General features: G+C 40.4%; 1 protein-coding gene across 2 annotated transcripts; it reads left to right on the forward strand.

The window, feature by feature from the left end:
• The first annotated feature begins 2,514 nt into the window (after positions 1-2,514).
• Positions 2,515-58,487, forward strand: LOC140486449 (uncharacterized). 2 transcript variants are annotated; one of them, XM_072585629.1, is made up of 7 exons: positions 2,515-3,270; positions 11,183-11,253; positions 13,465-13,690; positions 18,084-20,848; positions 26,717-26,938; positions 36,546-36,670; positions 55,524-58,487. In XM_072585629.1, exons 1-7 carry the CDS (start codon positions 2,820-2,822, stop codon positions 55,528-55,530), a joined length of 3,867 nt encoding a protein of 1,288 aa, XP_072441730.1. In that variant the 5' UTR covers positions 2,515-2,819; the 3' UTR covers positions 55,531-58,487. The 2 variants fall into 2 exon arrangements, with proteins under 2 accessions (XP_072441730.1, XP_072441729.1); XM_072585628.1 differs by lacking the exons at positions 36,546-36,670; positions 55,524-58,487 and adding an exon at positions 31,480-36,539.
• The last annotated feature ends 13,602 nt before the right edge of the window (positions 58,488-72,089 follow it).

Here is a 72,089-nt window from a genome sequence, read left to right on the forward strand (position 1 = left end):
GCCCATAGTATTCAAGGATTTGCAGGCTAGGTAGATCAACCATGGCAAATGCACAGTTACAAGGATGAGGTGGGTCAGTACGGACTCATTGGGCCAACTGGCCTGCTTCCACGCTGTGAGGATTATATGATTGTTTTGTTAGGTGGCCTATAAACTACTCAGAGCAGCATTTTCTGGTTGTTGCTTCTTTTTCACGGGTATCTGAGCAAAATATTATTTCTCATTAATGTCCTTATCATCCTTCACTATCAGCACTATTCTTTCTCTTTTTACATTCTCTACAAGATTGAGAGCCCTGGATATATATTTTCTAAGCTTGGTCACCTTGTAACCATGTATCTATAGTGGTGTTTAGATCTAAACCATTCATTTCTATCTGTGCCACTACTTTGTTTGACTTCTTTAGGATGTTTCAAATATTCAGATTAAAAAAGTCTTCAACTTTATTTGTAACTACTATTCCATGGACATTCCTTACCGATGCACTATTAATGTTAGACTCTGTCTTTACATATATCAATATTCTGTCCCATTGCCTCAACATTTTTCTTTGGATTTCTAATCTACCCTTTTCCCAAACCTTCCTTACCTCCTCCTACCTCCCAGCATCACCTGTCTTCTAGCCTCCTGCCTTCCAACCTAACAGAGGTCTCAACTTTGTTCTTTAGTCATCCTCCTCCCTTGACTCACTTAAATCTTATTTTATTTCTAATGTTCCCCAATTCTATAGCAAAGGAGCTCTGCTCCTGATTCCCAAAGCCTGTCCACATCCACAAGGCACAAGTTAGGAGGATGATGGAATATTCTCCACTTGCTTGGTGAGTGCAGCTCCAACAGCATTCAAGAAACGCAATACAATCAATAACAAACATCTTACTTGATGGGCACTCTATATGCCACCTTAAACATTCATACTTCGCATCACCAAAGTACGTTGTCAGCAGTGTATACAATTTACAAGGTGTATCTCTGCAACTCACCAAATTCCTTCAACAGCACCTTCCATATCTGTGATCTGGAAGGACAACGGTAGAAGATATGTGATCACCACCATTTACAATTCCCCTGCAAACCATCTGACTTGGAACCATTTCCATGCTTCTTCACTGCCATTGGATCAAAATCCTGGAGCACTCTTACTAATAGTATTTTGTGCTGGTACCTACCACTCCCAAAATTGCAGTGGTTCAATAACGCACTCACAACCACTTTTTCAAAAGCAATTAGGGATGGAAAATAAATGCTAGCCTTTCTAGCGATCTTAGAAGAATTACATAAATAAAGATTTGTTTTAAACAGTCAGCCTTGGCTTAACTGGAAGAACTCAAGTCTTGCTCCAGAAACTTATGTCCAAAAAATTGCCCTAGCCAATATCAATCCCTCAACCAACAGATTATTAACCGAATCTTAAAACAGATTACTTAGTTAGTATCACTTTGCTGTGTCTAGAACCTCATTCAGCACAAATTTGTTGCCATATTTCCAACATTATAGCAGTGAGTAAATTTCAAAAGTATTTCATCGACTCTAAGGTCCTTTAGGACACCTGAAGGTCATAAAATATAATACAAAAGTGCAGGTCATTCCTTTCTCAAATAACTGAAGGATTGAGACTCAGTGTATGATACCCCTTTATTTTCCCTTATGTTTACTTGACAAGAGTCTTTATGGAAAGGCTACATAACCTTCTATCATCTACCTTCTTGAATGACCTACTGTGAAACTTCAACATTTTTAATCACAAGGAGACGGTTCCCGATTAATTTAAGATTATTTCACGTTCCACTTGCATGTCCATTGATTACCTTCACTAAATTTTCCCTTCAGGTTGGAAAGTTTATTTGGCAATAGACGACAACCTAACAAAAACCACCTCCCCTTCCTGGAAGCACTCCTCTGCCCCCACTGTTGGGTTACTCTCTCTCTCTCTCTCTTTCTCTCGAACGTAGCTACAAACTATCCAAACAGTTAACGGTCCTTGTGATGCAAAAACATTTCCTCCCTTCCAATTAGATTAAAGAAAGAAGCAATGGGTTCAATATGTTCAAGACAATTGATAACTTGTGTGTGTATCTCTGGTATCCAGAGTTGTTGCCAAAACGCAAAAAGAAATTAAATAAAAACTCTACACGTTCAAATAAGGAAGGGAAAGATAGTGATGAAGGTGGAAGATGGAGGAGAGTATTAAAAACTTTTTTAGATACATGCAGCATTGACACTGCCATGAAGTCTACAATACTTGACTCCAAGCTGGCGCGTGGCGCCTAGCGCTCCAACAGCCGGCTCGAGTGCTCGGCCAACCTACCTTCATACCAGGATGACGTTAGACATCGAGGTTTTTTTCACCGCTTGTCATTGTTGGCCCCGCCCCACCACCTCCATCTCCACCAATCGAAACACGTAACCCCCACGGGGGGCCCAATAGCCTCCTCGGAAGAATGCAATTGGCCACTGGCCATCAAGCTAGGTTGATGCCGAGGTTATATAAAGGTGTCGGCCGCCCGGCGGCGGGGCGAGCGAAAGGGGGGAAAAAAAAGCTTTAGAGTAGTTGAGGCCGAGTTGTCTCCTCGACGTTTGGCCACTGAGGGAGATATTGAGTATAACATTAAAAAAGAGATTGATAGAGGCGAAGTGGGAGTGTTCAGGGAGTGACCGGCGACGTTAATAAACTCAAGCGGAGAAAGAGAAGATTTTTTTTTCCTCCAAAAAAGGCAAGCAACAAAATTGAAAACAACAACAAAATAAAACACACCAAAGAAGGGGCGGAATCAACTAATTTATTTATTTTTTAAAAAAATAAGAAAATAGGGGCCTGGAAAATGGCCGGCGACAGCGGCACGTACGAGGTGGTGACCAGCCGGTATTTAAAGGACAGGGATGAGCCGTGTTTCCCCGGCTCGGGGAGAGGAGGAGGCGGCGGCAGGGAGCTGGCCAAAGGCGGTGGCGAGGATGAGGAGGAGGAGGAGGAGGAGGAAGGGGAAGAAAAAGAGGAAGAAAAAGAATATTCTGGAAGGAAGGTCGCCGGCGCCTCCTCCAGCTCCTCGGGCGATCCGTCCTGGGCGGCCTCCGGCTACGAGCTGATCGACGGCACCTTGTACCGCAAGAGGCTGGAGAGGGGGGCGACCAGCTACACCGAGGTGCTGGTGGCGGCCGCCGAGGAGCAGCGGCGGGCTGTCATCGCCGCCTTCCACCAAGAGCCGGCCCCCGGGCACCGCCACTGCACCATGGAGGAGACCTACAAAAATGTTTCCGAGAACTACTGGTGGGAAGGTGGGTTAACTCCAGGCTTTACTCACCGCCAGCCTCCCCCCTCTCTCTCTCTCTTTCTCCCCCCCCACCTTTACTCTTGATGGGTTGTGGTGAGGGGTTTGGGTTGGGATAGAGTGAGTGTAGACATTGCAATGGAGAAAATGCCTGGGCTCAGTATGTGACCCATCGATTCGTGCATCTGTGTTGGAATGCAAAGTCAGTATCTTTTTTTTTGTGCAACTTTTCTTTCAGAAGGATCTATCTGACTCCTGCACCCTCCGCTGATGTTTTTGTCATGTGACTGTTTTGCTCGACTCGTTAGGTTTACTGAAATTGTTTTGATGTCTTTCTGGGAGCTGTGGCAACACCCAGGTTTCATTTTCACTCCCCCCCCCCCCCCCCCCCCGATATTATAGCCAAGCTCTCGAATGTGGATGCGATTGAAGATTTCTAAACGTGTTTCCATAAACTTTAAATCGGCCAATTTGCTGAACTTTTAAATCCGCACGGTTAAATCGCTGTCTTCCCCTTGTTTGTTTTTCTGGTTTTCCTGAAAGTTGTTTTATTCAGAGTCGGGCCCTGAGGGGCCGGGATGATCTGTTCACCAACAGTGTGTATTGGTGTGATTTGGCCTGAAAACTCTCCCTGTCCCACCTTGTTTCTGGGAGACTGGAACCATCTCCTGAAGGCCGGAGAACTCAATGGAATGATCAGGGTTAATAGAGTAGTATGTTGAATACTGGTGGTAGTAGTAAACTAGCAAGTGAAAAAAACCTCTTGATTTTCAATAATGGAAAAAAAAGTGGGTTATTTCATGTTCTTAAGTATACGTAGAGCTTCCAATGGTACAAAGGATGTAAAGAAGCTTGCGTTTCCGTGGATAACCTAGGTTCATGATGTCATGTTTGTTTGGTAATCTGAGCCACGTCCTGTCCAAATCACATTTGCTTTGCCCAATTTCATCATGCCAGTTGAACCCAGCTTTTTTTTCAAGTTAGTTCAACTGCATGTGTAGTCTACAGCTCTTACTGTCAATGACTATAAAGTTATTTGAAATTTCAGTTCCTTTTTTGATGTTGCTGGCATATTGTTTAGGAAATTGTGCAAGTACACTGTTTAGAAGTCCATAGTTGTGGTGCCGACTTCAGTATTTTCCATCGCTAGCGGGCTCTCTTGGGTAGCTCATTAAGAGCCTCTAGTGGTAGAAGATCATGATTGCAGTATTATGGTAAATGTTGGTTTCTTGTCAAATTTCAAAATTTACTAAGAATGGGGTTAGTCATCCAGTCTACCTTGAGAACAAATTTTTAGGCTATGAGTTGACGTTCATTGTTTGTATGGAGGAATAGATCTTACCAAACTTTAGCATTTAATAACAACGTTTTCAAACTTAATTTCAATGCTGTGTTAGAGGCAAACAATTGGTTTCAATTTAAACTTGATGTCTTTTGACTTCTGTACATGGTAAAACAAATAATTGACCATAGTAATTGCATGCAGCCATTTTCATATGACACTTGGAATATTTTAAATGGTGACAGTAAAATACCTTAAAGTTGGAGAATATGGAAAAATGTGCAGGAAAAAAGCATTTTGGAGAGGTGAGCTGTTAAGTGGTTACTGGTATTAGATATGGGCAAGTGTAAGGTAATGAGACTTGGAAAGAATAAAATAGTAGTGGTAAAATCCAGGTTATTACAGGATACAGGGTACAACATGGGATTTAGAGGTGTTGGTTGATAACTTACTGAAACCAATAGTTGTGCAAGGTGATGCTGGCTACAAATCTAAATCAATATTCAGAACTGCAGTCATAGGGATACAGCACAGAAACCTGGAGGAGATGATGAATCAGGTCAACTGCTAGTTTGACATCTGAAATAATATTGTAATGACCATCTAATGATCCCTTTGATATCAAAGGTAACACAAAAGACGACAGCCAAAGTGAAAACTAATATAATGCAGATCTCAGGCATTTGTGAAGAATCTAAAATTCTTTTCTCTGGCAATGTAGAGGGGAGGAGATGTTTTGGTTATTTAAGATTATTAAGCATGTTGACTAATGTTTTTTGGTTTGCTGCAATCTCCTACAATAAAGAACAGTGGGACAACTTGGGGAAGTTTAGATTTAGTTATTTTATGCAGGAAGAGGTAGAGTGGAGGACTTGACTACTTTTGAGGGGTTGGGGGAGAGAAAGATAGCGAAGCATAAAGAATCAGGAACCGATATGAAGCTGACTATCACCTTGGGAAAATATAGTGCCCTCTATTCCAATTTCCTTATGAAAGTAAAGGACAAGTATCTTCGTGACCAAAGTTGCTTTACAGTTTTTCTTTTTATCCATGTGTTACCATTGAAAATTTATCACACTTCTTCATGTGAAGATGAAGAAAGAGGCATTTTTTTTCAGACGACAATTTCCCAGTTGCCATTGAATACAAAAGAGAATTAGAATTTTTTACATAAAAAGAGGGAACTGTGAAGAAGTACTAACTGAAGGCTGTGAGGAAGGTTGTAAGTAGTTCCGAAGGCTTGAGTTGTCCTGAAGTTCTGACCACCTAAGGCATGTGAGGCAAACCTATCAGGTCATAGAGATGTACAGCACGGAAATGGACCCTTCGGTCCAAGTCGTCCATGCCGACCAGATATCCCAAACCAATTTCGTCTCACCTGCCAGCACCCAGCCTATATCCCTCCAAACCCTTCCTATTCATATACCCATCCAGCTGCCTTTTAAATGTTGCAATTGTACCAGCCTCCTCCACTACCTCTGGCAGCTCATTCCATACACGTACCACCCTCTGTGTGAAGACATTGCCCCGTAGGTCTCTTTTATATCTTTGCTCTCTCACCCTAAACCTATGCCCTCCAGTTTTGGGCTCCCCCACCCCAAGAAAAATACTTTGTCTATTTACCCAATCCATGCCCCTCATGATTTTATAAAACTCTGTAAGGTCACCCCTCAGCCTCCGATGCTCCAGGGAAAACAACCCTAGACTGTTCAGCCTCTCCCTAATGCTCAAATCCTCCAACCCTGGCAACATCCTTGTCAATCTTTTTTGAACCCTTTCAAGTTTTACAACATCCTTCGAGTTGGAAGGAGACTAGAATTGCGCACAATATTCCAAAAGTGGCCTAACCAATGTCCTGTACAGCTGCAACATGACCTCCCAACTCCTGTATTCAATACTCTGACCAATAAAGGAAAGCATACCAAACACTTCCTTCATTATCCTATCTATCTGCAACTGTCAAGGAGCTATGAACCTGCTCTCCAAGGTCTCTTTGTTCAGCAACACTCCCTAGGACCTTACCATTAAGCGTATAAGTTCTGCTACAATTTGCTTTCCCAAAATGCAGCACCTTGCATTTATCTAAATTAAACTCCATCTGTCAATCCTCAGACCATTGACCATCTGATCAAGATCTTGTTATAATCTGAGGTAACCTCCTTCGCTGTCCACTACACCTCCAATTTTGGTATCATCGGCAAACTTACTAAATATACCTTTTATGCTCACATCTAAATCATTTATGTAAATGATGAAAAGTAGTGGACCCAGCACCGATCCTTGTGGGACTCCACTGGTCACAGGCCTCCAGTCTGAAAAACAACCCTCCACCACCACCCTTTGAGCCAGTTCTGTATACAAATGGCTAGTTCTCCCCTGTATTCCGTGAGATCTAACCTTGCTAACCAGGGTCCTATGGGGAACCTTGTCGAATGCCTTCCTGAAGTCCACATAGATCACGTCTCCCGCTCTGTCCTCATCAATCCTCTTTGTTACTTCAAAGCACTCAATCAAGTTTGTGAGACATGATTTCCCATGCACAAAGCCATGTTGACTATCCCTAATCAGTCCTTGCCTTTCCAAATACATGTATATCCTGTCACTCAGGATTCCCTCCAACAACTTGCCCACCTCTGATGTCAGACTCACTGGTCTATAGTTCCCTGGCTTGTCCTTACCGCCCTTCTTAAACAGTGGCACCACATTAGCCAACTTTCAGTTTTCTGGCACCTCACCTGTGACTATTGACAATATAAATATGTCAGCAAGAGGCCCTGCGATCACTTCCCTAGCTTCCCACAGAGGTACATCTGATCAGGTCCTGGGGATTTATCCAATATTTTGCATTTCAAGGCATTTCTCATTCCTCTACTGTAAGATGGACATTTTTCAAGATGGTCGCCATCTGTTTCCCCAAATGTCTTCCATGTCCTTTTCCACAGTAAATGCTGATGCAAAATACTTGTTTGGTATCTTCTCCCATCTCCTGCAGCTCCACACAAAGGCTGTCTTGCTGATCTTTGAGGGGCCCTATTCTCTCCCTAGTTATCCTTTTGTCCTTACTGTATTTGCAAAAACTCTTTGGATTCTCCTTAACCCTATTTGCTAAAGCTGAGTTCCCTCAAGTATACTCCTTCTGCCTTTATACTGTAAGGATTCACTCGATCTATCCTTTCCATACCTGACATATGCTTCCTTCTTTTTCTTCACAAAGCTCTCAATTTCTTTAGTCATCCAACATTCCCTACCAGCCTTTCCTTTCACCTTAACAGAACTATACTGTCTTTGGACTCTCGTTATCTCATTTCTGAAGGTTCCCATTTTTCAGCCGTCCCTTTACCTGCAAACATCTGTCCCGAATCAGCTTTTGAAAGTTCTTGCCTAATACCATCAAAATTGGCCCTTCTCCAATTTAGAACATTAACTTTTAGATCTGCTCTATCCTTTTCCATCATTATTTTAAAACTAATAGAATTATGGTCGCTGGCCCAAAACTGGTCTGCCACTGACACCTCAATCATCTGCCCTGCTTTATTTCCCAAGAGTAGGTCATGTTTTGCACCTTCTGTAGTAGGTACATCCACATATTGAAGCAGCAAAGTTTCTTGTACAGACTTAACAAATTCCTCCATCTAAACCCTCAACACTATGGCAGTCCCAGTCTGTTTGGAAAGTTAAAATACCCTACCATAACCACCCTATTAGTCTTCCAGATAATTTCCCTCTAACTAATACAATCCCAATAAGGTGATCATCCCTTTCTTATTTCTCAGTTCTAGCCAAATAACTTCCCTGGATGTATTTTCGGGAATATCCTCCCTCAGTGCAGCTGTAATGTGATCCCTTATCAAAATGCCACACCCCGACCTCTCTTGCCTCCCTTTCTGTCCTTCCTGTGTCATTTGCATCCTGGAACATTAAGCTGCCAGTCCTGTCCATCTCTGAGCCATGTTTCTATAATTGCTATGATATCCCCGCCCCATGTTCCTAACCATGCCCTGAGTTCATCTACCTTTCTTGTTAGGCCTCTTGCATTGAAATAATTGCAGTTTAATTTATCAGTCCGACCTTGTTCTCTGCTTTGTCCCTGCCTGCCCTGATTGCTTGACTCTCTTCTCAACTGTACCAGTCTGAGATTGATCTCTTTTCTCACTATCCTTGGGTTACCTCCCCATCACTTATGGAATGATAAAAATGATCACTATAAATACTGTTAAGAGGCATGAAGTCTGGAATTCTGCATTCGAATCCTGGCAAAGTTTAATTATGATCCCAAATTGCATAAGGGATCTAGTATTGGTTTGATGCAGTGAAGTAGTTTTTACTTTGGAATGGAGAAGTTTGTTTATAAAGATCCATAAATGCATTCCTTATCAAATGGGCGAAGAAGTTAGAGATTTACGCTTGTTTTAGATGGAGTGGAACAAGTTGTATCACTGAAGCAGGCCTATTCTACATGCAGCAAGACTTGTACAACATTCAGGTTTGGGTTGATAAGTGGCATAAGTGCTAGGCAATGATCGTTTGCACAAGGCCTTTATCATTGTTGATTCACCAACAGTCAGCATCTTGGGAGGTGTTATCTTTGACTTGAAACTTAACTGAGCCAGCTATGTAACTCCAAGAACAGGTCAGAGGCTTGGATTTCAACTCCTGACACCCTAAGGTCTGTCCAAAATCTACAAGATTCAAGTTAGGACTGCAATGAAATATTCTCCACTTGGCTCAATAAATATATACTTTTTAAAAAAATCCACTCTTGAGATGTGGACATTGCTGCCTAGGCCAGCATTTGTTGCCCATCCCTACTTGCCCTTGAGAAGATGGTGAAGAGCTGCCTTCTTTAACTTATGCAGTCCATATGTTGTAGGTAGATTGCAGTGCTTTTTGAGAGGGAATTCTAGGATATTGTCCCAATGACAGTGAAGGAACGATGATCTCTTTCCAAGTCAGAATGGCTTGGAGGGGAACTTGCAGATGGTGGATTTCTCATGTATCTGCTGCCCTTGTCCTTCTAGATAGCAGGGATTATGGGTTTGGAAGGTGCTTTCCAAGGATCTTTGGTGAATTTCTGCAGTGCATCTTGTGGATGGTACCGCAACTATTTTCTAATCAACATAATCAGAGATGTTATTACACACCTCTGGAACAGCTAAGACTTGTACCTGGGCCTCCTGGTAGAGATGCTACTGATAAACCAGAAGAGCCCTTTGTGGATGATATGTACTGTTGCTACTGAGCATCGGCAATTTTGTTCCAACAACACTCTGGAACTGGGAATTAGATGCTATAAAGCAGCCTTTTTGGCCATCATCTTACCTATCATCTTAAACATTTGTTTCCTGCATCACTGGTGCACTGTGTACCATTTACAGGATATACTTCAACTTGAGAGGTTTTTTTCAGCGTCTTTCAAATTTATGACTTCTACCAAAAAGGACAAAAGCAGCTGATGTGGCCTTGCCACCACCTGCAAGTTCCTCTCTAAGCTGCATATCATCTAACTTGGAACCGCATTGCTATTCCTTTCATATCACTGGATCAAAAACATGGCAATCTCTTCCTAACATCACTACAGATGTACCTATATCATGTGAGCTACACCAGTTCAATCTGGAGGCTATCTTTCATGTATTTTGAAGCAAAGTCATAGCTTGAGGAATTTCATAAGTTTGTGCAAGTTCCATTTCAAAACCAATTCAATTTTAAGTAATATAAAAGGATGCTTTAAGAATTTACAGATAGCATCATGCACAGGTTATTCACACTTATAAAATCAGTTAAGGATCTGTTTTTATTTTGAGCAGATACTTCTCTTTGGCAAAAGTATATTTTGTGCAACTACATTTTTGCCTTACCTCTGGACTCCATTGATTGTGAAATATGTAATCTTCCCTAAAGCACTAGAAATCAAGTGTGCAGCGACTGTTGGAAAGTTAAGACTGTCCAATGTGGTATGTTCACTGCTATATTCTGAGAACTGTAGATTTGGTGTTTTTTAAACTAGGATTCTTTCATCTGTCAGCAAGTATCTAGGAAAGAGTGAAGTATTGTATGGCTCAAATTTCAAGTGTTTAGCTAAGATAATGTCATCTTTTGGCCATATTCTGAGAACTCTTTGCTTCAAAAGAGCATTTCGTGTGAAACCTAAAGGTGTCTCCTAAAGGATTGACTAATTAAAGGAATAACTTCTCAACCAATGAGTCAACTTTTCAATCAATCAGCACCCTTTCTCTTGTCCAAATTATTGTGGTCATTTAAATGTTGCTGTTCAGCTCCAGAAAAATGACTCTCCAATATTTATTTTGTTTGTACAAGAATATTAGAATTCTACTGAGAAGACAATTCAAAACTATCGATTCACAATAACCTAAATCATTGTGGGTTGGTGGATGAAAAGGTCCCTAGACAGACTCTGCAACAATGAAAGAACATCATGTAGGTTCAGAAGTTTCTGGAAAGCTTTTGTTGTGTGATTTTATTTTCTCTATAATACCATCAGATGCTGCATGTATTTTTATATGGATGTTTGACAACAAGACCCAAAAATGTGGTGTAATAACAAATGTGACTAATGCAACTAGTGTAAATTGATTAACAGTTTATATATTTTCAGATGCAACTTTGTCTATTTCAGGAATGTTTCCAGACATCAGAGACTACGTCCAGGGATGCAATCAATGTAAAAATGGGAAAGATAATCTTCTGGTGAGTGTTGGGAAATAAGCTAATAGTGAAGGAACAGAAAGGTGAAAATCAATGTGATCATGTAAATTCTATAAGCTTGTTTTGTTTAACTAATTATACATTTTCTCCTGAATAGGTTCTTGGGCTCTTTAGACTATCATGTCTGTGTTAGTGTTCAAACTCCATTTGCAGCCATGGGCTTTTAATTGCATTTCCTGCTGTTTTCCTTTTCTTTCAAATCTGTATCCCAATTCTGTTTCAAGTCATATGTCTTTTTAAAGGCAGTGTGATATAGATTCTACTCAAACAAGAGGGTGAAAGGTTATAAATATGTGGGAATGAGAGATTTTGGGTTTGCAGTATGATATTTTCAAAAATTACCGTGAATGGTGAAGCAATCTATTTCTAATGACCAGCAATAACTTCTGTTTATGTAATAGCAGAGGAACAGGAGTAGGCATTCAACCCTTCAAGTCTGTTGTCATTCTAAATCATAGCTGGTTATATAGTGCCTCTTAATAAAGGAAAATATCTTGAAATGCTTCACAGGAGTATTGTCAAACAAAATTTGACACTAATTCACACAGGGAGATGTTAGGATAAGTGGCCAGGGCTTGGTCTTCAAGGTGAACATTAAAGAACAGGAGAGAGCAGTGGAGAGATGGTTTAAGGATGAAATTCCACAACTCAGTGTTGAGTCAGTTGAAAACATGACCACTTGTGATGGATGGTTTAATATCAAGGATGCTAGCAAGGCCAGAACTGGAGAAATTTCAAAAGATTGCAGGGCTGTAGAGGTTGGACGAGGAATGCTTTGAAAGGGAAAAAGCTCGTGGGATTAGGTAATCGAAAAAAGTCATAAATGCTCTACCAATAAAATTTGGGGTACTTGAGGCAAGAATTTGATCAGCACAGAGATCTTGTAGGGTAGCGGGGTGTGAAAGTTATGGCTCAAAGCCATAGGTATGAAATAAGGGAGGTGAATTTTAAAATTACTGATGTTTCTTAACTGGACATTAAGTCAGCAAGCGCAGGCATAATGAATGAAAGGGACTTTGTCGTACGTCACCAAAATTGTATTATACTTTTTCAGTCTACTAGAGAACTTTCAAAAGTTAATTTACATAGTATTAAGGACTCCCATTGTTGAAAACAGAATTGCATTTTTATTGTTAATGTTGAGGCTAAAGTAAAATTAATTTAGAGAATTTGAAGTCTCGGGTTAGTAAGATTCTAGGAACATATTAGTTTTACTTGGGTTCTTATCAGCATTGCTGTGAGGAATATATTAATCTAATGGGTCACATTAAAAGGCTGACCATTAACTTTCCTACAGGTTTGTTGTTACTTTTTTTTAGATTAGGTTACTTAGTGTGGAAACAGACCCTTCAGCCCAACAAGTCCACACTGACCCGCCGAAGCATAACCCACCCAGACCCATTCCCCTATATTTACCCCTTCACCTACCACTACGGTGTAATTTAGCATGGCCAATTCCCCTAACCTGCACATTTTTCGGCTGTGGGAGGAAACCGACCCATGCAGACACGGAGAGAATGTGCAAACTCCACACAGGCAGTCGCCTGAGGTGGGAATTGAACCCGGGTCTCTAGACCTGTGAGGCAGCAGTGCTACCCATTGTGTTGCCCCTTGTTGAGTGTTTCTTTTTCCTGTGTTACTCTAGTTATATTGGTGATGCAAGCAGTGATTTTTTTTTGTTTTGGTATACGCCGTGTTTATATTAATTATAGCTTAGTACAAATGAAAAGGGGACAAGTTGGCTTGATGGCTGATTTGCAATGCCGACTGCATGCACTCCGTTCCCATACCCACTGTAAATTACTATGAAGATCCTACCTTCTTGACCTCTCCCCTTGCCTGAGGTATGGTGATCCTCCGGTTAAACCGCCACTAGTTGTGTCTCTCTAATGAGAGAGCAACCAGTGGGATTTTGGTGACTTTACCATTACAAATTAAAATTCAAAACAGTGTCAATTGCACCCATCGTAAATCATGGATACTTGCTGCCTGTCTACTGTCTACTGGTTCCACTTGTGTCTTGAAGTACTGATACATTTCATGATAAAGTGGTATGAGGTTTGTTTGTGGTTGTGATGTTTTAATTGTGTTTTGAGCCTGTCTGGGAAGGGTACTAAAAGTAATGTGATTTCCCAGATGGAAGGAGTGAAATAAACGTTGTGAAAAGTTACATTTGTGTACTTTCTTTGGCAGATTTCAGAAGAAAAGCATATAACTCGTGAATTGCCTACACACTGCACCAAAGTGCTTGAGAGACTGAACAGTCAACGTTCGAAAGGCCTTTTTTGTGATGTAACTTTGATAGTGGAGAAAACATCATATCCAGCTCACCGTGCTGTGTTAGCAGCTGTTAGTGAATACTTCCAGGATCTGTTTTCAGAGAAAGGATCTACTTCTAATAAAATTGTGGATTTGAAAGGTGAAGAATTTTGAAATGATTATTTAAGCTTGTTTTATTTCTAATGTCAGCTTAACCTAGTGAAGTAAAGAGTTTGGAGGACATAGATTCAAGTCCATGCTACAGAGTTGAGCATGTTATATAGGCTGACATTTCAGTCCTTTCAATACTAAAGTACACTGTCAAAGGTGAATTCCTTGAAAGAAGACTTTAAACTGTATCTCTGACAAAAGTTGGACATAAAAGATTGCGTTGCATTATTTAACTAAAGAGCAGAGCATTCCTCCAGTATTCTTCTTACATTTGGCCTTCAATTAACCCTTTCAAAAATAAATTAATTAACCAGTCATTTATTTCATTGCGTTTTGAGATAATTCAGTATTTGCAATTTGGCTGTTATAATTACTGAAGAAAAAATGACCACATTTCAAAAAATCAATTTATGAATCATTTTGGAACTTGCTGAACACATGAAGGATGCCAAGTAGATACAAGTTTGTTCTTTCTGGTATTGTTGCAAATGCTATAATGAATCTTTAGCAGACTGTGGCAACAGGGCACAATTGCTGTTCTATAGCTTTAGATCATAAGGTGCCCAAGTAGGCCTTTCGGCCATCAAGCCTGCTCTGCCATTTGATGAGACCATGGATGATCTGATAATCCTCAAATCCACTATCCTGGCTATCACCATAGTCCTTGATTTCCTTACTGATTAAAAATATGCCTATCTCGGCTTTGAGTATACTTAATGACCCAGCCTGTATAGTTCACTCTGATAAAGAATGTACAGCTTCTCTACCCTCAGAAGAAAGACCTTCTCTATTTCTGTCTTAAATGGCGAATCCCTTTTTCTGAGATTAAGTTCTAGACATTTCCACAATGGGAGGCAACCCCTCAGCATCCATTCTTTTCAGGTCCTGAAGAATCTTATTCACTAGTTACCCCTCATTCTTTTTAACTCCAATAAATACAGACCCTATCTACTCAATCTCTACTCATTTAAAAAAAAAAGTTAATTTGCTTCCCTGTTACCTGTTGAACTTGTATGCTAGCTTTTTGTGGTGTATGTAAGAGGATCCCCAATCTTCTTGTACTGTAGTTTTTCACAGTTCTCCATTTAAATAGTATTCAGCCCCTATATTCTTCCTGCCAAGTATATAATCTTATATTTTCCCACATTATATTCCATCTGCTACTGCTTTGCCCATTCACTTCTCTGTATCCTGTCTTCTTCACAAGTTGCCTTCCAACCTATATTTGTTTCACCTGCAAATTTGATAGTAGTATACTTGCTTTCTGCCTCCGAGTCACTAATATCTATTGTAAATAATTGTGACTCAGCGCTGATCCCTGTGGCATCCCACGAGTTGCAGATTGCTATCCTGCCATTCCTCCCAACCTAATCCCAACTCTTTTGTTAGCCATCCCTCTATTGATGCTCGCAGAATACCATGACACTATGGACTCCTGTCTTAGTCTTATAGGAGGTATCTTATCAAATGCCTTTTGGAAATGTCTTATATCTTTAGATTCCCCTTTATCCGTCCTGCATCTTCCTACCTCAAAGAATTCTAATAAATTCATCATGCATAATTTCTTCTTAATTACGAAATGCCTGCTGTGCTGTTTCATCTTTTACAATACACTCATTTTTCCGAGTGTCGGTTGTTAAAATAACTGGCAAAATAAGCAGAGAATTGCAGATACTAAAGATTTGAAACAACGCAACAGAAATTGCTGGAGAAACTAAGTACATCTGCTAGCATCTGTGGAGAGAAAACAGACTTAACATTCAAGTCAGACCTGCTGAACTTCTCCAGTAATTTCTGTTCTTGTGTGTTAAGTGAACTGATCTATTTTATATGTTTTTTTAAACCCTCCCTTTTTGAATAAGAGTATTTATATTGGCAGCTTTCCAACTCTGGACGTTTCCTAGAATTTAAGGATTCTTGGCAGACTACTATAGGTCATGTATCATAATCTGCACATCAAAAAACTACAAAGGCTGAAAAACCAAAGGTCTTTTGAAAGTGGATTTAAACAGACCAGTTGACATGCTGAGTATGGGCCTTTGGAAATGAACTTTGCTTTAAAAGCGAAGATTTTTTCCGAAGGTTCGGAATGGATCCGAACAGATTCAAATGGACTTGATCGTATTTGAAATGTTATCATAATATATCTGCGAGCCAAACATATCCTTTATCTGAAAGTCAATTGGCCCCCAGATTTTCGACCAGAGGATTCCCGATCTGTACCAGTGCATCCGGTATCACTTTAGCTGCTTCCTTCAATGTTTTAGGCTCTCCCTGGTTATGTTGAGGGGACTTATTGAACTGGCAGTAGGATAATCTGCTTTTAGTATTTATGTTGTAATGTAAAGTTTGACACGTGGGCTTTTAGATTTTGAGGATTTTACTCTTTATGGTTGTAAAAGCTTTAATACTTTTGCTGAAACAAAAAATCCTTTAGAAGCATGGCAACTCTGGCAGCATCTGTAAAGAGCAAAACAGTTGATATTTCAAATTTAGTATGATACTTCAGAGCTCTTTTGTTGTGAAGAACACTCATTTAAGATTCAAAATATTAACTGTTTGTTAGATGCTGTCAGACCAGCTAAATTTCTCCATGACTGTTTTAATTTCATTCTTCCAGTATCCTCAGTATTTTGCTTTTTTGAGTATTTAATCCCTCTGCTGTTTGCCAGAAATGTTCAACCTTTGGCTTTTTGACCCTGACATCAGCCAGTTTGACCATTGAAGGGCATTCAACTCAATTCTCACATACTAATAATTTGATTAATAATCTTAATTAGAAATTCATGAACTTTCCTTAAGGTGTTAAAATGTGAAATGCAGTACAGAAAATAATGGTTGAGACAAATAAGTGATCCACTTTGAGAAGTTAAACATTTATGGGAGAAGAGAATAGAAAAATATGGTGATACAAGGGGCTGAAGTAATTTAGAAGGAAGCTTGTGTGAAATATAAACACTGGCATAACCTGTTGGCTGAATGGTCTGCCTTTGTGTTGTAAACTATGATGCATACATAATTCCATTTCTGCTTTTACTTTTTACTTATACTTTTTTTTGTTTTCATGGTTTTGGAAGTACTGTTCTGAGCACTGTTGACTCATGAGTGAACCTGAAGGAAAACATTAACAAGATCTGTTGGTATTACCAATTGAGTAAAATGCAAATTATTGAGTGTGTCAGTTTGAATGTTGTGTGGCCCAGGGCACCATGGTGTGTACCTTTATGACTTTTCTGTATAAGCCAAGTTATTTTTTCATTGCATTTAGAAGAATGCCATTTATTGAATTTTAAGGCCAGCAATTGGATTTGTATAGTTTGCACTGTTGCTACATCAAGATGATTGTAGTGGTTTACTCTAATTCAGAAGCTTTAGATTAAACAAAACTGCAGGAAACCTTAGTGTGAAAAATTTGTTTAATGTCCAACATGAAGAATTTATTTTCATGACTGAAGAGTCACTGTACAAATTTCATAGAGGTAATATTCTCAATTTATAATACGTGAAATTACTTCCATTATATTTTCTAAGATGAATTGATTGCCTTAAACTTTAATAGTTATTGAATCACTGTTAGCTCAATTAGCTGGATGGCTGGTTTGTGATGCAGAGTAATGCTGACAGTACTGTATAGTTCAATTCCTGCACAAGCTGAGTTACCACAGAGCACTCTCCTTTGCAACTCCTTCCCTTGCCTGCGGTGTGCCTGAGGTGTGATGAGCCTCCCGTTAAACCACCACAAATCATCTCTCTCTGTAATGAAAGAGCAACTCTATGGTCCAGTTGGACCACTGCAACTTTACCTTTATCACCTTGTGATAAAATAGTTTAGGTGCTCATTATTTAAACTCTTGATTTTAAAAGTTACAGTGAAAGTCAATTGTGAAAGTATAGATAGCATTGCCTCAGATGTAAACCAAACTTGAGGAAATGGAAAATGTATTTCGCAATATAATCATCAAATGGCATAAGTTTGATTCCACTAAACACTGAATGTGAACTGGAAGAAAGCATAAATGAGGCCACAAAAATGCTTGAAATGTGTCTCAGTTACAAAGTTTGGGAGAATCAGTCCAACTTTTCATTGAAAAGTTGCATTTCCAGTGTTCAGGAATCCTTTGAAGTACATAGTGATGGTGATCCTGAAACTGTTTTCAGCTAACCTGTGTATGTTTGAATTCTTGTCCCATTATTGGATGAAGTCATTTTTGTTATTTGTTATCTGGAAAAAAGGAATTATTTTTAGGTTCTGTAAACATCTTCTTAATTAACATTCAAAACAAAATGGTAAAAGCCTTGCTTGTCAAACCATCATTTGCTGAGCAACGTACCAAAGGTTTCACAGTTGTAATGACATAATGCAATTTTTTTTTGCCTTCTAGGTTTCAGCAGCAAGAGTTTCCTTCCACTGTTGGAATTTTCATACACATCTTCATTGTCGCTGAAACCGGATTATTTTGCTGAGACATCTGCTTTAGCAAGACACCTGCGGATTTGGGAAGTGGTTGAGATGTGTTCAGCATTGCATAAATTCCATGGAACAGGGAACAATAAAGCACATAAGGAAGAAGGCAAAGAAGAGAAAAAGGAATTTTCTTCATTTGAAGCTTTTATTGATCAATCTTTTACTGGAGCTAGACAGCATGTTTCAGACATCTGTTCAAAGTTAGGTCAGTTAGAAGATGGCACAACTCAGCACAAAGTAGATAGAAATGTATTTAGTGCAAGAGCACATTCAGCAATGATTCAAGGAGAAACAAAAGTCTCAGATTTTACTGTTAAGTTTCAAGAAATGCAATCAGGACTTTTCAAAGACAAAGTGACGCCAGTACATTGCGAATCTTCCCTTAATAACATTGAAGTGGAGGGATTGGAAAGTTCAAGTCGACGATTTAAATTATTTGACTTTTATGATAAAACTCCATCTAAATTCTTCCCAAAAGTTAAATCTCTCTCCCCACAAAGACATCCATCTGTAAATACAGCATTGAGTAGCATCCCTAATTCACTGGATTTTAAATTAGCTGGCATGTCAAAAAATGCTAGTCATCAAAGAAAATGTAGCTTTGAGAAAACACCCATAAAATCCAAACCATGTACAAGAATGTCAAAACATTTGGATTGTAACATTGTGAGCACTCAGGACAACTCTGGTTGTAAAGGAATGAACGCACTTCTCCGATCACCTGTTAGACAAATGACCACTGAAGACGAACTTTATTCTCCTAACACAACAGAGAAATACAAACTGCTTAGTGTTTTAGGACTAAGGAGAAAAACTTCTGTTATAGATGAAGAGCAGGCTGGTTGGAAACAAAAAAGGAGACTTAGACAGCCTAAAGTAAAAAATTATTCATTGCTTACTGGGACAAAGAGAAGAAAAATAGACATTGCAAAAACTCAGTTGCAAGATGACCATATTAGAGCAAAAGCACTTGCCAATTGCTTTGTTGTCATTGAAAAGATTCTACCACCAGTACAGAAACAAAAAGTCGACAATCAAAAATTAAACAAAGCAATGCTTGCACTAAACAAATCGAAATCTTTAAGTCATAAAAATAATGTCTCTCAGGGTCCCACCAAAAAGGAAATGGTTTGCATTCCAACTAAAACACAAATAAATAATCCTAAAGCTAAAACTAAAGGCCGAAGCATATGTCTTGACAAGAAAATTCAACGAGTGAATAAATATATTAAAGGCAGTAGCCAGAGGAATAGACCTTTAACAAAAAAATCACAACACTGCAAAGTAGATTCCAGTATTTCACCAAATGTGTTGAGGAATAGGAAGAAGTTCTGCAGGGATGACAGAAAACAAAACACAGTGTTACCAAAATCTCAGGCAAGTGATAGCAAGGAGACGGAAGACAGTTCATTAACTAGAAACAGTAGATGTGCCAATTATATGTCTGTAAAAACTTCTACTATGCGATGCAACACAACATCTAAGGTCTCACCCTGCCTGATAGATGACATACATAGTGGCAGACGGAAGACAAGGCAGTCATATAATTCATCTATGAATTATAGCAATTGTAACTTAAATTTGGACAATAAAATACGAAGTTGTCCACAAAATGTTGCACTGAGAAGATGTCCATCTATAAGAATGCTGCCAACTCGTTTTAGATCATTAGATCAGGCTCCAAAACTAATGGAGTCACTTTCTGATGACACCTGTTCGACCATGTCATCCAAAACTAATGAGAGGCAAGGTCTAGATGAGAATTCTTCACATCAACTGTCTGCAAAAGCAGGGGTAGGTAACGTTCAAAGGTTTAAAGGGAAATCTGAAGGGAATAAATTAGTTCCTAATATTCACCAAAACACTTGTGGAGTAGGAAATGAGCAGAAGAGAATGACTCGACTAGCTGGCAAGCCAATTGGAAATGATCAGCCAACATCACAATTGAGGTCTAAACAGGAGGCAAAGAAACCAGAACAGTTAAAACCTGTTTTCAAGGACCCAGGAAAGCAGACTAGAACTGCTTCATGTGAGAAAATGCAATCTAGAAGGAAAGTAAAAAACACAAGGTGCCAATCTTTAGGTGCTGAAAACCAAAATTCGGGTACTACTTTGCACAATATTCAAGCTGATGGAAGTATTCCAATACTAGGTAAAAGGAAACACATACCAACACAAAAACTGATTGAATCTGGATTTTCTTTTGGATTTTTTATGTCTGAACGTAAGAAAAAAACTGACATGCCCAAGCTACCCAACCGAACCAATAGTGAACAATTTGAGTTGTCTCCTAGTTGTACACTGAAGGGCAACCATGTAACTAAAGCAAAGGTGGATGTGCAAGAAAATTCTAAGCACACCATTTCTGTCAAACAAACACTGGTTAACATAAAGCAGAACTGTTGCAAAACTGAACGTGGCATTGGACGAAACCCATCATGCTCAGAAATTTCAGAAAGGACAAAAAGTGTACCAGCAAAAAATGAAAAAGTGAAGCTAGTTGGCTTGTATGGGAAGAAGCTAATAAATTTGAACATTAAGAATGCACTGTTGGATAAAAGGGCAAAGCATCCTAACACGATAATGAAAGATGGACAACTATCTACCTCGCAGAAGGCAATAAAGTTGCAAAGAGTAGCCAGAGCTAGTTCGAAGCTCATAGGTTCCAAGGACCCACCAAAGGTATGCTGCTTTTGTTTTAGAGAAGTACTGGCAGTATTTTTGATCTGAGGACTAAAGTGACAAGATAAGCCATGGAAATGAAAATTGAGTCTCATCATTTTATACTGAAATTGACAAGGATGGTAGTTGATTTATAACTAGAGGTAGAGTGTTCAAAGATCAAGGAAGTATTGCTAATTCTTTTTAATATATTTAGGCCACGCTGAAATGTGTTTAATTCTGGATGTCATGCCTTAGGGAAGGCTCTTAAAGCCTCAGAAACGATGCAGACAAGATTTACGAGAATGATATCAGAATTGAAGGGCATAATTAAATGAAGAGCCTAGAGGAGCTGGGCATGCTGTCTTTGGAGCAGAGATGGTTCAGGAAAAAATTAATAAAGGTGTTTAATATTGTGAAAAGTTTCCACTAGCTGAAGGGGTAACTGGGGGGATATATGTTTGAGATAATTGACAAGAGTAAGAAGAAAATTGAGAATTTTCATAACACGGCAATCTGACCTGAAGTACATTGCTTTACTACACTGTCAAGCAATTTCAAAGACTCTGACTATAATAACATTCAAAACTGATCAATATTTAAAGGGGATAAATTTGCTAGAGCTTGGGTGCAAGCATGTGGGTACAATTGGATAGCCTTTTTAAAGCTGCAGACGAATAAGGAATGGGAATGGGCAACTTGGCCATTCAAGCCTGCTCTATCATTCAATAAGGTCATGGCTGATCTGATTTAAATTTCAACTGTACATTCCTGTATACTTCTGATAACCTTCCATCGCCTTGACAATCCAGCATTTATCTACCTCTGCTGTAAAGTATTTAAAGTTTCTGCATTCACTGCCTTTTGAGGAAGGGAATTCCCAAGACATTGGATTTTCTAAGAACTTTATCTCTATGGTAAATGGGTGACTGTTTGTTTATTTTTAAACCATGACCTCTAGTTCTAGATTCTCCCACGAGAAAACATCCTTTTCGCATCCACCCAATTGAGACCCCTCAGGATCTTGTGTTTCAATTAAATCACCTCTAATGCTTCTAAACCCCAAAAGATAGACCTATCCAACCGGGCCTTTCCTTATAAAGAAATACTGCTTATTCCAGATGTTAGCAAATTTGCTGATGATACTAAGCTGGGTGGCATGGTGAAATGTGATGAGGATGTTAGGAGATTACAGGGTGACCTGGACAAGTTAGGTGAGTGGTCAGATGCATGGCAGATGCAGTTTAATGTGGATAAATGTATGGTTATCCACTTTGGCCAGAACAGGAAGGCAGATTACTACCTAAATGGAATCAATTTAGGTAAAGGGGCAGTACAGCGAGATCTGGGTGTTCTTGTACAGCAGTCAATGAAGGTAAGCATGCAGGTACAGCAGGTAGTGAAGAAGGCTAATAGCATGCTAGCCTTCATAACAAGAGGGATTGAGTATAGAAGCAAAGAGGTTCTTCTGCAGCTGTACAGGGCCCTGGTGAGACCACACCTGGAGTACTGTGTGCAGTTCTGGTCTCCAAATTTGAGGAAAGACATTCTGGCTATTGAGGGAGTGCAGCGTAGGTTCACGAGGTCAATTCCTGGAATGGCGGGATTACCTTACACTGAAAGACTGGAGCGACTGGGCTTGTATACCCTTGAATTTAGAAGACTGAGGGGGGATCTGATTAAGACATGTAAGATTATTAAAGGATTGGACACTCTGGAGGCAGGAAACATGTTTCTGCTGATGGGTGAGTGCCGAACCAGAGGACACAGCTTAAAAATATGGGGTAGACCATTTAGGACAGAGATGAGGAGAAACTTCTTCACCCAGAGAGTGGTGGCTGTGTGGAATGCTCTGCCCCAGTGGGCAGTGGAGGCCCAGTCTCTGGATTCATTTAAGAAAGAGTTGGATAGAGCTCTCAAGGATTCTGGAATCAAGGGTTATGGAGATAAGGCAGGAACAGGATACTCATTAAGGATGATCAGCCATGATCATATTGAATGGTGGTGCAGGCTCGAAGCGCAGAATGGCCTACTCCTGCACCTATCGTCTATTAGTGTCTTAAACCTTGTCTGAATGGCTTCTATTATAGTAAAATTCTTCTGTAAGAACGGTGGCGATTACTGTATGCAGTACTCCAGAGCATTCTCACCAATACCCTGTATACCTGAAGCACAATCACCCATTCTTATGTTCAATTTCCCTCATAATAAAACGTAACATTCTATTAGTTTTCCTGGTTATACTTGTTGAACCTGTGTACTAGCCTTCTGAAGTTCAGCGTTTGGAATTACCTAGATCATGAGTAAAAACACTAAATCAAATCTGACAGCTAAATGGCCGCCTGTGCTTTAAGGTTCCCATGATTTTAATTTTTTGTAATAAGATAGTGAATGCAAATACCATTCTCTTAGCAACTTGTGTCAGAATTGATAAATATCCGGTTGAAAGTTGATGAAATCAAATATACGAAAACATGGTTCAGTGGTGCTGCTATTTTGATATTAACAAAAAGCAACCTATAATGCATTTAAAGTTGTCTGGATGGGTTACCACTTCGCACTTTCGAAATTGAAATGTGAAAGGTATTGTTCCTGTGTAGTTTCAAGATGAATTTATAAAATGCTATGTTTAAACTTATTGCAAACTTACTAATCTTATGATTTAAATGACATACCTACATACCTTAATTAGACTTTATGAAGGCTGACAAGTGGCAAGTAACATTTGCAGTGTACAAATGCCAGGTATTGGCTATCTCCAGTAAGAGATCATCTAACCACTACCCCTTGATATTCAATGGTGTTAGCATCACTGCATTCCAACGATCAACATTCTGGTAATTACTATTGACCAAAGATTGAACTGGACTCACTATATACACACAGTGGCTACAAGGGTAAGTCAGAGTCTAGGAATGTGGTGGTGATTACTTTACAATCTGACTCCCAAAAGCCCGATCACCATTGACAAGCCATAAGTCAAGAGTGTGATGGAATACTCCCCATTTTCCTGGATGGGTGTAGTTCCAAGAACACTCAGGTTTGACACCATCCAGGACAAAACAGCCTGCTTCTTTGGTACCACATCCATAAGAATACATTCCCTCCATCACTGACACACTGTAGCAACAATCTATATTATCTACAGGATGCACTGCAGGAATTCACCAAAGATCCTTAGCCAGCAACGTCTAAACCCAGAACCACTTCTTTCTAGAAGAACAAAGATGGAAGGTACGTATGAACACCCACCACAGGAGTTGGAGATCAGTGAAGAAATGTTCCTCAGCAGAGTAGCTGATGCAGGGTTAATGTTGTGATGTTATGGAAATTGGCAGTCCAGGTGACGATGAGGGCCATAATGATTTTAGCTGTTATGTGCTAAATTACCTTGTGTGCCCTCAATAATATACTTTTGAACTCCCTAGTTAGTCAAAAAACATCAAAGTTGATGATATAGTCCGATCCTTTAGACCTTGAGCCTGCTTGGCGGCAGGTGAGAAATATTAGTTTCAACTCCCCAGTATTATATTAACCTCTGATGCAATGCTAATCAGATGTGGGCATTGTAAAATTGTTCTTGATCACCCTAAATTCTAATAGAAAACCAGCAAAAGCAGAGCAGGGAGTTTGGTTTTGTTCCTTTCATATTTATTACTGCCTTGAGGATATTAAATCCTAAAGTAAATATGCAGTGGTCTATATGAAGAACTTCCTGGAAAATAATTGCAGCCAATTACTGTGCATCTTTCTAGCATGTAACGCTACTTATCTTTTATGCTGCTTAATGGCAGATGTGCTACTTGTTGAATTTGAATACTGTAAGCAGGTTTCTTGGCCAAAGTACAGGGCTTTAGCTGGAATTTAGATTCTGCCATCATGTATGTGCAATATAGTTGACCATTGAAGCAGAATTAAACCACTCGGGGAATATGTTTAACACCAGGTGAAGCAATCATGGCTTCAACTATTGCTATGATTATATTAAGTTAAGAATCACATGACACCACGCCATAGTCCAACAGGTTTATTTGGAAGTACAAGCTTTCGGAGCGCTGCTCCTTCATCAGTTAGCGAGTAGGTAAGATCTTAGGACCCGAATATATAGCAAAAGATCATAGTACCATACACTGATGCAATATATTGAACAAACCTTGATTGCTGTTAATATACAAATCTTGTATAAAACTCTTTTAAATTTCTTTTTAGCTGGATGCACAAAATGGCAGCGTGACCTGATTAGTAGATTATAACTTATACTGAAGCCCAAATGTACACTCCAAAAGCAGCATAAAGCTGGTACTGAGGTATTATGGAAAAATGTGTTGTGTATACAAATACATAATCTGGAACTGGCAACATAATTTTGTCATACCATTATTTAATAAAATGCTGCACATAAAAGCCAGGGAACTATAGATCAGTGAGCCTAATAACTGTGGTGGGTAAGTTGTTGGAGGGAATGCTGAGAGACAGGCTCTATTTGCATTTGAAAGGCAAGGGTTAGGGATAGTCAACATGACTTTGTGCATGGGAATTCATCTCAAAAATCTAAGAGTTAGTTGAAGAAGTGACCAAGATAGATGAAGGCAGAGCGATAGATGTTGTCTACATGGACTTTAGCTAGGCCTTTGACAAGGTAAACTGGTTAGTAGGGTTGGATAACATGGGATCTGCGGAGAGCTATCCAATTGGATGCAGAATTGGCTTGACAATAGGAGGCAGAAGGTGATGGTATTCAGACTGGAGACCTGTGACCAACGATGTGCCACAAGGATGGATGTTGGCTCCACGATTCATCAATTATATAAACAATTGAGATAAGAATAAAGGAGGAATGGTCAGTATGTTTGCAAATGACACCAAAATTGGTGGTATAGTGAACAGTGAAGATTATTATTTAGAAGTACAGTGGGATTTTGGTCAACTGGGTCTGTGGGCTGAGGAATGGCAGGTGGTGGTTAATTTAGATTAATGTAAGGTGTTGCATTTTGGTAAGACAAATCAGGGCAGGCCTTGTACAGTTAAGGGTTGGGCACTGGGGAGTGTCGTCAAACAGAAAAACCTAGATACAGGTACATGGTTCCTTGAAAGAGGCGTCACGTGTAGATAGGGCAGAGAAGAAGGCATTTGACACTCTTGCTGTCTTCGGTCAGAGCATTGAGCTGGGGCATCATGTTACACTGTACACAACTTTGGTCAGTCCACATTTGGAGTACTGTGTACAATTCTGGTCACCCTGCTATAGGAAGGATGTTGTTAAACTGGAAGGGTACAAAAAGGATTTAAAAGTTTGAGTTATAAGGAGAGGTTGGATAGATTAAGATAATTCTCCCTTGAGTGTAGGAGGTTGAAGGGTGACCTTGTAGAGATTTATAAAATCATGATGGGCATAGATAAGGTGAATAGTCAAGGCCTTTTCCCCAGGGCAAGGGAGTCCAAAACTAGAGGATAGGGGTTTAAGGAGAGAGGGGAAAGATTTAAAAGGGACCTAAGGGGCAACATTTTTGCACAGAGGTGATGCATGTGTGGACTAAGCTGCTAGAGGAAATGGAAGCAGGTACAATTGTAACATTTAAAATAATTTGGGCAGGTGCATGGATAGTAATGGTTTAGAGGGATATGGGCCAAACACAGGCAAATGGGACTTGTTCAATTTAGGAAACATTGTCGGCATGGACAATTTGGACCAACTGGTCTGTTTTTGTGCTGTATGATTCTGAAAGTTTATAATTTATTTGTGTCTTTAGTTTCATTGTGAAGTGCTACTTGTAAAGTGAAATGTTGAATCTTGTAACATAGCACATTGTTGAATGGCTAAGTAATTTAATCTCTGAGGACAATAAGCCTATGCAATTATATGTAACACTATGGCTTTATATTCTTTAGAACTTGCGGGGAGCTGCACAAATCCTGAAGAAAATGCAACCAAAAATTAATGCAACATTAAAAGTAAGAAGAAGAAGAAAATCAGTAACTGGAGAAAAAGTTAAAAAGACCAAAGTTTCAGAATCTCATACCTGCTATGAATGTAGCACAACATTTATAAATTGTGACTCGCTGTTTGTGCACAGAATGAAACACATTAAGGGGAAGAGCTGGCATTGTCTGGTAAGTACAGAAGCTAATGTCTGTATTTGTTTAAATGTGATTAGTAACCATGTTTTTTAAGGGTGAAACGTGGAAGCATTTGAATTGCAAGCATTTCCCCGAATACAAGAAGTGAGGCCTCAGGAAAATTTTTAATCATATGAACACTTCCACAATGTTTTAGAGGTCATAGAGATGTGCAGCATGGAAACAGACCCTTTGGTCCAACTCGTCCATGCCGATCAGATATCCCATCCCAATCTAGTCCCACCTGCTAGCACCCAGCCCATATCCCTCCAAACCCTTCCTATTCATATACCCATCCAAATGTCTCTTAAATGTTGCAATTATACCAGCCTCCACCACATCCTCTGGCAGCTCATTCCATACACGTATCACCCTCTGTGAAAACATTGCCCCGTGGGTCTCTTATATATCTTTCCCCTCTCACCCTAAACCTATGCTCTCTAGTTCTGGACTCCCTGACCCCAGGGAAAAGACATTGCCTATTTACCCTATCCATGCCCCTCATAATTTTGTAAACCTCTATAAGGTCACCCCTTAGCCTCTGACACTCCATGGAAAACAGCCCTAGCCTGTTCAGCCTCTCCCTATAGCTCAAATTCTCCAACCCTGGCAACATCCTTGTAAATCTTTTCTGAACCCTTGCAAGTTTCACAACATTTTTCCGATAGGAGAGAGACTGGAATTGCACGCTATATTCTAATAGTGGCCTAACCAATGTCCTGTCCAGCTGCAACATGACCCCCCAACTTCTGTACTCAATACTCTGACCAAAAAGGAAAGCATACCAAATGCCGCCTTCACTATCCTATCTACCTGCGACTCCACGTTCAAGGAGCTATGAACCTGCACTCCAAGGTCTTTGTTCAACAACGTTCCCTAGGATCTTACCATTAAGTGTATAAGTCCTGCTAAGATTTGCTTTCCCAAAATGCAGCACCTCGCATTTATCTTAATTAAACTCTATCTGCCACTTCTCAGCCCATTGGCCCAGTCCAGATCCTGTTGTAATCTGAGGTAACTTTCTTTGCTGTCCACTACACCTCCAATTTTGGTGTCATCTACAAACTTACTAACTGTACCTCTTACGCGCTCATCCAAATCATTTATGTAAATAACAAAAAGTAGAGGACCCAGCACCAATCCTTGTGGCAGTCCACTGGTCACAGGCCTCCAGTCTGAAAAACAACTCTCCACCACTACAACCCTCTGTGTTCTACCTTTGAGCCAGTTCTCCCTGTATTCCATGAGATCTAACCTTACTAATCAGTCTCCCTTGAGGGACCTTGTCGAACGCCTTACTGAAGTCCATATAGATCACATCTACTGCTCTGCCCTCATCAATCCTCTTTGTTACCTCTTCAAAAACCTCGATCAAGTTTGAGAGACATGATTTTCCACGCACAAAGCCATGTTGACTATTCCTAATCAGTCCTTGCCTTTCCAAATAGATGTACATCCTGTCCTTCAGGATTCCCTCCAACAACTTGCCCGACGTCAGGCTCACTGGTCTATAGTTCCTTGGCTTGTCCTTACCACCCTTCTTAAACAGTGGCACCATGTTAGCCAACGTCTCCAGTCTTCCGGCACCTCACCTGTGACTTTCGATGATGATACAATTATCTCAGCAAGTGGCCCAGCAATCATTTCTCTAGCTTCCCAGAGAGTCCTCTGGTACACCTGATCAGATCCTGGGGATTTATCCACCTTTACCTCAAGATACCCAGCACTTCCTCCTCTGTAATATGGACGAAAAAATGTTACCTGGCTCACTGGGCTAATAGTTTAGTGATAATTACCACTAGGCCATAGGCTACACTGAAGTTATTCATTGGGTTATCCTGAAGTTGTTCTATTATGGGACTTTGGATCAGTCCTATTAAATCCTGACTCCCCATCAAGGTAATCGTTTATTGCTTTTCTCTAATTTCCCAGAGCCACTTAAAGATCACCACATTACTGTGGGTTTGGAGTCACAGGTAGGTCAGACCAGGTAAGGACAGCAGGTTTCCATCCCTAAGTGACATTAGTGAACCAGATGGATTTTGTTTTTTGACATCAACAGTGGTTACATGATCACTATTAACTTTTCATTCCAGATTTTATTGAATTCCATCAGCCATGGTGGGATTCAAACGCATGTATACAGAACATTTGCATACACCACTCTCTCTTTTTTTAAAGAGTGATGATATGGTTGCCATGGAAATCTGCATTACAGCTGGTGGCCAAGAGTGGAATCTTATGGGGGACTGAGTGACTTGAGCAATAATGAGACTTGTGGCTGACTTGGATGAGAAGTACCGAAAGAGTATCTTTTATGCTTTCAATGAGCAGGGGAGCTTCTTGCTGGTCACTTGAAACTTAACAAGGTGGATTATGGCCTGTTAAATGCCTTGCTTATGGTCCAATTCACCTCATTTCACAGTCAGCTTCCTCTCTTACCAAATGTACCAAAAAAGCATGATGTCGAGAAACCTCAGCGTGGAAATCAGAATGGGCATCTGGTGACTTCAGCTTCCTGTTTGTTCCAAAGTGCCTGTATGTCGGACACTGGGTGTGCTCCATAGGCATTAGCCATGCATCAGTCTACATCCACGGACATTGGCATCCAATAAGCATGAGCATCTTAGGACCCCTCTTGGCAAATCTCTGATCCATTTACAGGATGCTTTTGCACTTCACTGCTGTTTGTGGGCTGCACTAGCAACTGTCTTTATAAACCCATAGGAAAGGATGCTGTGCTGTCAAGGAAATGCACCCAGCTTTTGGACTGTACTATGCTGCATCACCACTTGATTTTATTTGATGTGAAGCACTCACTCACTGGACCTACCTGGATGCTGTCAGCATCCCTGCTTTGCCTTTGTGTATTTTACCTTTCAGCCAGCGATACCCAACTCGTTACTCTGAAACAAAAGCATAAAGTGCTGGAGAAACTGAGCAGGTTTGGTGGCATCTGGAGAGAGAAAAGCCAGCTTATCGCTTCAAGTCCAGCGTCCCTTCATCAGAGGTGCATTGGTTCCAAAAGAATCTAGTTTATTGGCAGCAGCTGCTTCCTCTTCACCATGGACATACAATCCCTGTATGTGTGTGTCTCTCTCATCAGGAAGGACTAAGTGCTCCTTTGAAAAGAGACCTTAAACCTTTACATCCACACCACCTTCCTCTGCCTGGTTGAGCTTTTCATCACTTCGAACAATTTCCCCTTTGACTTCTCTCACTTCCCTCAGGTCAAAAATGTGGCTATGGGTACCCAAATGAGCACCAGTTATGTCCCTCTCTATATTGGAATATGTGGAACATTCCTTGTTACTCTGACTTGGGTCCCTATCAACAACTTTCTTTCGTAGATCAATGTCATCTCTCTCTTGTCTGAAATTGAAAGCAAATTCATCAATTCTGCTCCCAATTTTCACCTTTTTCTCACCTTCTCCAGTCCATCTCTGACTCCATCCTTCCCTTCCTTGATATGCCTCTTTCCATTTATGGGGATAAGTTGGTCACCAACATCCATTACAAACCAGTTAACTCCCACAGTTACCTCGACTATATATGTTCACCTTGCTTTCTTTAAAGATTCCATTCCACTCTCCAAGTTTCTCCATCACTAGTTCTGATGCTGTCACCTTCCACAAGGGTCCTCAGACGTGTCCACCTTTTTCCTCAACCTAGAATTCCCTGCTACTGTTGTTAATAGAACTGTGTGACTGACCCATTTCCTGCACTTCTGCCCTCATTCCTTCCCTTCCCTTTCCTTCCACAACAGTGATAGGGTCTCCCTTGTTCTTACTTCCCACTCCACATCTTAAAGACATAAGCTACCATTTCTGCCACCTTCACTTGGATGCCATCACCAGAGACACATTGGCCTTGCCTCTCTTGTCAACATTCAGCAGAGGCCATTCCTTCTGGGACACCCTGATCCTCCACTCTTCCACTCCAACACCACCCTACACTGCCATTATCACATTATCCCAGGCAATCACAGGAAGTGTAGCACATGCCTTTTTACCAACTCCCTCCTTACTATCCCAGGCCCCAAAACACTTTACAGGTGAAGCAAGGAATTATTTGCAGTTCATTCCACCTAGTCCACGATATTCTCTGCTCACAATGGGGATTCCTCTACCGTGGGGAGATGAAACCTGGTCTACATGATTGTTTTGCAGAATATCTCTATTTGGTGCATAAAAATGACCCTAGTTTCCAGCTGCCTTCCGCTTGAATGTTTCTGTGCCAACTTTCTGTTTTGGGCCTGCTGCAGTGTTCCACTAAAGCTCAACGCAAGCTGGAGGGAGATACCTTATCTTCAGCCTCAGTACCTTGCAGCCCTTAGGACTCAATATTAAGGTTACTCAATCTCTGTGCACAAACACCTTCCTCTATGTTTGTTACCCACCCCCACACCTCCAAGTCGTTTCTCTTTCCACAGATGCTGCCAGCCCAACTTAATTTATTCAACATCATTTTTGTTTCATGTCTCCAGCATCCATAATTCATTGTTTTGTCATATATTTCTGTCTTGCTTTGCACAGACACTTAGGCAAGAAGCTTATCATGTTTGTCAGCAGACCTTGGTCAAGGCACAGACTTTGTTCAGGAGATCTTGGCACAGTAAGTTGATGACAGTCTCTGGTACCAGCCCAGGAGCTTCGGCATGGTCTGTTAGCCACCGGAGCACACGTTCAGGATGTACTCCACAAAAGGAGTGAGGAGCCTAATGTCAAGCAGCTCCTCACCCATCTTGAGTCTGCTTGTCCTTTTGTGGGCTGTTTACCTCCTGCAATCAAGAGACCCGAGGCAGGTATTACAGAGAATGATAGTTAATGAAACAACTGTTACTTTTGCTGCAGGGGGAAGGTGTCTTGGGCAGAGAGCATGCAGGCTTAATGTTATCATGGTTGAGGTAGTTGGAGTGAGTGAGAGAAAATATTATAGTGAGAGTGATAGAACCTTGGTGGGAGGAGGGTACGGTAACATATGGTGAGGTGAGAATGATTGCCCTTAACGTCAGGGTCACATTTGACCAAGTGTGGCATCAAGAAGCTCTAGCAAATCCGGAGTCAAATAGAATTGGGGAAAATTCTCTGATTGTACTGATATCTGGTGGTCAGACGTCAGTCATCTCAGCTGCAGGACATCTCTGCAGAAGTTCCTCAGCATACTGTCCTCATCCCAACGAGGACTTCAGTGACTTTCCGTCCAGCATACAGTCCAGAAGTGGAAATGTTTGCTGATGACTGCGTAACGTTCAGCAGCATTAGCAATTCCTCAATTCAATTTCATCGCCATCATTGAATTTCACACTAGGGGGTTAGATTAGATTCACTACAGTGTGAAAGCGGGCCCTTCAGCCCAACCAGTCCACACCGACCCTCCGAAGAGTAACCCAACCAGACCCATTTCCCTCCCACTAATGTACCTGACACTATGGGCAATTTAGCAAGGTCAATTCACCTGATTTGCACATCTTTGAACTGTGGGAGGAAACTGGAGCACCCAGAGGAAATCCACGCAGACACTGGAGAATGTGCAAACTCCACGCAGTCGCCCAAGGCTGGAATCGAACCTGTGACCCTGGCGCTGTGAGGCAGCAGTGCGAACTGCTGAGCCACCTTGCCACCCCAAATGGGGGATGGTCATTCACCAGATGATCTAGACTAGCCATATAAATACAGTGGAACAAGAGCAGAGTCTAAGTCTTGCAGCAAGGATATCTCCTCCTGATTCCCCAAACGTCTGTCCACCATCTAGGAGTAACTCCATCTACAAGCACAAGTGAGGAATGTGATAGAATACTGTTATGGACCAGGCCAAACCTCCCTCAAAACATTTCAATTAGGTAGTCTGGACCCTAACTTTTGTTGTTTTGACCAGGTGTACTGTGAATATTCCAGGAGTGATGCAGCTGGTCAAAATCCCTCAATTTTAAACAGAACAGAATTTATTTACAGAGTACCAAATGAAACACAATCAAAAGAGAGCACAATACTTAAATAACTTAAATCCAACAGACTTTCCAACTTAATGATGTTGGTCCAAATTCCTGCAACAATTTCCATAAACACCCTTAGCAAAAAAAAGTTAAAATCAAACACGGTCTTACAGGAGAGGGAGATGTCAGAGGATTCAGCCTGGAACAAACACTTCCATGGAACTGTTTCTTTGACCAGCAGCCTCAAAAACTGCTTGCTAAAACCAAACCAAACAAAAGCTGAGCTGGGAGAAATGGCCACTCCCCTTTCATTGTACAAATGTTTGTTTAAAAACTTAAAAGCTTCTTCAAGTAGATAAACCCAGACATTTTGGAATCTCTTGTGTTTACGACCACTCTGGAAAAAAAACAAGGACAAGTGTCATCACACACCCCACATGCTAGGCTGTGTGGGGTTCCAACAACACTCAAACTTGACACCATCTATAACAGAGCAGCCAACTTAATTGACACCATGACACCATGCTTCCACCACTGACACTCAGAAATGGCAATGTGCATCATTTGAAAGATTAACTGCAGAAATTCAAGGCTGCTAAGACATGACCTTCCAAACCCATAACTACTACCATTCAGAAGGTCAAGGTATATATGGGAACACCACCACCTGCAAGTACCCTCCAAGACACTCAACATCCAGACTCTTAAATATATCACTTCCTAATGGCATTGTTGATTTACCTATGCTGAATGGATTGCAGTGGTTCAAGAAGATAGCTAACTACCATCGTCTCAAGGACAGTAAGGGATAGTCAGTAGATGCTAGTATTGGCTACATTCTGTGAATTAATAAAAAGTAAGGTATTGGCAAGAAGCTGGCAACATTTATGCTGGCGGAATGGTGAATGACATTGAGCTTCCCTACAGCGCTGGGCATTCCTCCAGGTAGTTAAGACTGCTCTAACCTGGATGGCAACATTAGATCAAGCTGGCATGGTCTGGTGCTGTGGCCTCCACTGCTGGTTTGTAATCTGCCCAGTTCCCAGCCTACAAAGCTGGACACCTGCCTACCATGTCAGGCAAATGTTAGGAACTGTGCAGGGCAGCTAACAATTGGTGCTTGTCTGGCTGCATAACGGGATTTTAAAAATGGTCTGGGCACAAGGGATGCTGGTCTTTCCACATATTTGCTGAGGAGCCAGTTGTTCAGGGAATGGCATGTGGTAAAATAGAGAATTGGGGATAATGAATGGTTAAGGTTGTTCATGTTGATAAAATAAGGTGAATAAATCTAGTTGGACCTGAGTCCCTCCAAAAAACTCAATGGAACTCTCACTTATCCAAAAATTGTTAAAATACCACCTTACTCTATTATTACAGTTCACTTTGCGACATAGAAATATTCTAGAGACATAGAGCAGCCAATGAAGAAGGGCCTCTCAAGGACCAAAGTGGGCATTTATGTGTAGAACTACAGGAGATGGGTGAGCTTCTCAATAAATATTTCTCCTCTGTGTTTACCATGGAGAAATACTTGAGAACTTGGGGAAGTTAGTGGTCATATCGTGGGGATAGTCTATATCACAGTAGAGGTGGTGTTGGATGCATTAGAATGTATGAAGGTGGATAAATCTCCTGGTCCTGACCAGATATATCCAGAACACTGCAAGAAGCTATGGAAGAAATTGTAGGGGCCTGAGCTAATAGATTTGCATCATCATTAGCCATGGCTGAAGTCCTGGAAGACTGGAGGTTGGCAAATGTTGTGCCATTATTCAAGAAGGGCTGCAAAGAAAAACCTGGGAACTATAGACCAGTAAATTTAACATTTGTGGTGGATATGTTGCTTGAGAAGATTCTGAGAGATATGATATACATACATTTGGAAAAATGGTTTCATTAGGAGTAGTCAGCATGGCTTTGAGAGTGGGAGATCATGCCTCACAAATTTTAGTTCTTTGAGATGACCAGAAAGGTTGATGAGAGCAATAGATGTAATCTATATGGATTTCAGTAAGGCCTTTAATAAGGTTCCACATGGTAGGCTGCTCTGAAAGGTTAGATCGCACTGATCCAAGGCGAGCTGGCAAATTGGATACAAACTTGGTTTGATGGTAGGAAGCAGAGGATAATAGTGGAAGGATGCTTATCAGCCTGTGGAGTGCCTTGGGTTGGTGTTGGGCCCATTACTATTTGTTATCTATATCAATGATTTAGATGAAAATGTACAAAGTACGGTTAATAACTTTGCAGATGACACTAAAATAGGTGGTATCATGGACAGTGAGGAAGATTATCAGAAATTGCAGCAGGACCTTGATCAGCTGGGGAAGTGGGCTGAGAAATGGCAAATGGAGTTTAATTTAGATAAATGTGACATCTTTCATTTTGCAAAGTCAAATCAAGGTGGGAGATTCATGGTGAATGATAGGGCGTTAAGCAGTGTAGTGGAACAGAGGGACCTTGGAGTTCAAGTTCACAGTTATCTGAAAGTGGAGTCATAGGGCAATGAAGAAGGGTTTTGGCACACTGGCCTTCACCAGTCAAGATATTGAGTATAGAATTTGGGCAAGTTCTGTTGTGGTTGTTCAGGACGTCTGAAAGGATTCAACGGTCTGAGTTACAGGGAGAGGTTGGACAAGCTAGGATTTTTTTCTTTAGAGTGTAGAAGACTGAGGGGTGGCCTTTACAGAGGTGTATAAGGTCATGAGAGGCACGGATAAGGTGAATGCATTTGCTCTTTTTCCTCTGGTTGGGGAATCGAGGACTAGAGGGCATCACTTTAAGGTTAAAGGGGAAAGAATAAAACGGAACCTGAGGGGCAGCTTTTTTACACAGTGGGTGGTACACATATGGAATAAGCTACCAGTGGAAGTGGTTGAGGCAGGTACCTTAACAACATTTAAAGGCATCTATGACTCTGGACAAATACATGGATAGGAAAGGATTAGAAGAATATGGGCCAAGTGCAGGGACAAGGGGTTAGCAGGGCAGACATTTTGGTCATCATGGGCCATTTTGCACCAAAGGGTCTGTCTCTGTGCTGTAGGACTCTATGACTCGAGGAAAACTCAACTTGCAGGACTCAATTTCAATGTTATTCCCAGTATCATTTGAAAATAGTAAAGAAGCTGTTCAAAAGTTTGGAGGTTTTGGAAATGAAGGGGCATTGATATGAGTGAATGCGCACAATGTTTTAAAAAGTGCTACTTTACTTAACAATGGGAGGGCTTTGTAATTTTAAGCTGATAATTAAAGTATTAAAACCATGACAGAAATGGTATTTTATTTTAAACACGTTCATTTTAAAAAAAAATGTAGCCCATTTTTAAACATGCAGTCGTATCCTCATTTTCTTGTTTCTTTAGAACTTATTTTGCCTTCAGTTCTTATCCTGAACAAGTGTCACTAATTTTTCCAATCAGATGAATACCTAGATCATTCAAATTGATATGGTTCTGTCATGCTGTTTTCCATGGGCTGATCCAATTATATGTCATTGTTCTCTGCTACAACATAGATACCTTTGTAATAGACTTGGACTTTATCACTTACTGTTGACCAGCAGCCCTGATTATCTTTAATCACATCGGAGCATAAGTCTTGTTTTGTTGATTACTCCTACAATTTCTGAAATGGTAACATGTGGAAAATGTTTGTTTTTAGTTATGTGATAAATCGTTCTTTCGCCAGAAGAATGTCCAAATTCATCTTCGCTGTCATAATGAGAAGCTGTACAGATGTAGACAATGTATGACAGATTCAAAGAAATCAAAGTCATTTCGGGCCAAGTAAGTGCTCTCATTAGTATCTCTCACCGTTTCCCTGACTACAGTTGCATTATGTCAGATTAAGTCACAACAAAGTTTGTCCACAAAAGGACAGTACTAGTGTATAATATGTAATACAAAGATGTAACTTGATAAGTTACAAGGTTTTCTAACTAATGTTTTACTAACGTGTTAGATACTGTATTTTCTTTTATCTTCCTGTAATAAAGCCAACCCCCAAAACATCGCCTTTATTTGAATAATTGTCAGAGCATTCCAAGTTCTCTGCTTACCAGTGAAATGAAGCTGAATAATTTGCATTAATTCCAGTTAACAAAAAAATTAGAATCATAAAATGCTTGCAGCACAAAAGACCTGCTAGACTCAAAATACATGCTAGACTCAAATAAGCCTGTTCAACTTCCCTGCCCTTTCCTTGAAGACTTGCAAACTTTCTTATGCTTGTGCAATTGCCTTTTAAAAACGACAGTGGACTTCTGCCTCCACTACACACTCGGGGACTACACTCCAAATCCGAACTGCTACTGCGTAAAACAGTTCTTCCTCATGTCACTATTGGTTCACCCACTAATGATCTTCAATCCCCTAGTACTCGATTTTTCTACTAATGGAGTAATTTGTCAATATCTACTACTTCCAAATGCAGACTAGTTCATATAAGAGTAACAGGAGGGCTTGCAGTGTGCGATAGACAAAGGTAAGTGATGCCACAACTAGTTTGAGCACATTTGTGAGTGATGAACAATTAACAACCACCAGGAGGGAAAGAACTTACAAATATACCTGCCCACAGTTGAGGGGAAGCCTAGCACATCAGTGCAAAGAAAAAAGGCTGATTTGTTACCATCTTCAGACAGGAGAGTAGCTGATCCATCTTGATCTCCTCAAGTCCCCAGAATCAATGATGCTTGTTTCCAGCCACTTCAGTTTATTCTGCATGATATCAAGATATGGCTGAAGGCACCAAATACTATAAATAAAGCCCTCGTAATAGTGCTTTGGAACTAGTTGCAACCCTAGTCAAGTTGTTCTAGCATAGCTATATATGGGTATCTAGCTGGCAATGTGGACAATTGCCCAAATAAGTCCTCCCCAAAATACAGGACGAATCCAATCAAACAAATTACTGCTCAATCAGCCTTCTCTTGATTATTAGCAGCGATGAAAGAGGTAAGTGATAGTGCAATTGAGCAGTACTTCCACAGTAACTTGCTCAGTTTGAATTCTCCCAAGCCACTGAATTCATTACCATGTAGATCCAAACATGGATACAATAACTGAATTTCAGAGGTGGGTTGTGAGTGATTGTTCTTGGCATTATGGAACACTAACAAAATTTAACTCATTGGGAATAAAGGAAATAGTCACTGATAGCTGGAGTCAAACCTAGCGCAAAGGAAAATTATGGTTATTGATGGTCAAATCTTCTCAGTCCAAGGAGATCACTGCTGAAGTTGGTTATGGCTGTTTTCTAGGCCCAGTTATCTTCAGCTCTCGAGCCACTTGTGGTAAAGAATCTTGAGGTCCCCAACCATCCAAACATTGATATTTTTCCACCCTTCATATTTCCTCCAAAGTTCGTCAGCATGGAGAGTTCTGATACATGTACTGACCAACACATTGATTGTAATCAGCAGGAGGTTTCCTTGCAGACATCTGTCCTTTATGCTATGGGACTGTGGGGTCTGGAGTCAATGTTGAGGACTGCCTGGGTACGCCTTCCCTCCTAGGATCAATGTGCTGCCACCTCTGCTCAGTCTGTTCTATAACTGGTACTGGGCATACTAAGAGATAGAAGGTGAGGACTGCAGATGCTGGTATTCAGAGTTGAGAATGTGGTGCTGGAAAAGCACAGCAGGTCAAGCAGCATCCGAGGAGCAGGAGAATTGATGTTTCGGGCATAAACCTTTCATCAGGAATGAGGCTTGTGGGTAGGGGCTGAGAGATAAATGGGAGGGAGGTGAGGTTGGGGGGGGGACAGTGATAGGTGGGCGAAGGTGAGGGAGAAGGAGATAGGTCAGTGATGTGCAGGTCTACTGCATCTGTTTCACCCAATGTGGTCTCCTCTACATCAGGGAGACAGGGCGCATTCTTATGGATTGTTTCAGAAAAGATCTCTGGGACTCCCGCACCCACCAACCCCACTGCCCCGTGGCTGAACACTTCAACTCCCCCTCCCACTCCGTCAAGGACTTGCAGTTCCTGGGCCGCCTCCACCGGGAAACGCCTGGAGGAGGAACACCTCATATTCCGCCTTGGAACCCTGCAGCCACACGGGATAAATGTGGATTTCAACAGCTTCCTCATTTCCCCTCCCCCCACATTAACCCAGTCCCAAGCCTCCAACTTGGCACCGCCCTCTAAACCCATCCATCACTGCCCCTCTGACCCATCATCACCTCCCTCGCCTTTATCCACCTATCGTGCTCCCAGCTACCTTCCCCCAACCCCGCCTCCCTCCCATTTATCTCCCAGCCCCAACCCACAAGCCTCATTCCTGATGAAGGGCTTATGCCTGAAAGATCCTGCTTCTCGGATGCTGCCTGACCTGTTGTGCTTTTCCACTGTGTCATTCCTGTGTGGAATGAGCGTCCTGAGAAGGTGGTGGATATGGATACAATTGCAGCATTTAAGATGTTTGGATAAATACATGAATAGGAAAGGTTTGGAGGGATATGGGCCAGAAGCAGGCAGGTGGAAATAGTTTAGTTTGGGATTATGTTGGACCGAAGGCTCTGTTTCCATGCTGTATGTCTCTGGGCCAAATTTTGAATTTGTGCCACATCTGCGATTATATGTTCATTGTTTGCTAAGAAAACCAATGCTTCCTAGTATTAACCCCTAAGGAACTCCACCTAAATCCAGATCGTTACTCTTCTTCCAGCCACTGGTTGTATCTGTGCTGCCAATTTTTCTTTTATTCTATGGGCTTAGACTTGCTGGTGTCTCTTACGTGGCATTTTATCAAAGGTCATTATAAAGTCCATATTTTCTGTATCTGTTACACTACACCTCGCACCACTTGCCGTTACTTCATCCAATAAAACTCAATAAAGTTAGTTAAAAATCACACTAGCATCGCTCCGAAAGCTAGTGAGCTTCCAATTAAACCTGTTGGACTATAACCTGGTGGTGTGTGATTTTTAACTTTGTACACCTCAGTTCAACACCGGCATTTCCAAATCATCAATAAAGTTAGTTAACTATGTTTACATGTGCATGGTAATTAGAGCTGCTTTAAGATTTCCATAAACGCGCTGACTCCATTTGAAAAAATAGCAAACATGATTTCACTTCCTGTCGTTTCAACTTTAACATGAATCAAAATGAGTTCATGAATTAACAGGGGAATCATACTTTGAATAAGAGGTAAATTTCACTTTAAATAGTCAGTATAACAAAGCTGTACTTTTTTGTTCATTCATGAACAAAAGAGTTTGAAAGGGAGAAGGCAAAATCTGATGTAATGGTGTTACAGTTGAATAAAGGTAATTATGAGGGCATGAGAGAGGAACTGACTAAAATAGACTGGAAGCAGAGGCTAACCGGGAAGACACTAGAGCAAAAATGTCAGGAGTTTGTAAGTATAATTGAGGACACTGTACAGAGGTTCATTCCAAAGAAAAGAAAGATTAACCGGGGAGGGATTAGACAACCTTGGCTGACAAAGGAAGTCAGGAAATGTATTAAAGAAAAAGAGAGATCCTATAAAGTGGCTAAGAACAGTGGGAAATCAGAAGATTGGGAAGGATACAAAAGCAAACAGAGGATAACAAAGAGTGTAATAAGAAATGAGAGGATCAAATATGAAGGTAGGCTAGCCAGTAATATTAGAAATAATAGTAAAAGTTTCTTTCAGTACATAAGAAACAAACGACAGGCAAAAGTAGACATTGGGCCACTTCAAACTGATGCAGGGAGCCTAGTGATGGGAGATAAGGAAATAGCAGGAGAACTTAACAAGTACTTTGCGTCAGTTTTCACAGTGGAAGACATGAGTAATATCCCAAAAATTAAAGGGTGTCACGGGGCTGAGTTGAGTATGGTTGCCATTACAAAAGAGATAGTGCTAGAAAAGTTAAAAAGTCTTAAAATTGATAAATCTCCTGGCCCCGATGGGATACACCCTAGAGTTCTGAGAGAGGTTGCTGAGGAAATAGCAGAGGCATTGGTTGAGATCTTTCAAGAGTCACTGGAGTCAGGAAAGGTCCCGGATGATTGGAAGATGGCTGTAGTAACCCCCTTGTTCAAGAAAGGATCAAGGCAAAAGATGGAAAATTATAGGCCAATCAGCTTAACCTCGGTTGTTGGTAAAATTCTAGAATCCATCATTAAGGATGAGGTTTCTAAATTCTTGGAAGAGCAGAGTCTGATTAGAACAAGTCAACATGGATTTAGTAAAGGGAGGTCATGCCTGACAAACCTGTTGGAATTTTTTGAAGAGGTAACAAGTAGGTTAGACCAGGGGAACCCAGTGGATGTGGTCTATCTGGACTTTCAAAAGGCCTTTGATAAGGTGCCACACGGGAGACTGCTGAGCAAGGTGAGGGCCCATGGTGTTCGAGGTGAGCTGCTAGGATGGATTGAGGATTGGCTATCTAACAGAAGGCAGAGAGTTGGGATAAAAGGTTCTTTTTCAGAATGGCAGCCGGTGACGAGCGGTGTCCCGCAGGGTTCGGTGCTGGGGCCACAGCTGTTCGCATTATATATTAATGATTTGGATGAGGGAACCGGGGGCATTCTAGCGAAGTTTGCCGATGATACAAAGTTAGGTAGACAGGCAGGTAGTACTGAGGAAGTGGGGAGGCTACAGAAGGATCTAGACAGGTTGGGAGAGTGGTCCAGGAAATGGCTGATGGAATTTAACGTGAGCAAGTGCGAGGTCTTGCACTTTGGCAAAAAGAATATAGGAATGGACTACTTTCTAAATGGTGAGAAACTTAATAAAGCCAAAGCACAAAGGGATCTGGGAGTGCTAGTCGAGGATTCTCTAAAGGTAAACATGCAGGTTGAGTCTGTGATTAAGAAAGCGAATGCAATGTTGTCTCTTATCTCAAGAGGGTTGGAATATAAAAGCAGAGATGTACTACTAAGACTTTATAAAGCTCTGGTTAGGCCCCATTTGGAGTACTGTGTCCAGTTTTGGTCCCCACACCTCAGGAAGGACATACTGGCACTGGAACGTGTCCAGCGGAGATTCACACGGATGATCCCTGGAATGACAGGTCTAGCATATGAGGAACGGCTGAGGATACTGGGATTGTATTCGTTGGAGTTTAGAAGATTAAGGGGAGATCTAATAGAAACGTACAAAATAATACATGGCTTTGAAAAGGTGGATGCTAGAAAATTGTTTCTGTTAGGCGAGGAGACTAGGACCCGTGGACACAGCCTTAGAATTAGAGGGGGTCATTTCAGAACGGAAATGCGGAGACATTTCTTCAGCCAGAGAGTGGTGGGCCTGTGGAATTCATTGCCACGGAGTGCAGTGGAAGCCGGGACGCTAAATGTCTTCAAGGCCGAGATTGATAGGTTCTTGTTGTCTAGAGGAATTAAGGGCTACGGGGAGAACGCTGGCAAGTGGAGCTGAAATGCGCATCAGCCATGATTGAATGGCGGAGTGGACTCGATGGGCCGAATGGCCTTACTTCCACTCCTATGTCTTATGGTCTTATGGTCTTATGAAGTGTGGCTGTTACTAGTTAGGCCAGTGTTTATTGCCTGTGAGATAGTGATGTGTTGCCACTTCAAAACACTTCAGTCTAGACTGGATTCATACACCCATTCTGTTAGTCAAAAATTGGTTTCAGAATTTTAACCTGGTAAAAGTGAAGGAATTACTATACTGAAGATGGTAGGTGATCATAAGACCATAAGACACAGGAGTGGAAGTAAGGCCATTTGGCCCATTGAGTCCACTCTGCCATTCAATCATGGCTGATGGGCATTTCAACTCCACTTATCCGCATTCTACCCATAGCCCTTAATTCCTTGTGACATCAAGAATTTATCAATCTCTGCCTTGAAAACGTTTAGCCTCCCGGCCTCCACTGCACTCTGTGGCAATGAATTTCACAGGCCCACCACTCTGGCTGAAGAAATGTCTCCGCGTTTCTGTTCTGAATTTACCCCCTCTAATTCTAAGGCTGTGTCCACGGGTCTTAGTCTCCTCACCTAACGGAAACAATTTCCTAGCGTCCACCTTTCCAAGCCATGTGTTATTTTTGTAAGTTTCTATTAGATCTCCCCTTAATCTTCTAAACTCCAATGAATACAATCCCAGGATCCTCAGCCGTTCCTCGTATGTTAGACCTACCGTTCTAAGGATCATCTGTGTGAATCTCCGCTGGACACGTTCCAGTGCCAGTATGCCCTTCCTGATGTGTGGGGACCAAAACTGGACACAGTACTCCAAATGGGGCCTAACCAGAGCTTTATAAAGTCTCAGTAGCACAACGGTGCTTTTATATTCCAACTCTCTCGAGATAAATGACAATATTGCATTCGCTTTCTTAATCACGGACTCAACCTGCATGTTTACCTTTAGAGAATCCTTGACTAGCACTCCCAGATCCCTTTGTACTTTGGCTTTATGAATTTTCTCACCGTTTAGAAAGTAGTCCACGCTTGTATTCTTTTTTCCAAAGTGCAAGACCTCGCATTTGCTCACATTGAATTCCATCAGCCATTTCCTGGACCACTTTCCCAAACTGTCTGGATCCTTCTGCAGCCTCCCCACTTCCTCAGTACTACCTGCCTGTCCACCTAACTTTGTATCATCGGCAAACTTTGGTAGAATGCCCCCAGTCCCTTCATCCAGATCATTAATATATAATGTGAACAGCTGCGGCCCCAACACTGAACCCTGCGGGACACGCTTGTCACCAGCTGCCATTCCGAAAAAGAACCTTTTATCCCAATTCTCTGCCTTCTGTCAGACAGCCAATCCTCAATCCATACCAGTAGCTCACCTCGAACACCATGGCCCCTCATCTTACTCAGCAGCCTCTCGTGTGGCACCTTATCAAAGGCCTTTTGGAAGTCTAGATAGACCACATCCACTGGGTTTCCCTGGTCTAACTGACTTGTTAGATCGGAAGGAACTTGCAGGCTATGGCATTCTCAAATATCTGCTGTCCTTTTCCTTCTGTATGATAGCAGTCTTGGTTTAGAAGATGTTTTTGAGAAAGCCGTGTTGAGTTTTAGCAGTGCATCTTACCGATGACACACTGTCACTGTACATTGCTGATGGAGGAAGTGAATGTTGAAGGTGCTGTAAGGAATGCCAGTCAAGCAGAATGGAGTTGAGTTGCTTGAGTGTTGGATCTGCAATCATCCCGTTATATTCCATCACTTTCCTAACTTGTGTATTGTAGGTGGTAGACAGATGGGGATCTGGAGGTGAGTTACATCTTATCCAACTCATCAGTATTCTCATCACTTCCCACAGAAATGTAGCCCTTGTGTAACTACACAGTTCCACAATACACTTCTTTATTCACAGACAGTAGGTCAAGAGTCCACCCAACAATGGTTTTACCTTATAAGTTTTGTGATTATGATTATATTCAGCAAGGCACATTCTCCGATTCCTGTCTGGTCACAACAATCCTATCTGTGTGGCTTTCCAGAGTTGTTTTTCAACGTATTCCTTTTCAAGTAGCTCATAGTTTGGCCACCTTTGGGGAAAATATCCAGCTCGCACTGTAGATCCAAGAGTTGTTTTTCCCTTTTCTGCATAGCTGGAATGCTGACAGCTTCCTCAGAGTGACTTCTTTCTGATAGTTGACTTCTCACTAGCCAGCTCATCTGTTTGTACCATTCTTTGGCAACAGCTTTCCATTGTGTTTTCCACCACATGGCTTCTTTGTTAATTTTCTTCCTGTTGATTATGTTTACAACATGCCAGAATAAATGGATAAAAAGTGTTTCTTATTCAAGAAAACTATAATTGATTCTTTTGCAATGGATTCAAACTCAACTTTTTTTTAAATTTAGAGTTAAGAAATTATACATTTTTCTTACCTGTGCTTCCAAGTCCAAATGTGTCGTGGCAGTGTGTTAAGTGGAGTAATGTGTAAATCATAGCTGCACCTTTTGTTTCCAAACAAAAAGTGTTAATTCTCAAGTTGTAAAAACACTCAGGCTGTATTCTATGATGGCCAGACAGTCGTCATTCTAGTGTAGATGTGAATTATGATGGTGACTCTGCATTATCCTAATCTTAGATGCCAAAGAAATTGACTGGGAAGTTGTTCTGCTGGGCAAATCCTCTACACTTGGCACCCTCAAAACAAAAATTAAATCTGAGAATTTAGAGGGTTTTAATTAAACAATGTACATATTCAACTGACCCCATACATAGCTCATAAACCCCCAAACTACACATTACCCTGACCTCTGACACTCTGCTTCTCTTCCTCCATTCCATCAGTCTGCTTCTATCTGTTCTGCCCCATCCCCTCAAATATTTATACAATCATCAGCAGTTACAAATTCTTTATTTTTATTTGTCTTTTCTGATGCCAAACGCAATCTTGTCCTCCTCACTTGATTCGCAATTGCATCCACATCCAACATAAAACTTTGTGTAAGTACAACTGGATTCTGCACTGGAGTTTGAAAAGTAGAAATTTGTTGAAATAACATTATTGAAATTACGTTTTCAGTGATTTCAGACGTATACTTGCTGATTTAACCTTTACTGCTATAATGAACCAAATGTACAACATGCTAATGTTTTGTAAATATCTGGTGATTATTGCAAAATATTTCAGGAAAATTAACACTTGGTCTACATTTAAGAGTGTGGTTACCTAATCCATTGTCTACACAACTTCTGCTTAGTATTTGAAGTTGGTTAGTGTAGTTTTGTCTTAATGGCTGGTTTGTGATGCAAATTGATCTCAACAGAGTGGATTCAATTCCCGCACTGGCTGTTACCAAGACCCCCCTCTCACCATCTGAGGTGTGGTGATCCTAAGGTTAAACTACTATTAGTTGTCTCTCTCTAATGTTAGCTGAAAATATGTTGCTGGAAAAGCGCAGCAGGTCAGGCAGCATCCAAGGAACAGGAGAATCGACATTTCGGGCATGAGCCCTTCTTCAGGAATGAGGAGAGAGTGCCAAGCAGGCTAAGCTAAAAGGTAGGGAGGAGGCACTTGGGGGAGGGATGTTGGAAATGTGATAGGTGGAAGGAGGTTAAGGTGAGGGTGATAGGCTGGAGTGGGGGTAGGGGCGGACTTTACCAACACCTTCCACCCCGACCTCAAATTTACCTGGACCGTCTCAGATTCCTCCCTCCCCTTCCTAGACCTCTCCATTTCTATCTCGGGCGACCGAATCAACATGGACATTTACTATAAACCAACCGACTCCCACAGCTACCTAGACTATACCTCCTCCCACCCTGCCCTCTGTAAAAACGCCATCCTATGTTCCCAATTCCTTCGTCTCAGCCGCATCTGCTCCCAGGAGGACCAGTTCCAATACTGAACAACCCAGATGGCCTCCTTCTTCAAAGACTGCAATTTCCCCCGAGAAGTGATCAACGATGCTCTCCACCACATCTCCTCCACTTCCCGCTCCTCTGCCCTTGAGCCCCGCCCCTCCAATCGCCACCAGGACAGAACTCCACTGGTCCTCACCAACCACCCCACCAACTTCCATATACATCATATCATCCGTCGTCATTTCCGCCACCTCCAAACGGACCCCACCACCAGGGATATATTTCCCTCCACTCCCCTATCAGCGTTCTGAAAAGACCACTCCCTCCGTGACTCCCTTGTCAGGTCCACACCCCCCACCAACCCAACCTCCACTCCTGCACCTTCCCCTGCAACCGCAAGAAATGCAAAACTTGCGCCCACACCTCCCCCCTTACTTCCCTCTAAGGCCCCAAGGTATCCTTCCATATCCGCCACAAATTCACCTGCACCTCCACACACATCATTTACTGCATCCGCTGCACTCGATGTGGCCCCCTCTATATTGGGGAGACAAGCCGCCTACTTGCGGAACGTTTCGGAGAACACCTGGAGAATTTACAAGTAATATTTGATTCAGAACAAACAGCACTTGCTGAGTTGCTATGAGACAAAAACACAAATTTGAATTCTGCCAATCAGTTTAAATTATACCCCGAAAATACCAAATTCTAATCAAGCTTGAATTGAGAATATTGGCAATCTTAAAAGCCAGTGACACCGATGCTTTGGGGATATAAGACTGGGGAAATTTGAACAGTTAAGAGAAGAACTAACAAGCCCAGCATGTAAACAGACTGCCTGAAAAATACCTCTCTTAAAAAGGTACCTTCTTGAACAGTGACCTGTGACACAGAAACTCCTAAAAAGAAGAAAAGAAGACACACGAAAATCAGACTAGAAGAACGAAAGCTGCCTAGTTTTGAGATAGGAAGTGTGGTTTTGTAAATCTTAATTGGGAGTTTTATCGGGCTAGTATTATAGAAGGGAAGGTAAAAGATAGGTTGGAGGATGAAATTGTAAATAGTGGTTAGTTGCTTATTCTCTCTTTATACTTTAAGAAATAAAGTTGTTAATTTTTACTTTAAATAGTTCTTGGCCACTCGAATATGTATAGATTACTGCGTGGGTAAATCTTTTCTGTGTTGCTGGTTTTAAATTTAGCAGCAGGGTTTACCCCGTGTCGTAACAGGTTGGGGGCTCGGGTCAGTGATTTGAACTGGTTTAGACAGATTTGAATAGATTTTGGGGTACAAAGTCCCAGCAGATTTACACACTATCAGGTTAGTGTCCTAAATCTCTAAATAAAGCGTGGATGAGACCATTTGTTTAATTTCGGTAACTTGATTGATTAAATTAAGAGAGAGAGAAATGGCTCTTAAAATTTCCAAAGAGGTTCTGGGATTTGAAGATGATTCTCAAATTTGCCAAGAAAGTTTAGAAAGAAAGAAAAAGGCCATATCTTTAGAGTTAGCAAAGAAGTTACATTTGGGTTTAACCAAGGACAAAACTAAAGCTTAAATTGTAGGGGAATTACTCAAACACTTAGGTGTGTCAGAGAAACAGACAAGTGCAGTAGAGGTAGAAAAACTTAAATTACAATTGAGGAAAATGGAGTTAGAAGATAAACAAAGGGGGAGAGAGAGGAAAGAGAGAGAAGGTTCTTGACAGAGCAAAGAGAAGAAAGAGAATTTGAGCTTGAGTTGCAATTTAGCAAAATCAAGTTAACACGATGGAGATTAAAAGAGAAGGTAGTGATATATACAAATCAAAACTGCCACATATTGATGAGAAAGATGTTGAAGTTTGCTTTATTTCATTTGAAAAATTGGCTAGGCAGATGGAGTGGTCCGAAGATTTATGGATAATGCTAGTTCAGACCAAACTGGAAGGTAGAGCTAGTGAGGTATTTGCGGCACTGTCAGATGAGGTGTCAAGGGATTATTAAGAGGTTAAACAGACAATTTTAAGTGCTAATGAATTGGTACCACAAGCGCATAGACAGTGGTTCAGAAACAGAGGAATCAAGTCAGACTTAGTTGAGTTTGTGTGGGAAAAGATTTGCTAATCCACGATAGGCCCACAAAAGCAATATTGGCCCAACTGTACCAAAACACCCAGAATTCCAGAGCAGCTCACGGCTGAATCAGACCGCACACATATAAGGCAATACTCTTTAAGCTCCCATGGACATGACAGAGCACCACAGATATCTCAAAGTCCTAAGGGCAGTTTCTCAACCCAGCAATACCCAAGCCACACAGAGCAGGACAGACTGACAGGACAATGGAAGCACCTCACCACTTCAGAAGAGACCTACCTGTGAAGATGAATGGAACCATGATACTGTCAGGATGTTGCATTGTGTGAAGGAACAGGACACTCCTCCGATAAACTGTTTTCCAATTAGCATCCTTGCAACTAAATTACTCGCATTTCCAGAAATGTTGTAGTTTCCCATTTCTTAATCAATGTCATCGTGCAGCATTATTATAAAACTGGTCTCATCCTTAGCGCTGAGAGGAGAAATCTGATCTACCTGTACAGACTGCCAGTTCTTTGTCAGCCTAGTCAATTTCTCTTCTAGCGATATCGCTTGCAATAAACTGTTTGTCAATTTCACTTCGAGCTGTGTTTTGTGATCTCTAACCTATTGGGCAAATTTCTCTGATAGTTCGAAAGAAATAAACAGTCATTTTGATGGATGGGTCCATAACTACAAATTGAGGGGTGATAGATTTAAGACAGATGTCAGAGGCAAGGTCTTTACGCAGAGAGTGGCAAGGGTGTGGAATGCACTACCTGCTAATGCAGTCAACTCAGCCACATTAGGGAGATTTAAACAGTCCTTAGATAAGCACATGGATGACTTTGGGATAGTGTAGGGGGACGAGCTGAGAATAGTTCACAGGTAGGCACAACATCGAAGGCCGAAGGTCCTGTTCTGAGCTGTATTGTTCTATGTTCTATGCTTTGAAAAGACATAAAACGTTTGAGGCTCTGGAGCGGTTTAAAAACTCACTTCCAGAGATGCTAAGAATTCACGTGGAGGAACAGAAAGTTCAGGAAGTGAGAAGGACCGTAGAATTAGCAGATGAGTACATGTTGGTGCATAAGACAAGCCTCTGGCCAGAATTTCTTCCTGTGACGGGGAGAAGGGGAGATCCTATGCTACAAAACCATTGGTAGAGAGCACTGGTAAGAAGTTAGCACATGATTTTTTAAAAAAAGCCCAGGACGTGAAAGGCCTCCGGTGAAAGTTGCCACCCAGATTGAGAGGGTTGTGAAGAAGGCATACAGTGTTTTGGCCTTTATTAGTAGAAGGATTGAGTTCTGGAACCAAGAGATTATGCTGCAGCTGTACAAAGCTCTGGTACGGGCACACTTGGAGTATTGTATACAGTTCTGGTCACCGCATTATAAGAAGGATGTGGAAGCTTTGGAAAGGGTGCAGAGGAGATGTACTAGGATGTTGCCTGGTATGGAAGGAATGTCTTACAAGGAAAGGCTGAGGGCCTTGAGGCTGCTCTCAGTAGAGAGTAGAAGGTTGACAGGTGACTTAATAGAGACAAACAAGATAATCAGAGAGTTAGATAAGGTGGACTGGGAGAGCCTTTTTCCAAGTACGGGAACAGCAAACACGAGGGGACACAACTTTAAAGTGAGGGGAGACAGGTATAAGACAGATGTCACAGGTAGTTTCTTTACTCAGAGAGTAGTCAGGGTATGGAATGCTTTGCCTGCAACGGTAGTAGATTTGCCAAGTTTAAGTGCATTTCAGTCATCATTGGACAGGCATATGGACATACATGGAATAATGTAGGTGGGATGGGCTTCAGATTAGTATGGCAGGGTGGCGCAACATTGAGGGCTGTTATGTTCTATGTATTTTCTCTGTAATGGAATAGGACACGGAAAATTACAGTGCCACTTGTTTCAGAAGGTGGGAGACGTAAAGACTCTGTGCTGGTCGTTAAAGAAAGGCACTGTGGGAAAAGATGTGGTAAAAGAAGCTAAACCAGTGACATTACTGAAGGTAGTAAAGGAGACCCCAAGAAGAGCTGAGGAGCTGCAGGAGAGTGCACAGCCTAGGCAGGGGCTGGGTATGGAGTTAGTCCCTGATCTCTACAAAGCACCCGCATTTGTAGGTAAAGTTTATTCAAAGAACAGGGGAGAAGGATAAGAAGTTATAATTTTGAGAGGTACAGGATCTAACCAGTCACTAATAGTAAGGGATGAGCAAATACGCACCCTTTCTGATCTGTTACCTGAGAGTTTCTGGGCTAACTGGACAGCAATTTAGCATTCCCCTCTAAGATCAGGTTGGAGTGCCAGCTTAAGACTGAGGAAGTTGCAGTTGAAGTGATTGACGGTATGTCAGTTCCAGGAATGTGGTTTCTTCTTGGGAATGACCTGGCAGGATCCAAGGTGGGAGTGACACCCCTTGTTATAGAGAAGCCCAAGGAAGACCAAGAAACTGAGGAGTTAAAACAGAAATATCCTAGTATTTTCCCATACTGTGGGATAACCAGATTCCACTATCATAAGTCACAGCACAAAGTGAAGAGAAAGATGAAAGGTCCAGTTTGCGGATACCCTGTTTGACATAATGCTGCAGGAAAAACTTGAACAGGCAAGGGTCACAAGAGGTGTTTAGTCCTGAAAGGCTAAGAGAATTGCAACAGCAAGACAGGACAATTAAAGATATATGTGGATGCATACTGTAAAAAGGAGGCAGAGAATATTCCGGAGCATTATTATCTGAAAGGTAGAACCCTCAGATGGCAATGGAGACCACAGCAGGTTCGTGCAGAGGAGAAATGGGCTGAAGTGCACCATAATGTATGGCCAGTAGCAGACAGACAGGAGGTGTTCCGGGTTGCACATAAACTACCTGTAGGAGGTCACCTAGGGATACAAAAGACTCAGGCTAAGGTACAAAAGCATTTTTATTGGCCTGGAATGCACAAGGATGTGGTTAACTTTTGCTGTAGGCGTCATATGTGCCAAAAGGTCTGTAGGCCTCAGGTGGTAATAAAACCAGCATCTCCACATCTGCGTGGGTTTCCTCCGGGCACTCCGGTTTCCTCCCACAGTCCAAAGATGTGCAGGTCAGGTGAATTGGCCATGCTAAATTGCCCATAGTGTTAGGTGCATTAGTCAGAGGGAAGTGGGTCTGGGTGGGTTACTCTTCGGAGGTTCGGTGTGGATTAGTTGTGCCAAAGGGCCTGTTTCCACACTGTAGGGAATCTAATCTAATCTGATCTACTATAATATCTTTGTTGCCAATTCCTGCATTTGAAGAACCTTTCACTGAGATTATAATTGATTGTGCACGTCCCCTCCCGAGAACAAAAAGTGGGAACTATGGGAACCAGTACTTGTTAACAATAATGGATGCGTCTACTGGATTTCCGGAGACAATTCCATTACGGAGTATCAAGACAAAAAGCCGAGTAGAGGAGTTGGTAGCTTTCTTCACACAGTATGAGCTACCCAAAGAGATTCAGTCGGACCAAGGGTCAAATTTTACTGCTAGGCTGTTTAAGGAGGTTATGGATAGTTAAGGTATACAGCACTTTAATTCCAGTGCATATCATCCTGAGTCCCAGGGAGCTTCAGAAAGGTGGCATCAGACCTTGAATACCATGTTGAGAGCATATTGATAGGATTACCCAAATTATTTGGATAAAGGTATCCCATTCGTATTGTTTGCCATTAGAGATGCCCCAAATGAATCGATGCAGTTTGCTCCCTTTGAGTTAATATTCGGTCATGAAGTGAAAGGCCCTTTGAAATTAATTAAAGAAAAATTGACAGGTCCAAAGTTTGAGATCTCACACTTAAATTATTTATCAGAGATGAGGATGAGATTAAGTTGCGTAGGTGAGTTAGCTAAACAGCACCTAAAGAGGGCACTGTGTAGAATGAAGAAGGGCTTATGCCCGAAACATCGTTTCTCCTGTTCCTTTGCTCCCTGACCTGCTGCGCTTTTCCAGCAATGCATTTTTAAGCTCTGATCTCCAGCATCTGCAGTCCTCACTTTCTCCACTGTGTAGAATGAAGCAGGTGGTATATAAAAGCTGAGGCTCGGACATTTTCCCAAGGGGATAACGTGTTGGTACTGTTACGAATGATGAGAGATCCCTTCAAAACCAGGTTTAGTGGTCCCTATCAAATTTGAGGAAAAGTTGAGTTGGGTGAACTATTTAGTAAAGATGCCAGATAGGAAAAAAATTGAGTATGACATGTGAACGTGGTGAAACCGTATTATACTAGAGAGAAAGAACTGGAGAAACAGGTGTTAGTGACTGCCTCGCAGCGTGAGGAATCAAATCCAGGTATTATGGATTTTGAGGTGCCTCAAAATAGATTTAAAAATGAAGTCAACCTTGAGGGATGGGATAAATGAATAAGCTATTTGTCTCAGGAGCATAGAACAGAGTTGAAAGGTTGGTTACTACAGTACAAGACATATGTAAGAATCAGATGGGGAGGACGAATACTATTGCACAGGAAGTAGACGTAGGGAATACTGCTCCGATAAAACATCGCCCCCATTGGCTTAATCCTTTCAAAGCCAGATAGGTCCAGATAGAGGTGGAGGCTGTGTGCTCGATGAGAACATCATCGAACCTAGTCAGAGTGAGTGGAGTTCACCAATCTTTGTTCCCAAACCGGACAGGACTCAATGATTCTGCGAGGATTATTGGAAGGTCAACACCGTTATAAAATCTGACTCTTATCCAATTGCTAGATTTTGTATTCTGTACCAAGAAAGTCAGTCAGTTACATCACCAAGGTGGACTTAATGCTTGGTTACTGGCAGGCACCTTTATCAGAGTTGGTGAAAGACAATTCTGTGTTTGTAACCCAAAATGGGCTATATCAGTTGGAAATGATGCTCTTTGGAATGAAGAACATGCCTGCCACATTCCAAAGACTCATGAACAGAGTTGTGACTGGGTTAACAAACTGCAGTCTATTTGGGCAATGTAGTGATATTTAGTAAGTCCTGGAAAGATCACATGGTACAGTTAAAAGAGCTCTTTGAATGACTACAAGACGCAAAGCTGGTGATGAACTTAAAACTGAATTCATGAAAGCAGAGGTGACGTTCTTGGGACATAACATCGGTCATGGAAGGTTGGCCCCATGGAACGCAAGGACGAAGGCCATCGAGGAATTTCCAGGACCAACCTTGAAGAAAGAGGTGCTTCAATTCTTAAGGCCTCAGCGGATTCTATCGGAGGTCAGTCCCAAACTTGAGCAGTGCAGTGGCACCACAGAGGACAGAACCATGCCAGGAGGCATTAGACCATTTGAAATTGATATTAACCACCAAACCAGTTTTAACTACACCAAACTTTTCAAAACTTTTTAAAGTCACCATCGATGCTAGTGACATTGGAGTTGGAGCTGTACTGCAACAGGAAGATGAGGATAGGTGAATTGCTCATTGGCTACTTTTCAAAGAAGATCAACATCCACCAGAGGAAATACTCCACAAATGAAAAGGAACTATTGAGTTTAGTACTGGCTTTACTGCATTTTAATGTGTATGTCACGAACAATGTGTCTGAGGCAGTTGTGTGCACTGACCACAATCTGCTTACATTCTTAGAACATTTTAAAGATGTGAACATGAGACTATTTCGTTAGGAGTCTTATGTTACAGGCTTTAATTTAAAAATCATACATGTTGCAGATTAGAAGAATGTAATCGCAGATGTGTTATAGCAGATTTAACTCTGTTTAGATGAGATTTGTTATATATGGAATATATTGTTATACATAGGTATATGGAAAGAAGTTAAGGTGAACTTATATGAAACTTACCTGTATGTTAGGGTAATGTGTAGAAAAGTTCGATGAAAAAATGAAGCCATCTTTTCATTGATATTTCATTTTTTTCTCAAGGGGGAAGGTGTTATGAAGGTGTAGAAATGTCCTGTACCTTCAAGAGAATGAAGGACTTAGCAAGTACACAGAGTGCTGGAGAATTTACAAAGTAGCATTTGATTTAGAACAAACAGCATTCACTGAGTTGTTATGAGACAAAAACACAAATTCGAATTCAGCCAATCAGTTTAACTTATATCAAACTCCAATCCAATTTGAATTGTGTATATTGACAATCTTAAAACCCAATGACACAATCCAATGCTTTGGAGGTATAAGACTGGGGAAACTTGAATGTAGAGTCATAGAGATGTATAGTTGAGAGGAGAACTGACAAGCCCAGCATGTAAACAGACTGCCTGAAAAATAGCTCTCTTAAAAAGGTCAGTAACCTGTGATGCAGAAATTCCTAAGAAAAAAAACGACACAAGAAGATCCAAATAGAAGAACGAAAGCTGCCTATTTTGAGATAAGGGTGGTTTTGTAAATCTTAATTGGGAGTTTTATCGGACTAGTATTATAGAGGGAAGGTAAAAGATAGGTTAGAGTATTAGTTAATTAGTGATTAGTTAATTATTCTCTGTTATATTTAAGAAATAAAGTTGTTAATTTTTACTTTACATACTTCTTGGCCACTCAAATCTTTACAGATTCTTGGATTGGATAAATCTTTTCTGTGTTGCTGGTTTTAAATTTAGGAGTGTTTCCCCCATGTCCTAACACACTCCTGAGAGAGCAGCTCTATGGTCTGGTAAGACTATGGTGACTTGACTTTTATTTAGTGAGCAAAATATGACTTCTCACTATCAACTAGGTTACCTGGTTATATGAGACTGATCTTTTTCGACTTTGAAAGTTAGAAAATGTGAAGATGGATCATTGGATTATTTCATCCTGTTACCAAGAAACTAATTGCTGATATCATGATTAACTGGTGATGAAGAATTGTATTTTCATGTTAAATAAATTGCTCCATTTACGTTATGACTGGAAAAGTGCCAATGAAACTTTGTATTTCCAAGTATCACTGGTAGATGGTGCTGTCATTTCAAAAATTCATTGTGCCCTCAACTAATTTCCTCCAAATTAAATGATTTAAGCACTGTGGAAATCTGAAATCTTGTTTTCCAAGGATATTTTAAAGTGTTTCATGAAAGGAGTTTGTTTCAGTTAAAATTGATTAGCATCTAGCAGTAAGGAAGAAGATAATTTTAATACATGAGAATAATGGGCTAATATGTTTTCTGTCAATCATTGCTTTGATAATTTACAATGAGTGCAGTGAAAAGTTTGCAGTATTTATTAGAAGTTGAATAAGCATGGAATTGTGATCATATAAAACTATTTTCCAGGTATAAGTTGAACAAACAAAATCGTGCACTGGTTAAACTGAAATCAAATATGTGGATAGTCTATTACAAACTGCAATGTACTAAGTGTAATTTATTTTCTATTTCTTCCAGGCGCTGAGAATTATTGGACCACTGTATGAGGACGAAATGGTGAAATTTGAGAGCTAGAGACTGCTGCATTTGGATGTACTCAATTGAGTTCATTCCAAAATTTGAGAAAACAGGAATTATGAGAGGATGGGCTAAAATTCTTATGTACTCTGGTGCTTACATTTCCATCTGTTGGATCTCTTATCAACTTAATCATTTCTCAATGAGGAAAACTTTGTGAAGCTAAATACACCCATCCCTAGAAAAATTCAAGCCATTTTAAAATTATGTACCCAACTCTTTTTAAAAAAAAGTGGTATCTTTTGAAATTAGCATTACTGATTTTTGTCCCAAAATAGAAGTCTCATTTGATTGACGAATACCTTGACTGCAAACACTGTAACTAGACTGCAGGGTAAAAATAATCTGGGATGAGTAAAAACTGTGCCTTTGAAATGAATTGTGTACAATATAAAGATATGGTGGTTACTAAAGCCCCTCAGTGGGCATAAAACAAAAGCATAAATGATACCTATGCACTGGAGCTTGGAAACTTGTAACTTGATAGTTAGAAATTTTATTTGGTGTTCATCTGTGGTTACAGTCATGTACTTGCTGATGTGACCATTACTGCTATTATGAAGCAATTGTGCAAAACACTGTAATGTTTTGTAGATAACTGGAGATGATTACTGTTGTAAATATTACAGAAAAATGTATGTTCAGTCTATATTTAAAAGAACGTGGTTACCCAATCAACTGTCAACACTTAGTTCCTTACTAGTGAACAATCTTATTGCATTCATGCTATAAATTTATATTTATGAATCTAAATGTATAACTGTAGTTTTCACTACTTGAATATTTTTAAGACATGTTCTTAAATGTATGTGAAACTGTAGCATGTTTTATCTCAAATAGAAGTGTACCAACTATTTTTAAGAAGCAGACTTTTTGAATTTTTGCAAAAGGGTGCTTACTGTTTTAAGCCTTGAAGAGACATTTTAAACAGAAAAGGCCAGTTCATGTTTCAGGAAGTTTTTTTGTCCAATCTAGCCAGTCTAATGATATTCTAATTTAAGTATTTTGAAAGTATGTTACCAGCACTCTGCATCTATGCACATGTGTGCACACTCCCACCCACTTTCTCATCCACTCAGGTTTTGTTCAGCTGGATGGGTTTTAGAGAGAAACAACATGCAAGATAAAATTTTTGTTCTACTTACTAAATTTTCAGTTTCTTGCAATTTTTAATATTTTAATTGTTTAATAATCATTGCTTGTCTGAAAAGACTGGAACGATTCTCTCATCTCAGTGTCATCTTAACTTTAAAATGAGCTAGGAAACTTGAGCCATTTTTACTGTGGAATTCTAAGTAAAGTCTTGTACCATATAATAACTAGATGCTGAAAATTCTCAGCAGATCAGGAAACATCTTTTGAGAGAAACAGAATTGACATTTCAGCTCTTGAACTCTGATGTCATCATGACATTAAATGCCAACTGTTTCTACAGATGCTGCTTGACTTGCTGAGCCTTTTCAAGTATTTTTGTTTTTATTTTATATTTCCACTTCCTGCAGTATTTTGCATTTGTACTAAAGTCATTACACCATTGCTGTCTAATGGTCTAGTTTCCGATTAGTTATATTCTTTTGAACCATTCACTGTGTGAATTGGTCGAGTTTCAAATTGGACCCCCTCTAAAGTCTCAATCTGTTTTCCTTTATTTATGCAACGTGCAGTTTTATGAACGTGGAAGTGATGAGTCTTGTATCAATTGAAATTGTATTAACAGTCTGTTTAAAAATTGCCACTGTTGAAGTTATATCAAAATTATTTTATGTCTCTATAATTCGCTTATAATGAAATAAGTGTTACTTTGGCAAGCTTTTAGTAACTGTGTAGACTATACTGAATTAGTGGTGCTGGAAGAGCACAGCAGTTCAGGCAGCATCCAACGAGCAGCGAAGTCGACGTTTTGGGCAAAAGCCCTTCATCAGGAATCTTATTGCATTTCTGATGAAGGGCTTTTGCCCGAAACGTCGATTTTGCTGCTCGTTGGATGCTGCCTGAACTGCTGTGCTCTTCCAGCACCACTAATCCAGTATTTGCTTTCCAGCATCTGCAGTCATTGTTTTTACCTAACTGTGTAGACTGTTCAAGAGGATATGATGGTTTTTAAGTTTTAAATCTAATTTGCCTGTTAATTGAGCAAAAGAAAATTTTATGGCAGGAGTTAGTATATTCAAACCCTACTGATGTGTAATTTGTTGATTATAATTTTGTTTAATGATGATTTAGGCTAAATTTTATTTGAAGGGAAGGATACCCAAATACATAAAGCACAATTGCTGAACAAATTGACATGCTTTTTAACATGATAATCCTCCACTTTATCATGTTTTTTTTCTCCTTTAGTCTCAGGTTCAGTATATTCTGTTACAGGGCTTTATATACTAAAAAAAACTGCTTAAACTTAAGCCACAATTTATATTATAAATGTTCTTCATGTAACTAGTGTGGTTCATTTTGCACACTACTTGCTTTTTACAGATTTTTTCCAGAAGTAATGAGTTCATTATTCTCATATGTAGAGATATGCAATTATATTTCCTTAGGGGAAAAATGCCCTCCCTTGAACTGCTAAATATTTACTGTTGGAGATTGAATTTGGTTCCCATTCCAAATATTTTAAACTTTCTAGGAATGTAAATTTTGTATCAACATTAGCACCTAAAATTTTGTACATAGGGAGTTTTACAGAGTTGAGGGTTTTAGAATAAAGATTTGAAAACCCCAATGAAAGATGAATGAGATGGTTTTTATTTTACTATTTTGTAATTTAACTTCTGGCAGGTAGAATCAAAATAGATTTTTAAGTAATGAAACCTTTCGATCTAATAAGGTACTTGTTACTATGTATGTTTCACAGATTTATGTATGTGATTTTCACCATTTTTAATAAAGGTATATATAACGCTGTATGTGCCTGTTGCGCGCACTGTTGAAAATGCTGTATGCTGCTTTTCATTAAAACATGTAGGAATTTATTTTTCCCTCCACTACATCTCTGATATACTTAAGCAATTATATAATAGCTGTAATAAGATTAAAACAGGATGTAAATTTTATAGTTTTGCTTTACATTTGCTCCGTAGAATAAAGCACATTGTAAATACAACCATAATGTGAAGGTATCCACAAAAATAAAGTAAGATTTAATATCTGCATGATTTCTGTGGCTACAGTTTTAGTGAAGTGAAAGTTGCCATATTTTAACAATATATTTTGACTTATTTGTAAACTTAAGTTTCAGGATAGAAGATGATCCTTGTTTAGTTGTTCACTTTGCTCCTTTCATGTCGCATGTACAGAGCCAATAAACATTTTCCTGAAGTAATCTGTCTCTGGTTCTAGTCCAGCTGTAAGTTGAGTCTCAGCGACCACCCTCTTTTTTATATATATATATCTTGTGTTCATTTCTCAAACTCAAACGACTGACATCCAAATTAATACAAATGTTAATTAAGGTACTGCACTGAAAAATCCAGTACTCTTGGATCCTTTGCCCTTTCTGATTTTGTATGTTTATTGCAGCTAGGTTATAGTCCAACAGGTTTATTTGGAAGCACTAGCTTTCGAGGCACTGCCTCTTCAGGTGGTTGTGGAACATGACCATATGACACAATTTATAGCTAAAGGGTTACAGTATCATAGTGTCATTAAATATATTAAAAGTTATTTAATATATCATTACAACTCTATGATACTGTAACCCTTTTGCTATAAATTGTGTCATATGGTCATGTTCCACAACCACCTGATGAAGAGGCAGCGCCTCGAAAGCTAGTGCTTCCTGGATAAATAAACCTGTTGGGCTATAATTTAGTGAGTGATTTTTAATTTTGTCCACCCCAGTCCAACACTGCAGCTAGGTCATTGTTGGCATGAGATCTTACAATAGAAATTGCCCACTGGATAAATAGCTAAGTACGTTTTTGTGGCACCACAGCCATTGTTTAATTCTTATCTGCATACAACTTTCTGAATACTTTATTTCTGTAACTTATTACATAAGCTTTAATCAGTTGTTGCAAAAATTATAAGTAGGCTATGCATGTACCATGAACATTTTTGTTTAATATCCAAACACAAAAGGTTATCATATTTCCTTTATACATAAATGTTAAGCAATGAGTTAAATGCTAACAGCACTATTAAAATATGATTTGTGAACTTTTCAATGTGATAAATTTGCTGCTTTATTATTCAATTAAAGAAAAGCTTGTTTGTAACTCCTAAACGAGGTTTTGAGTAGCTTTGTGTCATATTGTGAGTAATATTTCATGAGTATTGCTTGCAAGGCCTGTAAATGGTTTTATTTGTGGATGTTTACAACCAAAAAAGTGTATTATATTTAGAGTCATAGAGATGTACTGGATGGAAACAGACCTTTGGTCCAACGTGTCCATGCTGACCAGATATCCCAATCCAATCTAATCCAACCTGCCAGCAACCAGCCCATATCCCTCCTAACCATATTCATATAGCCATCCAGGTGTCTTTTAAATGTCGCAATTGTACGAGCCTCCACTACTTCCTCTGGCAGCTCATTCCATACATGTACCACCCTCTGTGTGAAAAAGTTGCCCCTGAGGTCTCTCTTATCTTTCCCCTGTCACCCTAAACCTAGGCCCTGTATTTGCAATGCATGCTGAACTTAGTTTCCATTTTATCAGTGTTTATTTTTGACAACCTTGCAATATGTGACAATTATGCAATTTAAAAATCAAATTAAGCAGTAAGTAAATAAAGTAGAGATGCAGGGCCAGGCAATATATTGTACTTGCATGATGTGGTAGTTAGTGGACCCCATTTGTGGTTCATAGTGATTGCATCTGTAGCAAGTGTTGGTTGCTTGAGGAACTCCAGCTCAGAGTTGATGAGCTGAACCTGACTTTTGATCACTGTGACACCAGGGCGGGAGCAAAACTGTTTCTGGAGGGCCCTCCTCTGCCATAGATTAATTACTTCTAATTTGGTCAGTGGTCATGGAGAGGAGAGTGTGCTTCTAATTGAGGCCAGTAAAAGGATCCAGGAAATAGTGCTGAAGGAGCCTCCGCCCTTTAGCTTGTCTAACAGGTATGAGATTCTTGTTCCCTGTGTGAATGAGAATGGGGTGGTAGGAAAGGATGAGCAAATTGTCCATAGCACTGTGTTACAGGGGAAGAAAAGAGAAATGTAATCGGGGATAGTAGATTTGAGAGAATGGACACTTTTGGCCAAGGCCAGAATTGAGAATCCCAAAGACTGTGTGTTGCTTGCCTGGTGCCCACATTCAGGATATCTCATTTGGGTTGCAAAAAAACTTGGAGTGGGAGGGGAATTATCCAGTTGCTGTGGTCCACGAGTATCAACGATACAGGTAGAAAGATGTTCTGCTGAGGGAATATGACAGCTAGGAGCTAAATTTAATTAGCAGAACCAAAAAAATAGTAATCTCTGGATTACCAGTTGAGCTACTAGCCAACTGGCACAGGATCAATGAGATTAGTGTGTTATGAAGATATGGGTGTTCTGTACCTTTGAGAGTTAAAAGCTGGCAGAACTACATGACCCAGCCGCAAGTGTTCTGAAAAAGGTATAATGTAACATTTGGTCAAACAAATCGATTAGCTGATTGCCTGGAGACTATGAAATACATTTGAATTAGGCCAATAAATTTAAATTATACACTGAAAAATACCAAACTCTGATCAAGTTTGAATTGAACATATTGACAATCTTAAAAGGCAATGACACAATCCGATGCTTTGGGGGAAAAGACCAGGAAAAATTGAACAGTTGGAAGGAGAACTGCTTAGCAAATGACATCTAGCAGACTGCCCAGAGAATAGTTCTCTTAAAGGTACCTTTATCAATCAGTAACCTGTGAAGCAGAAATCTCTAAGAAGAAAAGAAGATTCGACATCTGGCTGGTTTTTGAAAAGTTGAATTTTGGGAAATCTTAATTGGGTTTATCAGAATGGTGTTACAGAAGGGAAAATTAGAGGAAGGAGTTGTAAAAAGTTGTTAGTTAATTAATCTCTTATACTAAAAAATAATGTTATTACTTTCACTCGAACTGGTTCTTGGCCTCGAATTTTCACAGATTACTGCATGGGATAAATCTTTTCTGTGTTGCTGGTTTAAATTGAGCAGGAGAGTTTACCCTGTGTTGTAACGAGGTAAATGTGTGACTCAAAGATTGGTGTCGGAGAAATGGATTCAAATTCATGGGACATTGATGCCAGTACTGGGGAAGGAAGGAGCAGTTATGATGTAATGGGTGCCAAGTGAGTCACGCTGGGATTTTTGTTTGGGGGGGCAGAGGGGTGCAGTGAGGGTGGAGGTCCAGTTACATGGAAAATTTATGGAAAAACTTAAAGGAGGCAGAGGGCTCAGCAGAGGTTATTCAACTTGCCAGAACAAGTAATACAGGTTATTTGGTTATAACGCATGGTTCGTCGATACTAATTCACTGTCATGTGCTTGATGAATTGGGGACGCAGTTTCTACAGCGTGAACTTTTAAAACATGTGTTGGCTGTAATGCAATTATAGTGGCAATGTTTTAAGCGCTGTTTCTAAAGCGTGATTTTTCTTTAACGTGAGTTTGCACAAGAACTCAACCATTACATTACCAAAAAAACTTGACTGTAGGACAGACTATGGAAATACTTAGCCATCTATATTCAAGCACAGCAGGTAAGGGGACAATTATGATGAGGGGAGCAATCAACATCGGAGTGAGGGTGTAGTACTTAAATGCACACTGTATGTGAAACAAGGTAAATAAGTTTGTAGTATAGATTGAAATTGTCAGGTATGATGTAGGTTTCACAAAGACAGCCGGGAACTAAATGTCCAGGGATATGTCTCCTATCAAAAAGACAGGCCAGAGTGGAAGGATTACCTTGCTAGTAAGAAATGAAATTAAATCAATAGCAAAAGTAATATGGAGATGGAAGGTGTGGATTTTGTGTGGGTAGAATTGAGGAATTAACAAAGAGAAAGACCCTGATGAGAATTCAGGCCCTCCTAGCAGAAGTTACGATGTAGGGCAGAAAATAAATCAGGAGAAAGAAAAGGCATGTAAGAAAAACATTATTACAATCATCATGGCAGGCTTCAATATGCAGATGGAACGGGAAGGTCAGGTTGGTAGCAGACCTCCAGGAAAGAAATCTGTGGGATGTATGAATGTTTTCTTTTGGAATAGCTTGTGGCAGAGCCCACTTTGGCACAGGCAATTCTGGATTTGGTGATGTGTAATGTGGTAGACTTGATTAGGGAGCTTAAGATGAAGGAACCTCTTGGGCCCAGTGACCATAATATGATAGAATTCATCCTACAGTTTGAGAGGGAGAAGCTGAAATCAGATATAACAGTGTTACAATTGAGTAGAAGTTGGAGCTGGCTGGAGTTGATTGGAAGAGAAGTCTAGCATGGAAGATGATGGAGCAGCAATGCAGGTGTTTCTGGGGATAATTTGGGAGGCACGACAGAAATTCATCTCAGGAAAGAAGAAACATACTAAGGAGAGGATGAAGCAACCATGGCTGACCAGGGAAACATAAGAGCAAAAGGAAAAGCATACAATCTGGTGAGGGAAAGTTAGAAGCCTTCAAAAGCCAGCAGAGGATAACTAAAATAAATAATAAGTGGAAGAAAATGAAATGTGAGAGTAATCTTGTTAGTAATATAACAGATTTCAAGAGTTTTTTTCCAATATATAAAAAGTAAGATGCAAGAGTAGATATTGGACTGCTGGAAAATGAGGATGAAGAAGTAGTAAGGGGGAGCAAAGAAATGGCAGAGGGATTAAATGGCTACTTTACAGCCGTCTTCTTAGTGGAAGACACCAGTAGCATATCAGAACCTGGAGAGTCAGGGGGCAGAGGTGAGTGTCATGGCCATCACTAAGGAAAAGTTGCTGGGAAGCTGAAAAGTGTGAAGGTCGACAAATCACCCAGATCAAACAGACAACATCCTAGAGTTCTGAAGGAAATAGCTGAGGAGACTATGGAGACAATCTTTCAGGAATCACTAGAGTCAGGGAGGACTGGAAAATAGCCAATCTAACATCAATGTTTAAGAAGGGAGGGAGGCAGAAAACGGGAAGTCAGAGGCTGGTTAGCCTGACCTCTGTTGGTAAGGTTTTTGAGTCCATTTATAATGATGAGATTGTGAAGTACTTGAAAGTGCATGATAAAATAGTGCTGAGGCAAAACGACTTTGTCAGAGGAGGTCATGAGGATGTAATGAGAAAGTTAGACAAAGGAGAGCCAGTGGACATAGAGTCATAGAGATGTACAGCACAGAAACAGACCCCTCTGGCCAACTTGTCCATGCCGACCAGATATCCCAACCCAATCTAGTCCCACCTGCCAGCACCCAGCCCATATCCCTCCAAACCCTTCCTATTCATATATCCATCCAGATGCCTTTTAAATGTTGCAATTGTACTAGCCTCCATCACTTCCTCTGGCAGCTTATTCCATATACATACCACTCTCTGCGTGAAAAAGTTGCCCTTAAGTCTCTTTTATATCTTTCTCCTCTCACCCTAAACCAATGTCCTCTAGTTCTGGACTCCCTGACCCCAGGGAAAAGACATTGCCTATTTACCTTCTCCATGCCCCTCATAATTTTATAAACCTCTATAAGGTCACCCCTCAGCCTCTGACACTCCAGGGAAAACAGCCCCAGCCTGTTCAGTCTCTCCCTGTAGCTCAAATCCTCCAATCCTGGCAACATCATTGTAAATCTTTTCTGAACCCTTTCAAGTTTCACAACATCTTTCCGATAGGAAGGAGACCAGAATTGCATGCAATATTCCAACAGTGCCCTAACCAATGTCCTGTACAGCCACAACAAAACCTTCCAAACCCTGTACTCAATACTCCGAAGAATGAAGGAAAGTATACCAAACACCTTCTTCACTATCCTATCTACCTGTGACTCCATTTTCAAGGAATATGATCCATTTGGATTTCTAGATGGCCTATGACAAAGTGCACACAGGAGGCTGCCAAATGAGAGAAAAAGCCATGACATTGTCGGCAAGGTCCTTTTTGTAAAAAAAATCATCCACAGGATATGGCTGTCACTGTCTTGGTCAGCATTTATTTCTCCAGAGGGCAGCTAAGAGTCAACCACATTGCTATGGATCTGGAGTCACGTGTAGGCCAGACCAGAATTGGATGGCAGATTTCCTTCCCTAAAGGACAATAGTGAATCAGATGAGTTTTTCCTGATAATAGACACTGGTCTCATGGCCATCATTAGACTCTTAATTCCAGATTTTGAATTGAATCCAAATTCCACCATCTGCAGAGTGAGATTCAAACCCAAGCGCCCAGACTATTAACAGTATTTCTGGATTAACAGACTAGTAATAATATCACTAAATTATTGCCAAGGGGCATGGGTAGAAGATTGGCTGACTGGCAGAAGGCAGAGAGTGGGGGTCAAGCGGTCTTTTTCAGGATGGCAGCCTGTGGCTATTGGAGCTCCATAGAGGTCAGTGTTGGGACTACAGCTATTCATATTAACCATTAATGATCTAGAGGGTATTGTTGTTAAATTTACAGATGAAACAAAGATAGGTGGAGAAACAGGTAGTGATGAGGAAACAGGGAGGCTGCAGAATTTCTTGGCCAGATTAGGAGAGTTGGGCAAAGAAGTGGCAGATGGAATACAATGTGGAGAAAGTGTGAGGTAAGAAGAGTAGAGGCATAACTATTTTCTACATGGATAGCCTCACGATGCTACACTTTTCTAGCTTCCACCCTAAACATATTAAAACACCCATCCCCTACAGACAAGCCCTACGCATACACAGGATATGTTCAGAAGAGGAGGAACATGACAGACATTTGGACTTACTCAAGGATGTCCTCATAAGAATGGAGTACATTGCTCAACTCATCAACCACCAGTTCTGATGTGCCACAGCAAGAAACTGTAATGACCTCCTACGGAGACAGATATGAGCTACCTTCCAGGAGCTGAAAAACAGTGCCATGTTCTTCACTGCCTGCAAAACATTGTTGATGAGGATGAGCACCTCACAAAAACTTTCCCCATGCCTCCACTTCTTGCCTTTAAACAACCACCAAGCCTCAAACCACCAAGATCATTGTTTGCAGTAAACTGCCCGGCTTTCAGGACAACACCATACAACCTTGTCACGGGACGCTGCAAGGCGTGCCAGAGTGTCAACACAGGCACCACCATTACACATGGGAACACCACCCACTATGTATGCAGCAGGTACTCATGTGGCTCAGGCAATGTTGTCTATCTCGTACACTGCAGGCAATGTTCGCGAGACTGAGCAGATGCTACGACAATGGATGAATGGACACCGCACAACACTCACCAGGCAGGAGTGTCCCCTCTCAGTCGGGGAATACTTCAGCGCTCTGGGATATTCAGCCTCGGACCTTCAGGTGACCATCCTCCAAAGTGGACTTTGGGACAGGCAACAACGCAAAGTGACCGAGCAGAGGCTGATAGCCAAGTTTGAAACCCATGGATGGTTTCAACGGGATCTTGGATTCATGTTGCACTACAGGTGACTCCACTGTACTATACACTCTCTCACAACTGCACACAAACTCCTACAGACCAACATACCCACTCAGACCCCCTCTCATACAAAAGCTCTCTCTCATATGCTCACACATACACCCCCCACACTCACACCCACACATGCATCCTCTCACAGAATTATACCCCATTACAGTCACACACACTCTCTCACAGACACTCACACCCCCACACACATACCCACATGTGCATACTCGCCCGGTCTCCCCTGCACAAAAACACACGCATATAAGTTTCTGGGGTGAATTTGTACTTGCAGAATTACATTTTATTTTGCTCAAAAACTGCATACATCCATGTAAAATTCTGTAAATTCCACTTTCGTAAAAAAATCCACCTGATCTAACATTGGGACACAGACTGACTTTAATTTTGCACCTTCAATGCATTATCTGAGCTGAGATGGCACCTATTGTTAAAAGCTATCTTGAGAATGTAACTTTTAAAATATTCTGGGATTTACATATGAAGAAACCAAACTAACATGATCATTCTAAAAGATGTAAGATTCAAGCTAAATTTGTTTAATATTACATTCCTTGACACTGAAATCTGTTGCTAGATATTCTGTGTTGTATGATTCTGCTCCACAGCCACCTGGTACTTCGAAAAATAGTGCCTCCATAGCCACTTCAAAAAATAGTGCCTCCAACTAAACCTGTTGGACTATAACCTGGTGTTGTGTGATTTTTAACTTTATAAATGGGGAAAGGCTTTGGAAATCTGAAAACAAAAAGACTTGAAGGTCTAGTTCAGGGATCTCTTAAGGTTGACATGCAGGTTCAGTTGGCAGTTAGGAACACAAGTGTCAAGTTAGCATTTATTTCATGAGGGCTAGAATGCAAGAGCAGAAATGTACTGCTGAGGCTATATAAGGCTATGGTCAGACTGGATTTGGAATATTATGAGCAATCTTGGACTATGTATAAAAGGGTGTGATGGCATTGAAAGTCTGTTGTGAGGTAATGTTTCATTATATCAAAGACTACTGATGTCATGTCATCTCATAAAGTACCAAGGCACTGCTCTGAATTGTAACAGTCTTGTATAACTGAAGTCTATATCACACCTCCTAGTTGCAGAACGAAAAGCTCTCATAGTACTTTTTAGCTGGATAGCATTCCAACTTCCATTTTCCAGTTTATAATCGAAAAGAAAAAAAAAGGTGCTTTCTTACATAGTATTTATATGGCCAGACCATTTCATTTTTTGAATTATAGAAATTTGAAGGTCAACTGTAAAGGAAGTGAAGTTGTGGAAAAGGAAACTCAGAAGAACAGAAATTAAAGCTGAAAAACGTTATTGGATTTCACAAGGACACAAAAGGAATTAAATGTGAGGATAATAATTTTGAATTAGTTATTAGGGATTGGAAGTAAATTTGTATCAATGAGGAAATAGATTAAAAATGAGCTTGATATAGGATAGGGTATGAAAGCAGATCTTTGGACAAGTTACAAGTTTACAGAGGATGGGAAATAAGAGGCAGAGCAAAAGAGTGTTGGAATAGCTGAAGCTGGAGATGACATAGTTATGGATGAGGATTTTAGTAGCTCAGACAGGGAAAAATCCTGGTGAATTCCAGTTCTACTTGTAAGAGAGGATTTTCACACTGGATGATCCACGGGGAATGATTTTGCCATCTCTGTAGGCAAATGAATAATCTCGAATTATAAACCAGCTCCCTTTACCAAAATAATAAAAATTATAACATCGTTTTTATAAATGTCAAGTCAATTTGTAAAACAACTTACTTGCCTTCTGATTTACAATAAGCATGCACTTCGATTTTCACTTCACATTTCAAGTTAAATTGGTAGAAGTTACTTCCATACCTGGCCATTTGTACTCATTAGCACATTAATATTTAAAAGGTATCATTCAAGTACTTATGATTCATTTCAAGTTATGTTGAAATAATATTCCATCTGAAAAGGCATATCCTCTTCAAATTGATATTTAAATCTCCAAATTTCAGTAGGAGATACTTGGTTTCAAATTTAGCCTTCAACATTAAATTGAGAAATAAGCCTTTCAAACTTTAGCTAGCCCAGTGACTGAAAAGAAAAAGAGCAACTATCAGAAAAGAGAAAAAGTCATACTGAATTGTAATAATAAAAGCTGAAGAAGGAGGTACTGTTTTAGAGGAGAGTCAGTAATTCTCTACAACCTGGATGCAAAATTACCATGGATAGTCAAAGGGAAGTTATTTCAGTCGTTTAAGTTACAGCAGGAATGTTAGCCAAACACTGAGTAAAGTCCATGTTATTTTCTGAATAATGCTTTGGAGCTATACAGTGGGATAATATCTTAAGATATTTTGTTATGTTCGAGGTGCTATGTTGATGAAAGTTGTTGTTGGAATCTTTAATAATCACCTAAATAGGCAGGCATGGCCTTCAGTATACTTCTCAATTACAGGTTAGGACCTCTGACAACACTGCACTCCTTCAGCATTAGCCTAGTGTTTAAATCTTTTGAGTAACACTTAAACTCATAGATTTCTGGCTGAGAGGTGTGCGTGCCATAGAAGTATATTATTCACACTTTTGACAATTAAGTACAGCACTTTGGAAGGAATAGACATGGTCACCAAGGCCAAAGTAGTTATCTAAATTCCATACGAAGGGAAGAAAACCTGCATCACATTCACCGGTTGCCTCAAACCATGATGAGTGTTGAAAGCTATAAACTAAACCTTATGCTGTTTCAAAGGAAGTTGGGAGGAGCTACATTTTGACACTATTGTCTGTCAAGATGATGGGACTGTAGTCCACATCAACAATGTTGTGCTTACTGCTTGGGTGGATTCCAGAAAATCTCCCCGGGGAATACCACCATTACTCTCTTGAAGTGTAAAGCACATATTGGTTTCTTAATCACCTGATCTCAGTCCATGTTAGTTCGTCCTCAGGGGTTATCTGAAGGATCTGGCACATATGTGCCGACGTCCAAAGTGCCCTGGAGGAACATAAGGTCAGTATCAAACCTGAAGTCTGGAGAATCCCCTGACATGCAATTTTAAGAGTTGTAAGCAGCTGTTGCAATGTGGTAAGCAGAGATCAAGCATTCTAAACAGCTGGCAACCCTAGTTTAACTGTCCTCTCAGTTTATGTATTTAAAAACAAAACTGACAATCTTTCATTTCAACTGAAGTTTTTCACTTTGCAACTTTGGTGCAAAAGAAAACATATTTCACTTTTTAAAATGTTTTACTTAATTTTATTTCATTATGGTATTGTGAAGGACTACTGCCATAAAAAATACAGTTAACTGGGATATTATGAAGGGATAGAATTTGATTTACACCAATCATTCACAACAAGATTACGTGAATTAATTCATTCCTCTTAAAGTTGCTGGTAAGTGGCTTTCTAGAGTTAAACGGATAATTTCTGGCACATCTGTAGACTCTATTTGAGAACAATCCTGGCAGAAACAGCTACTACAAACAATTTAAATTCATAAATGCCTTTAATGTAAACACAATATCACAGGATTCTTCACAGGAACATGATAAAACACAATACATCACAGAGCTATTAATGGAGAATGTAGGACAAAAGCTTGGTCAACGAGAGGATTTAAGGAATAATTTAAAAGAGAAAAGCAAGGTAGTGATATGAAGAGGTCTAAGGATGGAATTCCACAACTGATGGCCTTGCCAATAGAAGGCATGGATTAGTGGTGCTGGAAGAGCACAGCAGTTCAGGCAGCATCCAACGAGCAGCGAAATTGATGTTTCGGGCAAAAGCCCTTTATTCCTGATGAAGGGCTTTTGCCCGAAACGTCGATTTCGCTGCTCATTGGATGCTGCCTGAACTGCTGTGCTCTTCCAGCACCACTAATCCAGTATTTGGTTTTCAGCATCTGCAGTCATTGTTTTTACCCAATAGAAGGCATGGCCATTAATGTTAGAGCAATTCAAATCGGGAAAACTCAAGAGAGCAGAATCAGATAATGTTTACATGGATGCAGATAACAAAAGATGGGGAGGAGTAAAGCCATGGAGAGATTCAAAAGCAAGGATTTTAAAGTCAAAGTATTGCCTAAATGGGAGCCAGTGTAGGTCAGTGAATACAGGAGTGAATGGTATCTGTTGCAAGTTCAGGCAGAATATTGGATGATCTCAAATTCATGGGCAGTAGAATGTGGGACTCCAACTAGCATTGCATTGAAATATCAAGTCTAGGGTTAACAAAGGTAAGAAAAGGGTTTCAGCAGCAGATGGGCAGAGGCAAGGATGAAGTCAGGCAAAATTAAACGTAGTGGTTTCAGTGGTGACATGAATAAGTGGTATGAAGCTCAGATCAGATTTGACACCAAAGCAATGAATGAACTGCTCACAGCCCAGGGAGAGGGATAGAGTTGGTAGCTAAGAATGGAACAGTCAACTATATTTTATTGGAAACATTTTCTGTTCATCCAGGATTGATAAGGCAGCCTTATAATTTAGCAACAGTGACGCAGTTTAGATGGTTGTGTTAGAATTGGATGTCAAAGTGCATGTGGAAACTGAATTTATAATTTTTAATGATGTTGTCAAAGGGCAGCATGTAGATGAGAAACAAGGGAGCACCGAGGATAGAACCTCGGGAGAGAAATCAGATGTAAGAAAAGCCATTGTGAGTAGTACTTTCACTACACTCAGATGGGCAACAATGGAAACAGACAAGAGTAGTCTACCCCATCTGCACAACAGTGGAGAGACATTACAGGAGAAGGGTATAGTCAACCATGTCACATTAAAGCTGCTGATGTGTTGAGAGCACAAGGAGGGAAAATTTATCACAGTTACCCAGGATGTCATTGCTTACATTGATGAAAGCCATTTTGGCATTGTAGCAAGGATGGAAAGCTGATTAGAGAGATTTATGCATAAAGTTCTGAAAAAGGTGGACACAAATTGAGATGGGGTCTGTCTGCTTTTCCTTTCAGTTTGCAGATGGTGTTTGTTGTGAAAGAATGTAGGGAAGGTGACACAGAAATGGATCTATGTATTTTTTAAATTAGGGGTGCAAGTAGAATTTATGAAAGTCAGGAGTGCATCTGTTTCGATCTCCAAGTACATGGTTTTCCCTCATAAGCTGCATGATTCTGTAATTCTGTACAGCTGTAGCTCCCCATTTTCTCTTTGTTGCTGATATGTCTTCAAAGTCACCCCTTTGATATAGTTGCACTGAAGGCCAAAATACAAGTCTTCCATCTCACATGGGTAAAGTTGTCAGCACATATTTATGAGCTTTCTTTAAATCTTGACAACTTTCTCCCTATTCCTCATTAGTTTCTGGTCTTCTGTACAATATTTGATATAATTCTATAAATTTAGAACTGATATTTACACTCTGCGTTTGTTTGAAGTCACAATATCAGCAGACAATAGAGCATGCATATTTTTCTTTCTCAGTACCTTAGCCGAGAGATTATCAGTCTTTCTTTAATTTTGTAATTAGTTAACATTATAAACAGAGAAGGACAGTTTCAAATTTTTAATGATGGGCCTTTTTGGACCTCACTATGAAGTAAAGTGAAGTAAGCAATCTTTTTGAAAGCAATGCTGAACATTTTACTTATAACTAGCCACTTGATGGCAACCTTGCTAAAAGCTTTATTCTGAAAGACTTTGGGTACTGCTTTTTGCTGCTGGCATAATCTTCTTTGCTAAACCTTCCCACATTTCTTGATTGAAAAGTGGCTAGTGTCAGTTTCAAGGAACAATGTCCTGCACCCCAAGACAGCTAAATAAATAGTGTTTGGGGCTGTTGCATGGCACAAGCATTGAATTGCCTGCATGTGTATGTAGAAACAAAAATTGAACTTCTGCAGCACTTTGCAAGACCAACAGACATCTCAAACTAATTCCCTGCCAATTAATTACTTGTTAAATTATTTTTGCTGATTCAATATAAGAAGTGTGACAACCAAAATG

The sequence above is a fragment of the Chiloscyllium punctatum genome, chromosome 15 (genome assembly GCF_047496795.1).
Source record: "Chiloscyllium punctatum isolate Juve2018m chromosome 15, sChiPun1.3, whole genome shotgun sequence".
Lineage (NCBI taxonomy): Eukaryota > Metazoa > Chordata > Chondrichthyes > Orectolobiformes > Hemiscylliidae > Chiloscyllium > Chiloscyllium punctatum.

Bases quoted from the DNA above. Each gene is read 5' to 3' on its own strand.
- LOC140486449 (XM_072585628.1), top strand. From the start codon at position 2,820: ATGGCCGGCGACAGCGGCACGTACGAGGTGGTGACCAGCCGGTATTTA. The intron at 13,691-18,083 runs GTGAAGAATTTT...TTTGCCTTCTAG, and splicing joins TAAAATTGTGGATTTGAAAG to GTTTCAGCAGCAAGAGTTTC. The intron at 26,939-31,479 runs GTAAGTACAGAA...TGCTTTGCACAG, and splicing joins GGAAGAGCTGGCATTGTCTG to ACACTTAGGCAAGAAGCTTA.